This window comes from Nomascus leucogenys, chromosome 4, assembly GCF_006542625.1.
Source record: "Nomascus leucogenys isolate Asia chromosome 4, Asia_NLE_v1, whole genome shotgun sequence".
In the NCBI taxonomy this organism is placed as follows: domain Eukaryota; kingdom Metazoa; phylum Chordata; class Mammalia; order Primates; family Hylobatidae; genus Nomascus; species Nomascus leucogenys.
The window spans coordinates 90,935,060-91,005,728 of NC_044384.1; the positions used below are offsets into that span (position 1 = coordinate 90,935,060).

A 70,669-nucleotide genomic window follows, 5' to 3' on the forward strand; every position below is an offset into this window, starting at 1 on the left:
ACAAAAGAGAGAAAGTGCCAGGAAATTCAAGTTCTGGTCTTTGCTTATTTTGTATAATATTTAAAATATCTTGCATCTCAATACTTTATACTTACAGTACAAAAATATACTTTAAAAACACCTTATATTTGCATATTTTTACATTTCCTAAGTACTTCAGTGCACATTATCTTATTTGACCCTAACAACCACCTTATGATCTAAAGAAAGGGGAGTTTTCTTCTTCCCATGTTTGGGGTGAAGAAACTTAGACTCAGGGAGGTAAATGGGTGTTTAAGAATCAACCAAAAAGCAGAGGCAAATCGATCCTTAGAAGGGTCAGTGTGCCCAGGGCTAGGAAGTCCGTGACCGAAAGAGCCAGAATTCTTATCTAGCTCTTTCGGACTCTGCTTCTCTCCTGAGCAACACTCTCCTTATTATCAGCCAGAATACAGGGCCTCACATTGTGAGACTGGTACAGTGCCCGCTGCGTGAAAAATCAAAGCTGCTGTGGCCACTTCACCAACCAGAGGTTACCACCCTGTGATCAGCCTGCTTCTGGGCACCAAATACCGGTTCCAAAAATGGTGAGAAATAATAAACGCTTGTTGTGTGCGCAGGCTGGTAGTGTGGCTTTAGCTCGGTTTGCACAAAGGACATACGTTATGGGAGACCTGGTCACATGGCAGATCTGTCACTGTGTCCTTCGGGATTTCATTGCACTGGAGAATCACAGGGTTTGAGCTGGAGCCCTCCTGACATCCAAGCATGGAGGCGTTTCACTGCAGTCAGCAGAAAGCCCTGACACCTGCTTTTCTCTTTCAGCGAACACCTGCTCCGATCCAGGCAGCCCCGCACCTGTGCATGGAGCCTTGGCAAGACATACGGAGCTCCCAGGGAAAGAATGGATTTCCCTTGGTGACTCCCGTAGAGGAGGCATCTGATGGGCGTGGGCTGTCCTCAGGATGTGCCTGGCCTCAGGGAGGCTGGCAGGAGCACAGCAGGGAATGGCAATCCCTGTTCTGAGCACCCTGGCCTTCCTGAGGACCAGCCGGCTGCCCCCACAGGCTGGCCTGTGAGCGGACGACATTTCATACGCTCTCCTCACTGGTGGAAAAAGAAGCCCTCAGAGCCTGGAGTGCACCCCACTGGCTGGGGTGTCTCCAAGTACACAGGCCTTCTTTCCAGAGCCACTGTAAGCTGGGCATTGCTGTTTTACATAGAAGAAGAAAGGTTACCGTTTTCAGAAAGAAATATCATGAACAGCAGAAATATTTAAAAAGTATGCTTTTTCATCTACTTTAAGATGAACTGTGGTTGCTTTTTACTCCCACTAAGGAGTGATCAACTGCTTATCTATCGAATGCTTCAAAGGTGCTTCTCATCTTGACCTGATTTCCACACAGGTGTGCTTTTGTTGCTTGTGTAAATCCACACCTGCACCTGCACCAGCACCAGCGATTCTGAGACTCCTGCACGGAATCAGGAAAGGTCCATGGTTCTTGGCCTAGGGGCAGGTGAACGTTCAGGGAGATGGCAGACCCCACAGAGCGTGGTCCACTGAGCAGCTCTTGGGGAGGATGAAGATAGGGAACAAACAAAAGCAGTCTGGCGTCGCGCACCTGCACCTGCCCATGAGAGCTCTGAGCAAGGGAGGTCCCCATCGCACCCCCAATTTAGTCACTGGCCCAGCCCCTCTCAGGACCAGGTGGATTATTGCAGATGACAGCGGGCTGCTGTAAACGCCACCAAATGATAGTTCCAATCGCACCTGTCTAGTATGGCAGCTTTACTGGAAGAGTTTCTGGCATTTGTACACAAGACAAAAAAAAAATGTACGGTTGTCACCTTCAGCCCAAAGACAGCGTCGAGAGAAGCATCCTGCGCATTGGCTACGCTTCCTGCAAAACAGCCGGTCATCAGCTCTGTGGCTGGAGGCAAGGACGCACTTGGACTCCTGGGCCACAGTGAAGACTCAGCCGTCTGGTCCGGGTCCAGGAGGGAGAAGTGTTGCATCTTCCCAGGTTGAGGCCTGTCCAAGAGGGTGTTCATTCTGTGGCTGAAATCAGGCAGCCATCCTTACCTGAGGGCTCACGGTGTGTCTGACTTACCCACGTGGCCTAGGACAACTTTATGGAGATGGAGATGCAACAGGGGGCCCACATCAGTCATCTGCCAGCCCCACTCTTTGGGTGGCGCAGAAGCGGTCAGCTGGATGCACGTCAGAACTTCAGGAGGAGAGGAGGAAGGTGGGTGAATGCTATTTATTATGTGATGCCTCAGACCGACAGCTGCAGAAGCGATCTTACCTCATCCTTCTCACTCTCCTGCTGTCTCCTGTTGGGTGGGTGATTATGAGAGGCCACCTCCTTGAAAGGTCAGTAATGCAGCAGAGCAGACCAACATGGGTGTGCATTGACTTGAGCAGCTCTGCACGCTCCACAGGCTGTGGCTGCAGACGGCGCCTCCTCCCTGCGGGTGGAGACCCCTCCCCTCACCCGCCCCATTGCAGATCTCCTGTGGAATGTGACTGCATCTATTTTTTTTTATTTATAAAATATTCTAAAACTTTTTTAAAAAATAAATGCACAGAAGGACCAGTTGAAGGCAGAGTGGTAGCCCCTGGTGGCCGGCCAGTGCATGGACCAAGCCTACCATGACCTCACATGTCCTGTGCTCACTGGCAAAGGGGAGTAGGAGGCGGTGTCCCGAACAGTCCTAGAGCACACAACAGCCCACGTGGGAAGGGGTGCCTCATTTTCCACTTCGGCCCCCTCAAAACTCCCCAGGACAGGACCCACACACAGACACTGCAGCGGCTACTGTAGCAGGGGGCACTGGGAACAGGAGCGACACTGCCACTCAGCCTCAGGCACCTGAGGGACACCCTGGAGCCTCCAGAGGCACCGTGTAGGTCCAGGCAAAGCCCACCCTGGTGCGACTGGGGAAGGGCAATGAGATGGCCCCCACTGCAGGGGAGACAGGGCACCCACAAGGCAACAACCATAGGAGACGAGCAAGGGGTGCCTGCTGTGAGCAAAAGAGGACCACCCAACCCCCCCGAGGTCACAAGGCAGAGGGCAGGGCAGCCAGGTTAGATTCCGCACCCCGGCCTCCCACCACCGCCCACAGGCAGGAAGGAGAGGGAGGGGCCCACAGGCAGAACAAGAAGAATGTCCATCCCTCATGTGTCCCCACTCAGGCCACCAAGGAAAACGTGATGTCACCACGTCAATGACTGCATCTAAAGGGTAATTAAGGGTAGAGGAGGCCATCAGGGTGGGCCCTAATCCAATCTGCCTGAAGTTCTCCTTAAGAGGAAATTAGGGGACCTGGGCAAGATGGCCGAATAGGAACATCTCCCGTCTGCAGCTCCAAGTGAGATCTATGCAGAAGGCGGGTCATTTCTGCATTTCCAATTTAGGTACCCAGCTCATCACACTGGGACTGGTTAGACAGTGGGTGCAGCCCACAGAGGGTGTGCCAAAGCAGGGTGGAGCATTGCCTCACCCGGGAAGTGCAAGGGGATTGGGGAACTCCCTCCCCTAGCCAAGGGAAGCCATGAGGGACTGTGCCGTGAGGAACGCTGCATTCTGTCCCAGATACTACACTTTTTTCCACAGTCTTTGCAACCCACGGACCAGGAGATTCCCTCGCATGCCTACACCCCAGGGCCCTGGGTTTCAAGCACAAAACTGGGCGGCTGCTTGGGCAGACACCAAGCTAGCTGCAGGGTTTTTTTTTTTTCATACCCCACTGGTGCCTGGAACATCAGCAAGACAGAACCATTCACTCCCCTGGAAAGGGGGCTGAAGCCAGGGATCTGAGTGGTCTAGCTCAGTGGATCCCACCCCCATGGAGCCCAGCAAGCTAAGATCCACTGGGTTGAAATTCTCATGGCCAGCACAGCAGTCTGAAGTCTGAAGTTGACCTGGGATGCTCAAGCTTGGTGGGGGGAGGGGCGTCCGCCATTACTGAGGCTTGAGTAGGTGTTTTTCCCCTCACAGTGTAAACAAAGCCCAGGGGAAGTTCAAACTGGGTGGAGCCCACTGCAGCTCAGCAAAGCCTCTGTAGCCAGACTGCCTCTCTAGATTCCTCCTCTCTGGGCAGGGTATCTCTGAAAAAAAGGCAGCAGCCCTAGTCAGGGGCTTATAGATAAAACTCCCATCTCCTTGGGACAGAGCACCTGGGGGAAGGGTCAGCTGTGGGTTCAGCTTCAGCAGACTTAAATGTTCCTGTCTGCCAGCTCTGAAGAGAGCAGCAGATCTCCCAGCACAGTGCTTGAGCTCTGCTAAGGGACAGACTGCCTCCTCAAGTGGCTCCCTGACCCCCATGCCTCCTGACTGGGAGACATCTCCCAGCAGGGATCGACAGACACCTCATAAAGGAGAGCTCAGGCTGGCATCTGGTGGGTTCCCCTCTGGGATGAAGCTTCCAGAGGAAGGAGCAGGCAGCAATCTTTGCTGTTCTGCAGCCTCCACTGGTGATGCCCAGGCAAACAGAGTTTGGGGTGGACCCCCAGCAAACTCCAGCAGACTTGCAGCAGAGGGGCCTGACAGAAGGAAAACTAACAAACAGAAAGGAATAGCGTCAACATCTGCAAAAAGGACGTGCACACAAAAACCCCATCCAAATGTCACCAACATTAAAGACCAAAGGTGGATAAATCCATGAAGATGAGGAAAAACCAGTGTGAAAAGGCTGAAAAGTCCAAAAACCAGAATGCCTCTTCTTCTCCAAAGGTTCACAACTCCTCGCCAGCAAGGGAACAAAACTGGACAGAGAATGAGTTGGACGAATTGACAGAAGTAGGCTTCAGAAGGTGGGTAATCACAAATTCCTCTGAGCTAAAGGAGCATGTTCTAATCCAATGCAAGGAAGCTAAGAACCTTGAAAAAAGGTTAGAAGAATTGCTAACTAGAATAACCAGCGTGGAATAACATAAATGACCTGATGGAGCTGAAAAACACAGCACGAGAACTTTGTGAAGCGTACACAAGTATCAATAGCCAAATAGATCAAGTGGACGAAAGGATATCAGAGATTGAAGATCAACTTAATGAAATAAAGCATGAAGACAGGATTAGAGAAAAAAGAATGAAAAGGAATGAACAAAGCTCCAAGAAATATGGGATTATGTGAAAAGACCAAACCTATGTTTGATTGGTGTACCTGAAACTGATGGGAGGAATGGAACCAAGTTGGAAAACACTCTTCAGGATATTACCCAGGAGAACTTCCCCACCCTAGCAAGATAGGCCAACATTCAAATTCAGGAAATACAGAGAACACCACAAAGATACTCCTTGAGAAGAGCAACCCCAAGACACATAATCGTCAGATTCACCAAGGTTGAAATAAAGGAAAAATGTTAAGGGCAGCCAGAGAGAAAGGTCGGGTTACCCACAAAGGGAAGCCCATCAGACTAACAGCAGATCTCTCTGCAGAAACCCTACAAGCCAGAAGAGAGTGGGGGCCAATATTCAACATTCTTAAAGAAAACAATTTTCAACCCAGAATTTCATATCCAGCCAAACTAAGCTTCATAAGCGAAGGAGAAATAAAATCCTTTACAGACAAGCAAATGCTGAGAGATTTTGTCACCACCAGGCTGCCTTACAAGAGCTCCTGAAGGAAGCACTAAACATGGAAAGGAAAAACCGGTACCAGCCACTGCAAAAACATATCAAATTGTAAAGACCATCGACACTATGAAGAAACTACATCAACTAACGGGCAAAATAACCAGCTAGCATCATCATGATAGGATCAAATTCACACAAAATAATATTAATATTAATTCCCTTATTGCCTTATACATTTTTACATATCTGGGCTGTGAGTGTGGCCTGCAGCCATGTACCTGTGCCTAGCCCATGTTTCTCATCGTCCAAGCTTAGGGGGAGCTGGTGAGCTGAGGCTTTCAGTCCCCCAGAGGTGAAAAGGGTCTTTATTCTGCAGCTCACTCTCCCCGCCTCTCCATCACCCTCTCCTTTTTCTGGCTCTGGTTATTCTGGCTGTGGAAGGGACAGGAAGGGCTGAGAGGTTAACCACATAAATGAGGTTTGATTGGAACTGTTATTGTTGGGTTTCCTGGAAAAAGACTCTGAGGCAGAGGCTATGGGGCAGGCTCCGAGGAACCCCTCCTGGGGAGGAAGACAGTACCTGCAAGTGGTCCTGACAGCTCCCATGGGGGCTCAGGACTGAGCAGGCACTTCAGAGCAACCCCACTGAAGCAAAGGTGTGGGGCTTGTGCCCCCAGACCCAGTGGTACCTGGGCGGGGCTCCCCTGCAGGGCCACCCCAGGCACTGCACAGAGGCTTACTGTGGGCCTCAGCCACTCACACTCCCTCGAGCTGGACACAGGGTATCTGTTTCCTAATGGGCACCACCTTGCCTGGCACAGGAGGGGACAACATCTCAAGGCATTGATGGGCATCACACCGATGCTGCCGTGAAAGCCACGGCTCCTCGGAGCCCCACACACAAGACAAGGGCCACAGCTCCTCAGCACTGTCATCTAGGACTGCACAGTGTGGGTTGGGACTCACAGAGGTTTCTCTTCAATGGGCACTGCCAGTCGTTAGGCACCGTTGAGATCTTGCTCTTGATTTAGCTCTTATAAGATGCAAGCCAGGCAGAGGTGTCTGTAGGGAGTTGGCATGACTGGTGTGATTGGCAAGGTCCATGTGACTGGTGAGGTCAGTGTGCATCCTAGGAGAGAACCAGAGGGGAGCATCCCTTATGCTCTACCCAGAGCCATGCACTGCTATGCCAGGATGGCGTCCTACAGCCCAGCACAGGACCACAGGTAGGATGCAAGTAGGACTCAGGTAGGATGCAGGTGGGAGGCAGGTGGGACTCAGGTATGATGCAGGTGGGAGGCAGGTGGGACTCAGGTAGGACTCAGGTAGGATGCAGGTGGGACTCCGATGGGATGCAGGTGGGACTCAGGTGGGACCAGGTGGGACCAGGTGGGACTCAGGTGGGACTCAGGTGGGATGCAGGTGGGACTCAGGTGGATGCAGGTGGGACTCAGGTGGGATGCAGGTGGGACTCAGGTGGGATGCAGGTGGGACTCAGGTGGGATGCAGGTGGGACTCAGGTGGGACTCAGGTGGGATGCAGGTGGGACTCAGGTGGGACTCAGGTAGGACTCAGGTGGGACTCAGGTGGGATGCAGGTAGGACTCAGGTGGGACTCAGGTGGGATGCAGGATCAGGTAGGACTCAGGTAGGACTCAGGTGGGACTCAGGTGGGATGCAGGTAGGATGCAGGTGGGACTCAGGCAGGATGCAGGTAGGATGCAGGTGGGATTCAGGTGGGAGTCAGGTAGGACTCAGGGGGATGCAGGTGGGATGCAGGTAGGATACAGGTGGGATTCAGGTGGGAGTCAGGTAGGACTCAGGCGGGATGCAGGTAGGATGCAGGTGGGATGCAGGTAGGATGCAGGTGGGATGCATGTAGGACTCAGGTGGGATGCAGGTAGGATGCAGGTGGGATGCAGATGGGACTCAGGCAGGATGCTGGTAGGATGTAGGTGGGATGCAGGTAGGATGCAGGTGGGATGCAGGTGAGACTCAGGTAGGACTCAGGTGGGATGCAGGTAGGATGCAGGTGGGACTCAGGTGGGATGCAGGTAGGATGCAGGTGGGATTCAGGTGGGAGTCAGGTGGGACTCAGGCGGGACTCAGGTAGGATTCAGGCAGGATGTAGGTAGGATGCAGGTGGGACTCAGGCAGGATGCAGGTAGGATGTAAGTGGGATGCAGGTAGGATGTAGGCGGGATGCAGGTAGGATGCAGGTAGGATGCAGGTAGGATGCAGGTGGGATGCAGGTGGGATGATGCGGGTGGGACTCAGGTGGGATGCAGGTAGACAGAGTGCAGGTGTGTGCACTCAGCTATGTCGATAGCACACCCTGGACCTTAGCACCATGCCTGGAGTGCCAGAATACAATGGGTCCCAGAGGGAGGGTAGCATTCAAATGAAGACTGCGAATGTCCACACGTGCTTAGCCTGTGTGCCTGGAAAATCCCCTAGTGTCCTGCACCAGCTGGCCCGGGAGGGAAGAACAGGCAGCTCTGCAGGCTGCACTTGGGGACCGAGGTACCTGTGAATGAATCCACGTGGATGTCGGAGAGACTGAGCCTTGAGCCCGAAGCCCAGCTCCTTCACTGGCCTGTTGGGCAGCTTTGTGCCCTTTCCTCAATCTCTCTGGGCCTTAGTTCTGTCCTTACAAGCAATGTGTCGGTGCAATAATAATTCCTGCCTTGATGGTCCTGGAACGATTGAATAAGATCTAGTTCCTAGAGTCACCCGATTAGGTTTCCTTGCCTTCCTTTTCCTTCCTAATCTCAGAAAGAAAGGGATGGGAAAAGCAAGAGGAAGGAAAATGCTGGCAAAGCAAACATAAGTGTGTGGCACCTGGCACCCTCGCAGCGAGCATGGCTATGGCTTGCAGCAGCAAGGAGCCGCACAGCCATGCCCAGCTCCGGGAGAGGGGCCAGACTGGGACCTGGGCTCTGAGCCCCAATGGCTAGCACAGCACCTGCACTCCTTGATATGCTCAGGACACCTCAGCATGGGGCGGGGAGCCGCACTGTGCCCCCCACCATCGCCATCCTGTCAGCCCAGCAGACTCTAGGGACTGAGCCTGACCTTGCCCAGCAGCGCGGGAAACCCAGAGGCAGCCCCCTCCTCCCCAACACGATGCCTGTGCAAGAGGGCCTGGGTCCAGGATGCAGACGTGGCCACTGCTGTACCCTGCAGCGGTGCGGACGGACGGGGAGCAGCTGCCTAGTGGCTCCTGCAGGGGGTCGGTCTTAAGCCAACTCGTCCCTCTTCCTCTTGTTCAACTTCCTGCCAGGAAGCTTGGAGGGCAGCTGTTATTCACAACTAAACGTCTTAAAAAGGAATGACTTGGTTCTTAGTCCTACCCCAAATGGGTCAGGGTTTTCTTTCCTCCTTTGAAATGGAAAGGAAACGAATGGCTTTGGCGTTATAAGCGCCTTTCTTATCTGATTGTTGCATTAATATGATCCTTGAAAATTGTCCGAAGGAGAATGAGGATAAATGTTTTGTACCAAAAAAGCACTAATTTCAGTTGAGATAGGATTTTAAGTTTTAGAGGAGAGAGGAAGGGAAAATAGATAATATAAAAAACGAAAATGTGAATAAAGATTTAATCCCAGTGAGGCTGGAATGTGCAGGGCTTGGCCTTGAAAGAGGCTCAGCTGCGTGCTGACTCACCAGAGGGGCGGGCGGATCCTGCCAGGCCGCTGTTGAGGAGTGTTGTGGGTGGAGGCTCCACTCTGGGGGGACTGGCTTCCCGAGTTTGCCTTTCTTGCTGTCAGCATGGCCTCAGGGCCCTGAAGAAGCAGGGCTCCCAGGGCCCCCAGCCAACGTAAATGTTAACACAATTGTAGGGATTATAGCCGCTGGTTTTCAATCGTGCTTTTTTTTTTTTTTGGAGACAGAGTCTCCCTCTGTCGCCCAGGCTGGAGTGCAGTGGGGCGATCTCGGCTCACTGCAAGCTCCGACTCCCGGGTTCACGCCATTCTCCTGCCTCAGCCTCCCGAGTAACTGGGACTACAGGCGCCCGGCTAATTTTTTGTGTTTGTGGTAGAAACGGGGTTTCACTGTGTTAGCCAAGATGGTCTCGATCTCCTGACCTCCTGATCCGCCCGCCTCAGCCTCCCAAAGTGCTGGGATTACAGGCGTGAGCCACCGCGCCCGGCTCAATCGTGCTTTTACAAACACTCTGGATGCTTTCGAAGTTCATTTGAATTCTATCCCTCAGATAAATGGACTCTCCTGAGAAAGACAGTTTCCTAGGCTCACTAGCAACAGCACAGTCCTCGGGTTGTTGTTGTTATTGTTGTTGTTTGTTTTAATATTTACCTAAGGTCACAGTCACATCTTATAACTTATTGTATCTGAATTATTTAGAGTGATTATAAACTGATCTCAGGGCTTAATGTTAATGAATGCTTCGGGGAAATGAACAGAATGATAAACTCAGGCCAATGCAGACACCTCCCCACTTTTATGGGAAGAAAGGCCCCACACTTGTGCTCTACGCCTGGGAGGAGGCCTGACCCATCGAATCGCTTCCCATCCTCGTGTCATTACAGATTTCTGCCTGGCTCCTCACACAATAACAGAAGAGATGGCTGAAACGCTGCCTTCTGGGTGTTTATAAACCATGGTCGCTGCCTGTTTTCAGGCGGAAACGCTCCAGGAGCTAAGAGGGCTGTGCTGCTCTGTGAGGCTCCCATCCTCTTAGTCACCATCCGGCCGTCTCCGCTGGGGACCACATGCTGTGCAAATCCGCCATCCATCCATTACCGTCTACACGCTGTGCAAATCCACCATCCATCCATTATGGCCCATTATCAGATGGAAGGCTTCCAGTCCCCTGGTGAGAAGCCGGAGAGCACTAATGTCCACATGGGGACAAAATTATTGACCATGAACTGAGGAAATGTATTTTTTTTTTGCCTCTTCCCACTTTGACCGGAATTGCTAACTTGATCCACATGAAATTAAAATGAAACACTTGGGGAAGAATCTCTTGAAGTCCATTTTTTTATCGCTGGGCTGAGACTATATTTTGCACTCAAAATGCCAGGTTATTTCAACTTAGCCAAATTAATGAATCTAACTCAGTCTTTGGCTATATTATTCATCTGTTTTAGGATATTATGAGAGAAAGTATGTGTGACTTTTTCACCAAGTTACACATTAGAAAATCAAGACGAGATGTCCAAGTTCACAGTCATCTCATCATGATGGAACAGAGGGATAATCACAGGAAAATGTACTTGCTTCCCCAGAACACTGAATTTCTATGTCATCAGGTAAAATTAGGCCATCTCGGTTGTCACCTTCCTGCACAGGATGTGGAAATAGCTGTCATTTATAAAGAAGGGGCCATGCGGAGGGGCAGAAGCCACTGGAGAGCAGCTGTGGCTGGTGCTCACTTCTGGACTCCTGGCAGGGTCTGAGCTGGGTGCTAAGTGCAGCAGTGGAAAATGGCCTGGACTCCTCGCCCGGGGCTCCGACCTCTTCCCAGCTTGGCTATCATCCTGAGTCAACACCACTGGGCCTCAGTTGCAGGTCCTGTTGGAATTTGGGATTGGGGACTGGAAAGGACTCAGGTGTTTATACTGTTGCACTGGTTTATAAGAAGTGTTGACAGCTAGAAGGAGGATCTAAGTTCAGGGACACCACACAGCTGTGTGGAGTCTCACCTCCTGGTGCCCTGAGCAGGGTTTCCCACTCCAGAGACTGTGGTAGTGCCGTGCCTGCCAGGGATATGGCTGCTCTATCGTCTGGGTGCTCAGTCCCACCCTTGGAGCCTCTCCGTGTGATGTTTCAAACCAGCCCAGCAGTGGTCCTGGGTCCTGAAGAGTCTTTGTCGATAATAGGCAACCTGTTTGGGATATTGGGCTGCCCAGACCAGGCAGTTTCTTTCCAGAGGCAATGTGGCTTCGTCCTCACTGAGCGTGGGAAGTCCAGCCCTGCCATTCTTTAACTCGGCGACCTTGGGGATGTTGCTGGCTGCTCTGAGCCTTGAGTCTCCATTGGTTTCTTCAGTGAGAATCAACACAGATAGCTGTATTCAAGGCATTTGGTAACCAGGAAAGGTGTAAATAAATATCTGTTATTATTATGACTCCAGAGGCAATTATTTCTGCTGCAAAGATGGAGATGTTTATTAACTTGGATCACAACTGGCTTTCTGAGATTTTATAATCATTGTAACTATATCACTTTTAAAAATATAGCATTCCTCACTCAGCTTATTGCTTGATGGGTCCCATTTAATGTCATTTTATATTTACAAAATTCTATTACCTACGTGCTCTCATGTAATCCCCATGGCAACACTGTGAAGACATGCCACCACTTCTATTTGCAGAGGAACATGATGCCCATGAGGTTTAAGGTTGTATCCAAGGTCTCACAGCAGCAGAGCTAGGGACAAATGCAGGATTCCCAAATTCCAGGCCAGTGACCTCTATGGCAAACCCCCAGACCTTAACTTCCTCAGACCAGAAGATTCCTGTGGGCATTTGCTGCTTTACCTTGAGTGATCTTTGGCAAGTCACTGCAAGCTGAGGACTAGGCAAGCTGGGGTTCAAGGGATGCAAAAGTTCTCTCCAGATCTAAAATTCTGAACTTCTCTGGTGTCGTGTTTGTAGATTTTGCTTTTGCCAGTGCTTTATAGGGCCGTGCCTTCCTGCTGTGCCAGAAATAAAAAGGAGGACAAGAGCTGAGTCTTGGACACATTCTGTTGCACGCCTTTTCACCCAGGGTAGGCTACACACAATATGCCTCTTTTTTATTATTAATTTTAAAGGCAAGAGGCTTATTACTTATTAGCCATTCTGAGACAGTTTATTTTGAGCCATTATTGCCTATTTTACAAACACTCATTAGCGATATGTACATATATTGAAGTGTGTGACCCTGCAAATAACAGTTTATTATCTTCAAATGCTCACACTGCCTGTAGAAAAAAGTGACATTAATAGCTTACATTTTCCTTCCCTGTGGCTACTGCTAAACCAGCAATCTGTGTTAACCATTTGCTGACATTCTCACAGGGAGGAAGAAAAAGGACCTCTTACGCTTCTTGTGAGTATGAAAAATGGCAGAAAGTTGAAGGAAAGGTAAACAGTTAAGGTTTTAGGGTTTTTTTCATTTTCAGATGTGCATGTTAGAAATAAATTTTTGGTGCCAAAAAAGAAATAGCACTCAAACATAAATTTAATTTTCTCAGCAAGGCAATTTTACTTCTATGGAAAGGTGTGACTCGCAGATGGAGCAATGGCAAGAGCACATCTGAACAAGGGAGGGGAAGGTGTTCTTATCCCTGATGCAGGCAGCCCCTACTGCTGTGTCATTCCCCTATTGGCTAGGGTTGGACCACACTGTCTAAGCTAATTCCGATTGGCTATTTTAAAGAGAGCGGGGATACGAGTCAGAGTAGTGGGGTGAGTAATTTGGAGGGAAGGACAGTTACAGAACAGGTGACTCAGGATGACTCAGGTCAGAGCAGGAAACCAGGGGTGACTCAGGATGAAGCAGGTGACCAGGGGTGACTAAGGTCAGAGCAGATGATAGAGGCTAGGAGGGGGTTGTTTACTGAAACTAGGGGCAAGGAGACAAAAAGAATGAGAAAGTTAAATTTTAAAATGAAGAACAAAGAACAGGGAAGCTGAACACACTAATGCATTGGTTCTTTGGAGAGGATCTCAGAACTCATTGTACTTCACAATTTACAGGCTAAAACCTTTGAAGAGGAATTTATTATATCCTACATGCAGAACCCTCGTGAAAATTCTTGCTGGGCACAAGAGTGGGAGTAACCACACTTCGGAGTGCTGGGTCTGATTTTACACAAACTTATCTTATTGCCCAAACTCGGCTTTGACATGGGATGTCCAGACATGTGTTAGAAATGCAAAATGCCTGTTCCTCGATGGCACTAAAACATAAATTTAATTTTCTCAGCAAGGCAATTTTTACTTTCTGCAGAAAGGGTGCTCCTCACAGATGGAACAATGACGAGAGCACACCTGGACAGGGGAGGGGAAGGAGTTCTTATTCCTGACACAGGTAGCCCCTGCTACTGTGTTGTTTCCCTATTGGCTAGGGTTGGACTGCACAGTCTGAGCTAATTCCAATTGGCTGTTTTAAAAAGAGCAGGAGTACAAGCCAGAGTAGCGGGGTGAGTAGTCTGTCAGGAAGGATGGTTAGGAGCAGGTAACTAAAGGTGATTTAGGTCAGAGCAGGTGACCAGGTGTGACTCAGGTCAAAGCAGGTGACCAGGATGAGTCAGAATGGGGCAGGTGACCAGGAGAACAGATGTGAACTACTGATTAAAACTGGTGGAAAATGTTGTTTACTGAAACTAGAAGCAAGAGGGTGAGGAGAACCAGGAAGATAAACTTTAAAGTGGAGAATCAAAGAATAAGAGAGCTGAACATACTGGCATACTGATTTTTTGAAAAGAAACTTAGGGTTCACTATATTTAACACATGGACATGAAAAACCATCTGCTGAGAAGTGCAAACCCAGAGTCTACTAAACACCAGCAATTGCCCTGCCCAGGTCGTTCTGAGCTCTCTGGGGCTGAGTAATGCCAGTCAAGGAAATGAGAGGCTATCCAGCCACCAGACCTTCTAGAAAGATTATGGAGTGACTTACCAATCTTGAAGTGGGTCAGGGGTTTTGGGGGAAGGTCACATGTAAAGCTTGTAGCGTTGAAGAGGCTGGGCTTAGAATCTCACAGCTCAGGCAACTGGACTTGGAATCTCAGAGAGATGTTGTAGAAAGTAGAAAAGTTCCTCTTCAAAGTTCATCTCGGTTTAAAAATAAAATAACAGACACTAGGAATAATAGCTCCTTATTCTAAAGCCTCCTATCAACTGTTAGTTCTTACACTTTAGCCCAGTTAGTCACTTTGGCTTACTTAGGCATGTCTGGACAGGCCCAGGCAAGTCTTAGCTCATAGCTTATGCCCATTCCTTATTTGGAAATGTTATTGCTTCCTTAAACCTTTCATAAGCACTTCCTCTCCTTCTTTGTTCTCCTTTGCACTTACCTATTTAGGAAAGTTTTAGGTTATTAGCAAATCAGGTATCAGTTTAAGACTGTGAGGTCCAGCTCCAGCCAATGGATGCAGGACATAGCATTAAGGACGACCCAAATGCATAAGGGATAAATATGTCTGTTTTACTTTGTTCAGGTGTGCTCTCACCATTGTTCCACCTGTGATGGGCACCCTTTCTGCAGAAAGTAAAAATGGCCTTGCTGAGATGATTAAATTTATGTTAAAGTGCTATTTCTTTGTGGCACTGAGGAACAAGCATTTTGCATTTCTAACAGATGTAGGTACAGTAGATAAAGTAATAGGCAAAAAGAGATTTTCCTGGGCTCCTGTCCTGGTTCAACTCAGCCAGTGAGTGGACTTGGTCACTTAATCTCTTTGAGCCATGGTTAGTGCATTCAGTAAGTGGGGTTGGCACAGCCAGCTTGTCCAGCCCCTCCATCCTACAGATCAGGAGACTGTAGCTGACTTGCTCAAATTTACCTAGTGGAATAGTCAGAACAAGGGCTACAACCCACGTTTTCTCACACGCAGGCCAGGACACCTCCTAGGACCTGATATTGTTTAATTTCAGTGATTCTCCATTAGATTTTTTATACCCCCTTGGAGGCTTTTCTGTTGCTTCAGAGAGTCTACTTTTAATGCATTTTGTATTTAACTAAAGAGGTGTTACTGGGGACAACCACAATAAGAGTTAATACAAGAGGAGTGGTTTGGGAGCTGTGAAAGAAAAATATCTTGGGTCCCCAAAATCACTAAGGAAAACTCAAGCTGGAAACTGCTGAGGGCAAACCTGCCTCCCATTCTAGTCAAAGTCACTCCTCTGCTCACTGAATTGCATATCTGATTTGCCTCCTTTGGAGAAGCTAATCAGAAACTCAAAAGAATGTAACCATTTGTGTATCACTTATCTGTGACCTGGAAGCTCTCTCCCTTTGAGTCTTCCTGCCTTTGCTTCAAGTTGTCCCACTTTTCCAGACCAAACCAATGTACTTCTTACATATATTGATTGATGTCTCATGTCTCCCTAAATGTATAAAACCAAGCTGTGCCTTGACCACCTTGAGGACGTGTTGTCAGGACGTCCTGAGTCTGTGTCACAGGTGCACGTCCTCAACCCTGGAAAAATAAACTTTCTAAATTAACGGAGACCTGTCTCAGATTTTCTGGGTTCACAGAGGCCTTGACATGAATCATGACCATTACTCTTTGTTGGGGGCTGAATTGTGCCCTCCAAATTCATATCTCAAAGTCCTGACCCCTAGTACTTCAGAAGGTAATCTTGTTTGGAAACAGGGTCATTGCCAATGGAATTAGTTAAGATGAGGTCATAGTTGAGTAGGGTAGGGGTCTAATTGGATATGACTGGTGTCCTTATAAAAAGGGAAATTTGGACACACAACACACACACAGGAAGAAGACCATGTGAAGATGAAGGCAGAGATTCAGAGGTTGGGATAATGCTTCCACAAGCCACAGGACATCAGAGATTGCCAGCAAACCACCAGATGCTGGGAGAAAAGCAGAACAGATTCTCCCTCACAGCCCTCAGAAGGAAATGTTGACTTAAATAAGCAGGAGGCTGTTGGCCTGAGGCTTTCTCCATACTTAGGGTTCCTAGCAGACAGACATAGCCTAACTTGAGTATACTATTTTTGTTAAAAAAAAAAAAAAAAGAGCCACATTTCAGCCAGTCAAAAGCAGCCAATGGATCCCACCATGCCCAAATAAGGCAAATGCCTAGCTGCAGCCAATCAGGTGATTTCTCTACTTTACTTCCTTTGGCCTATAAAAGCTCTCTGTTCACACTACTGGGTGGGACTGTCTGACCTTATTCTGATGGCTGCCCTATTCATGAGTCATTCCTTTTTTTTTTTTTTTTTTTTTTTTTTTTCCCAGACAGAGTCTCCCTCTGTTGCCCAGGCTGGAGTGCAGTGGCGTGATCTTGGCTCACTGCAAGCTCCACCTCCTGGGTTCACACCATTCGCCTGCCTCAGCCTCCCGAGTAGCTGGGATTACAGGTGCCTGCCACCACACCCAGCTAATTTTTTGTAATTTTTAGTAGAGATGGGGTTTCACTGTTTTAGCCAGGATGGTCTCAATCTCCTGACCTCGTGATCCGCCCACCTTGGCCTCCCAAAGTGCTGGGATTACAGGCGTGAGCCACCATGCCCGGCCTCATGAGTCATTCTTTGCACAAGTAAACTGCTAAATTTAATGCAATTGAAGTTTATCTTTTAACAGAAGAAACCCTACCAAACTTATATTTTGACTTCCAGCCTCCAAAACTGTGAGTCCGTAAATGTCTGTTGTTTAAGCCTTCGCACTCTGGTACTTTGTAACAGTGGCCCTGGCAAACTAATGCACTCCCCTTATTCCATGCTTTTCTCAGGGGAGCCCCTCACTGGTTGTTTACTGTATTGTTTTCTTCAGCTATTTTCTCACCCAAATATTTAATGCTCTCTAACTTTTTTTATACTGAAAAGAGCTTGCTAACATGCCAACAAAGAGAAAAAAAGAAAAAAGAAAGAAAAAGTCAACAGCCCATTTAATTTTCAGACTTTTAGTTTTATTTTAGCGGGGTTTTTTTTTAGATGCTGAAAACATAAAAACTCTTTCTGAAGCAATGCGTTGGACAATTTTTCTCAGGGGCTTTATTGGCATTCTACTATTGAGGTGAATAACCTAGGGTTATTTACTCCCCGATCCAGTCCTGAAGTTGTTATTGCCTCGAGATTTGTGTCAAACTCTGCCTCACAGGGAACATGCTCTTTTTCTTCTGCCTAAATATTCCCTACTTCCTAAGCACATCAGAAGGGCTGCTGTAGCACCAGGCTGGCTGGTTCTGTGTAGCAGCTACTGAGGGGTCCTGCTTAATGTCGTGAGTCTTTCTGAGGTCCACTCTCCTCACTGTGCCTTTAGTTGGTGCTGACCACTCAGGAACCATGTCACGGAGAGCCTGGCTGCCCCTCAGGCCCCCACAGAGGCAGTGCAAGCATGTGACATCACATACTTAAGGGTTATCTGTGGCTTTGTAGGGCCTGAAGCATAATGTTGTCTACTCACCCAGAACTCTTCCAGTTGTGTCTTGCGAACAAACATCTTCAGAGAAGGATAGTAAGGCTGGATGTCAAGAGACGTGTATCTTTCCAGGGAACGGGGTCCCCATGTTCCCAGCACAGTGCTGCTCATGCTTAGTAAAGGTGGAATTAGAACCGAGGGAGCTCGTACCCCTGAGAACGTCATGATCACATCTGTCTCTCAAAGCCAGTAAGTCCTCAGAACACTTGCTGAATTACAGTTGTTGAACTCCATGCAGACCACTTCAATCAATTGCCAAAGCTCTTTCAGACAGGTCAAATACAATTCAGTTACAGCCTTCCTCTAGATTAACTTTATACTTAACTACACAAAGTTGCCATGTTTGTGGGTCCAAAACAGCCCAATATTGACAATTTTATATAGTTCAACCTAATCGCTTTTTTTTGAGTTTCTATTTTAAATTAATTAAGCCAGCAAAAAGTGGTAAAAACAGTACAGAGAGTCCATGTACCCATCACCCATCTTCCCCCAGTGGTGGCATCTGATATAATATAGTATAGTAATAAAAAAACAGGCCTTGCTTGATGTTACTAACCTAACAGCTTTTGGGAGCTACCACCTAGTTACTAGACACCTCCTAGTTACTAGCTACCTCCTAGTTACTAGATACATTTAACAATCTTTTAAGGTGTGTTTATTTAACAGATGAGAGATCATTCATTTTATTTTTAAGTTTTTGCAAACATTATATTCTCTAGATAAAAAATTCAATTGATATAATTGTGTATAAATAAAAGAAGAAAGTTTCCTTACTCTTCTCTCTCATGCTGTGGAAGTAGCTGTTGTTGAAAATTTGATGTAAGTATCTCTTTACCTTCTCCTGTGGATACATATAGAGAGAGTTACACGTCATTTCTTTTACAAAACAATTATGTTTTATAACCTTTTTCTCACTAGTATGTTTTGAACATTTTAATTGTTGCTGTTTTCATTATTTACCACAGTTTTCATTAATTAATATTTGATTTTTATTTGTTTTACTGAGTGAAAGATTCAGGGTTTTTTTGTTTGTTTGTTTTTGTCAGAGCCTTGCTCTGTTGCCCAGGCTGGAGTGCAATGGTGCTTGGCTCACTGCAATCTCTGCCCCCCAGGTTCAAGTGATTCTCCTGCCTCAGCCTCCCAAGTAGCTGGGAATACAGGCGCCTGCCACCTTGCCCGGCTAATTTTTGTATTTTTGTAGAGATGGGGTTTCACCATGTTGGCCAGGCTGCTCTCAAACTCCTGACCTCAAGTGATCCTCCCACCATGGCCTCCTGAAATGTTGGGAATACAGGCGTGAGCCACCATGCCCGGCCCAAATATTAAGTTCTGAGAGTGATTTTCTCTGCCCTAGGAGGTGACACTTCCAGCTTGAACTCTCTCCTTGAATCCAGCCTCCATGCTGCAGATGGGAGTGTCTTCCCAGTGAGATACTCTGACTCTTTGTCATTCCATTTTCCCAAAATGATTCCAGTATTCTCTACCAGGATCTGAATTTCTCATGTGACCTCTGTAGCTTCTGGGTGGGCCCACCCACCCCACTCACCCTCTCCATCCCCCACCCCACTCACCCTCTCCATCCTGGTCAGCCAGGTTTGCTGACTGATCTGTGATCTCCTTCAAAACCCACCATGTTTACTACCTAGGAGTTCTTCTTTGTCAGATCCTTGTCTCTTCCAATATTGTTTAATTTGGGGCATGGTTATTACATCTCTATTGGCTTCTCTTTTCTCACATGTAAAAGGGTCACCTCTAGCGCTACAGGGTCTAGCATAGGAGGGGGTAAACTTTTTCTGTGAAGGTCCAGAGAAGTTGTCAGGCTTGGTGGCTCACGCCTGTAATTCCAGCTATTTCGGAGGCTCAGGTGGAAGGTAGATGGCTTGAAGCCAGGAGTCCAAGACCAGCCTGGGCAACATAGTGAGACCCCTATCTCTATCTAAAAAAAAAAATTCTAGAGAAGTAAATACTTTAGACTTTGCCGGCCATATAGTTTTTGATGCGGTCACTTAGCTCTACCATTGTTGCACAAGAGTAGCCATAGATAATATGTAAATAAATAGACAGGGCTGTGTTCCAATAAAGCTTTATTTATGGACACTGAAATTTGAATTTCATATTGTTTTCACAAGCTACAAATTATTATTTTTTTCTCAACTTTTAAAAAATGCAAAAAACATTCTTGACTCACAGGTGGTCCCAAAATAAAGGTGGTGGGCAGCACTTAGCCACCAGGCTGTGCTTTACCAACCCCTGGTCTGGTAAAAAGAGCCTGGATTTTGGGGTCAGATAAAAGAAGATGTGAATTGCTTTTGTCACTTGCTACCTTGTGTGACCTTGGGCGGGTTATATACCACTCTTAAACTTCCGATCTTGAAGAGCTGCTACTAGAAGTAACTTGGGTAAAGTGTCTGACATGCAGAGGGCAGTCAATAAACATGAGTTCCTTTTCTTTTTGCCTGAGGATATTTCCAGAAGCAGAATTCAGTAACCCAGAGCACAGAGTCCCTTTATGTAGTGAAGTCTTTGAGGGTGAAAAAAAGACTGAGAGGTGTATTATATAAATATACTGGTTTCAGTAAACTTAACATATACTTTGCCCTGATTGCAAATGTCCACTTCACAGCACTTTATGATTTTTTTTTTTTTTGAGACAAAATGTCACTCTGTTGCCCAGGCTGAAGTGCAGTGGTGTGATCTCTGCTCACTGCAACTTCCACCTTCCAAGTTCAAGTGATTCTCCTGCCTCAGCTTCCTGAGTAGCTGGGACTATAGGCACATGCCACCATGCCAGCTAATTTTTGTATTTTTAGTAGAGATGGAGTTTCACCATGTTAGTCAGGCTGGTCTTGAACTCCTGACCTCAGGTGATCCACCTGCCTTGGCCTCCCAAAGTGCTGGGATTACAGGCATGAGCTATGGTATATTTTTTGAATCAGGAAGTTTCCATCAAATTTTTAAAAATTATATGTATTATATATCCTGTAAAAGAAACACTTCAGTAACTCAAAACTCCTATTTTCTCCAAGTGTCCTGCCACAAAAGTCTGGGGGTTACAGCCCCTAGATGAAGCATCTTTTCAGTCCCCTTCTGCACTTACCCACTTTCCTGTCCAGACAGGCCCCATTCTGGTACATTTCAACCCATTGTAGAATTTAAAGTGATTTTCATGTTGTCATAGGGCATTCTGCATTGCTGTAACAAAACATCTGAGACTGGGTACTCCATAAAGAACAGAAATTTGCTGGGTGCAGTGGTTCACATCTGTAGTCTCAGCCACTTGGAAGGCTGAGGCAGGAGGATCACTTGAGTCCAGGAGGGAGGATTGATGTAATGTGCTATACCGATTGGGTGTCACACTAAGTTCAGCATCAAATGGGGACCTCCCGGGAGTGGGGGTCCATCAGGTGCCTAAGGTGGGGTGAACTGGCCCAGGTCAGAAGTGAAGCAGGTCAAACCTTCCATACTGATCAGTAGTGGGACTGTGCCTGTGAATAGCCACTGCACTCCAATCTAGGCAACATAGCAAGATCCTTTCTCTATTTAAAAACATAAATAAATGTATTTCTCACCGTTCTGGAGGCTAGGAAGATCAAGATGCAGCCTCTGGTGGGGGCTGCTCTCTTCTTCCAAGATGGCACTTGCACTGTGTCCTCCAAAGCATAGAAATGCTGTGTCCTCACATGGCAGAAGAGCCAAAGAGAATGAACCCACTGCCAAAAGCCCATTTTATAAGTGCATTAATTCACTCATGAGGGTAGAGACCTTGGGACCTGAGCACCTCCCAAAGTCCCCACCTCCCAACATGGTTGCATTGGAGATTACGTTTTCAATGCACAAATTTTGCAGAGACATTCACAACATGGCACATGTATTATTTTATTTGACATTCAGGACTGGTTTTATTAGCATATTTGTATATGATGAAACAGACTCAGAGAGGTGAAAACACTTACCAACATCGCACTGGAAGAGAGACTCAAAGGCAGGTTCTGGACTCCTGGTCTAGTGCCCTGTTCAGCGTGCAGCCTGCTTCCAACCCAAGTTCTAAGCCTTACATTTGGTCCATTTTGTTTCTTCATTATCTGGTTTTTAAAGATGTGGTCTGTGTCTCTTTTGTGTTATGTGAGAGATCCTAAACAGCTTTACATAATGCAGTTTTTAATTAGTATTCAATAAATACAGATGCGTCTCTACTCAAAATGAGTTTATGTCTGGATAAGCCCACCATCAGCTGAAAATATCTAAGTCAAAAGTCATGATATTTTCAACTTCTGATGGATTTAGCTGAAGTATCTTCATAAGCCAAGTATTGTACTGCATGCATATTGCTTTCACACCATTATAAAGTCAAAAAGTAATAAGTGGAACCATTGTAAGTCAGGAACCCGCTGTATTCCTTTATCTATTCACACATCAGCCACAGCCCTTCAGCCACTGCCCTTCAGTTAGGTGGTCGTAAGCATTTGCTGAGCGCTTCTGTGAACTCAGGGAAGATACATAAATGCTTTGGGGGATACCCAGGAGTCAGGCTGTGTCTGCCAGGGGTTTTCTAAAGTGGTCATGGTTTTAAGAGCAACATCCTCAGTCCTTAAACTGACTTAGATCCAGGTCTCATAGCTGGGTCTCATCAGATGACAAGTTACATAACCCAGAGGTATTCAACAGCCAGGCTGTGGACTCCTGACTTTTGTTTGTTAGTGTGGATTGAATCATGAATTATTTCTTGGCTATAATAATCCTCTAAAGATGGGCCAGGTTATCATTTTCTTCATGATGCTTTCAGTCGGTGCCCTAATGGAATAGATTCTTTTTTCTCTTCTGACACACACACATTCTCTTTTGATTGTCAAATTATTAATGTTGTTTATCTCTCCTTGTTTTACTTCCGAGGAAACCAGAATATGGTATTCTGAAAAACAGAGATGCAACTCTCCCTCACTGGCATCTCATTGGGCCCGAGCTGTTTTTCACTGCAAATACCTGCTGCTAAAATTATAACAGCACTCTTCCTCTAGGCCCAGGGACTGTCACAGATGAGGCAGGCATGTGAGATTGTAAGGGCCAATTTGGGGAGATAAAATTCGTTCAGATCCTCCAAATCAAGGATGGGCACAGAGATGCCTGAATCAGTGGCAAAAAAAGGGACTTTGCCTCCTGGGTTATTATGTGGCCTGTTTTCATCCATCTCAACCATAAAGAATTTACTGTTTTCCATAGAATTCAAAGAAAATTACTGAGAAGATATAAAGATACCTCATGACAAAGCCTCTTGGGTATAATACTCCCAGTTATGAGATTTATGCAGTTAGATATATCTGCATAAATTTATATATATACATATATATGTATTTGTGTGTGTGTGTGTGTGTGTGTGTATGTACATATTTATACATATAAAAAAAGTTTGGTGGAATTTTAAGGGTTGATGTGTGCCTATCCACCTCCATTCCCTTCTGGCCTAGAATGTTTAAATTGGCTGTGAGTCTTTTGGCTCTAAGCCCCTTGGCCATAGGAGTCCGACTGAGGGTCACAATGGACCCAGGACAGGCAGCCAAAACACCCCAGCAACGCTATGGGACAAAATAAAAGTTTGGTGGCCATCGATGTTGCCTCTGGCAAGTCTTGGCCAGAGGGGGAGAATATAAACCAAAAATAAAATTCCAAGTTCCCCAACCAACTAAATGGAAGGGCATTCATTCTAAAGTAAACTTGAAACATTAGTTCAGGCCATGATGAGAACGGGTGGTCAGACATGCCTCACACCTTCCTCCCTTTGGAATTCAGGCACAGCTGACCAGCATTCACATTAAAATGAGAACTTAAGGCTGATAAAACAGACCCTTCGTAGCCATAAGATACCAATGTAATGTCAGATAGCAGGCCCTGATAGAAATCAAAGTATTGTACCCCTTATCTTAACCCAGGCATCCCTTGCTATTGATTCCAGGTCTTTTAGATAATAACTCTTTTAACCAGTTGCCAATCAGAAAATCTTTGAATCCACCTATGATCTGGAAGCACCCTGTTGGAGTTGTCTCGCCTTTCCAGATTAAACCAATGTACATCTTACATGTATTGATTGATGTCTTATGTCTCTCTAAAATGCATAAAATCAAGCTGCACCCCAAACACCTGAGCACATGTTCTCAGGATCCCCCGGGACTGTCACAGGCCATTGGTTATTCATAATTGATTCAGAATAAATCTCTTCAAATATTTTAGAGTTTGACTCTTTTTCTCAATAATTGGTAGATCAGCGCAATGGCTAAATAATGAGGGGGAACTCTAGGAAGCTTTTGAAAAGGCTCAAGAGGAAGAAAGAAGTCTTCTTTGGAAACAATACAGTAGAGGAAAAGGGGGGGCTAGTATTTTGCAAGACAAAATCAAAAGTTTGCAGGACAAAAAAGTCTCTTCTCTCACTGTGCACCCCCCACCCTGCTCTAAAAAAAATCATGTTTTCCAAGACTGACCAAAAAAGAAGCTCATAAACTGGCATCTTTTAAACCACTCTATCTTGCCATCCTTACGCACAAAAATGCAGAGACATAGTCTTCATCTATACAAAAGTTCTGGAAGAAAAAGCAGGAAAAAGCCCAAACAATTCAACTGATATAAATTCCCTCCCATTTAAAAAAAGCAAAACCCCAGCTGCACCTTATAAATCCTTTATCATTCTAAGATAAATTCAAATGGCTTACAATTCTTCCTTATATTATATGAAGTGTTTTGAGCCTATGTTCATGACAATATTGGTCTGTAGTTTTTTGTTCTTAGAATGTCTTTGTCCAGTTTGCATATTAGATTATTAGATTAATGCTGGCCTCCTAAAATGAATTGGTGTGTTCCTTACTCCTATTTTCTAAAAGAGTTTTGCAGGGTTGGGATGATTTATTTTTTGTCTATCTTATAGATTTGCCAGTGAAGCAATTTGGAACTAGAGACTTATTTGAGAGAAAGTGTTAAATTATGAGCTCATTGTTTTCATATTGAGAACTATTGATGTTTTCATTGTGTCTTTCAAAGAATTTGACCATTTCATCCAAATTGTCAAGCTTATTGGCATACAGTTTATTTTTATATTCCACCTTTACCATTTAAGTATCTAGGACCAGTAGTGGTGTCCCCTCTTTTGTTACCAATATATAGGTGATTTGCAGTTTCTCTTTTTTCTTTTCTTTTCTTTTTTTTTTTTTTCTTTTCTTGAGACAGGGTCTTGCTCTTTTTTTTTTCTTTTTGAGGCAGAGTCTCTCTCTGTCGCCCAGTCTAGAGTGCAGTGGCACGATCTCGGCTCACTGCCAGCTCCGCCTCACAGCTTCACACCATTCTCCTGCCTCAGCCTCCCGAGTACCTGGGACTACAAGCGCCCACCACCACACCCGGCTAATTTTTTATATTTTTAGTAGAGACGGGGTTTCATCATGTTAGCCAGGATGGTCTCGATCTCCTGACCTCGTGATCCACCCGCCTCGGCCTCCCAAAGTGCTGGGATTACAGGCGTGAGCCACCGTGCCTGGCCAAGACAGGGTTTTGCTCTGTCACCCAGGCTGGAGTGCAGTGGCCTGATCTTAGCTCACTGTGGCCTCGACCTCCCAGGCTCAAGCCATTCTCCCACCTCAGCCTCCCTCTCTTGAGTAGCTGGCACCACAGGCATGCACCACCATACCTAGACTTTTTTTTTTTTTTTTTTTGTAGATTTGGGATTGTGCAATGTCACCCAGGCTAGTCTCAAACTCCTGAGCTCAAGAACTTTTTGTTTTCTTAATGAGTCCAGCCAAGGTTATTCCATTTTATTAATCATCTTAAATAAAACAACTTTGATGCCATTGCTTTTCTCTACACCTTGTCCATTTGCTGTTGTCTTGATTGCCAGTCTTACCTGTATTGTTTTCAACCTTCTCCTGATCTGGCATTTAACCTGCTGAGCCCCTTTGCCTCTTCTGGCCTGTGTTGCAGTCTGGAAGCCACCTCCAGAGAGAAAGTCAGGGTGAGCATAGGGCTTGCCCATCAGCTTCCATTTTCTTGGGACCACAGTCCTGCTTGGCCTGTTGTCTAAATTCACAAACCGTGTTTGGTTTTTCAGATTTTTATAATGGAAGGGTGATTCCAGCCCCTATTGCCCCTTTAGAACCAGAAGTAGAAGTTGTCGTCCTCTTTCTGGAAGCTCCAATCCTGTCACATGCCACAGTGCTCCTGGTCCCCATGAATGTTATGATGGTCAAGTCCAACAGGCAAATGGTCCCCCAAGGCACCAACTTCAACATAACCCATCACAAGTGCTTGTTTGATTGATGATGAGCCACAGCGTTGCATGGATCACCAGTGTCACTGACCAGAAACTCATCACGACAGTCAAGGCCAAGGACATGACCAAACCAAGCCCAAATTACCATGTTTCCCCTAGGACCTTTCTGGGACCAATTTCAGTACCAGCAGGGACACAGTCAGTAGGCAGAAGCTACCTATAATTTCGAAGGGATGAACTTAAAGAATTGTTCACTAGAGATTGAAAAACCAAACACGTACAAAGGGAACACTAAGGTATTAGAGAAGAAACAACTGCAAAAAGACCCGCCACCCAGGGCATGGGGAACAAAGGAAGGAAGTTAAAACTATTGAAATTTAGGACCAGTGGGGATGACTAGAGTGTAATTCAGGCCCCTGAGGGGGCTCCCAGCCAGTTAGTGGTGGGTGTCTCCAACAGGAAACAATGGGTCTGGTTTTTCAAGTGCTGGGAAAACTGCAAAAGTCCACTGCTGCTACCAGGTGGAGAAAGTTGCTGCAGGCCAGGCACAGTGGCTCGCAGCTATAATCCCAGTACCTTTGGAGGCCAAGGCAGGAGGATTACTTGAGATCAGGTACTGGAGACAAGCCTAGGCAGTGTATCGAGCCGCTATCTCTACAATGTTAAAAATTTAAAAATTAGCCAGACAAGCCGCTGGTAGCCTGGCACTTGGTGCATGCCTGAAGTCCCAGCTACTCAGGAAGCTGAGGAAAAAATGCTTCAGCTTATGAGTTGGAGGCTACAGTGAGCTGTGATCATGCCACTGCACCTCAGCCTGGCCAACAGAGTGGCATTCTGTCTCAAAAAGGGAGAGAGAGAGAGTTGCTGAGGCAACTCTGACAGGGAGTGAAAGTGAAGCTCGAAAACATAAAGGAAGATGGACTAATTGGAAGGAGTCAGACAATTGGAGGGGTAGGGGAACTGGAAGGAGTGGGACAATAGGAGGGGTGGGACAATTGGAAGAGTGGGACAATTGGAAGGGTGGGACGACTAGAATGATAGGACAATTAAAAAGGTAGGACAATTGGAAGGAGTGGGACAATTGGGAGGGTTGGACAATTGGAACAGTGTGACAATTGGGAGGGTGGGACAATTGAAAGAGTGGGACAATTAAAACCGTGGGGAAATTGGAAGGGTGAGACTATTGGAAGAATGAGGCAATTGGAAGGCAGTACAATTGATAGGAGTGGGACAATTGGAAGGAGTGGGAGAACTGGAAGGAGTGGGACAATTGGAAGGTAAGACCATTGGAAAGGTGGGTCAATTGAAAGAGGGGGACAATTATAAGGGCAGGGAAATTAAAAAGTGGGACCATTGGAAAGAGTGGGGCAATTGGAAGGAGGGGGACAATTGAAAGGTGGGACAATTGGAAAGGTGGTCAACTAAAAGAGTGGGATAATTAAAAGGATGAGGCAATTGGAAGGCTGGGACAATTGGAAAGAGTGGGAAAATTGGAAGGGTGAGACGATTAAAAGGGAGGGTCAATTGGAAAGAGTGGGAAAATTGGAAGGGTGGGACAATTGGAAGGCTAATGCAATTGGAAGGTGGGATACTTGGAGGGTGGGACAACTGGAAGGGTAGAACATTTGGAAGGAGTGAAACAATTGAAAGGGTGGGACAATTGGAAGGAGTGGGAAAATTGGAAAGAATGGAACAATTGCAAAGAGTGGGAGACTTGAAAGGGTGGGACAATTGGAAGAATGAAACAATTGGAAGGGTGGGAAAATTGGAAGGGCAGGACAATTGAAAGAGATGGACAATTAAAAGGGTGGGACAACTGGAAGTGTGGGACAATTGGAAGAGCAGAGCAATTGGAAGGACAATTGAAAGGGTGGGACAATTGGAAGGGTGAGGCAATTAGAAGGTGGAACTATAGGAATGAATGGAACAATTAGAAGGGTGGGGAAATTGGAAGAGTGAGACCATTGAAAGGGTGAGCCAAGTGGAAGAGTAAGACAATTTGGAAGCTGGGACAATTGGAAGAGTGAGACAATTGGAAGGGTGAGACAATTAAAAGGGTGGGACAATTGGAAGGGTGGGACAATTAAAAGGGTGAGACAATTGGAAGGACTGGGAGAATTGGAAGGGTGGGACAATAGGATGGAATGGAAAAACTGGAAGGGTGGGGCAATTGGAAGGAACAGGACAAGTAAAAGGGTGGGACAATTGGAAATGTGGGTCAATTGGAAGAGTGGGACAATTGGAAAGAGTGGAACAATTAAAAGGGTGGAACACTTGGAAGGAGTGGGAGAATTAGAAGGGTGGGACAATAGGAAGGAATGGAAAAACTGGAAGGGTGAGGCAATTGGAAGGAACAGGACAAGTAAAAGGGTGGGACAATTGGAAATGTGGGTCAATTGGAAGAGTGGGACAATTGGAAAGAGTGGAACAATTAAAAGGGTGGAACACTTGGAAGGAGTGGGAGAATTAGAAGGGTGGGACAATAGGAACGAATGGAAAAATTGGAAGGGTGGGGCAATTGGAAAGAACAGGACAAGTAAAAGGGTGGGACAATTGGAAGGAGTGGGAGAACTGGAAGAGTGGGACAATTGGAAAGAGTGGGACAATTAAAGGGTGGAACACTTGAAAGGAGTGGCACAATCTGAAGGACTGGCACAATTGGAAGGGTAGAAAAATTGGAAGGGTGGGACAACTGGAACAGTGAGAATATTGGAAGGTTGAGACAATTGGAAGAATGAGACAATTGGAAGAATGAAACAACTGGAAGGAAAAAAACAGTTGAAACAGTGGGGCATTTGGGTGCAGTGGGAGAACTGGAAGGGTGGGACAATTGGAAAGAGTGGAACTATTGGAAGGGTGGGGCAGTTGGAAGGAACAGGACAATAAAAAGGGTGGGACAATTGGAAACGTGGGTCAATTGGAAGAGTGAAACAATTGGAAGAGTGGGACAATCAAAAGGAGTGTGACAATTGGAATGGTGGGACAACTGGAAGGAGTGGGACAATTAGAAGGCGAGGGACAATTGGAAGGTTGTGGCATTTGGAAGGAGTGGGATAAATGGAAGAGTGGGACAGTTGGAAGGAGTGAGACAATTGGAAGTAGTGGGACAATTGGAAGGGTGAGACAACTGGAAGTGTGGGACTATTAGAAGGAGTGGGAAAATTGGAAGGGTGGGACAATTGGAAGGAATGGAACAGTTGGAAGGAGTGGAACCATTGGAAGTGTGAGGCAATTGGAAGGAATGTGACAAATGGAAGAGTGGGACAATTGGCAGAATAAGACAATTGGAAGGAGTAGGACAATTGGAAGGGTGAGGCATTTGGATGGAGTGGGACAGTTGGAAGGAGTGGGACAAATGGAAGAGTGGGACAATTGGAAGGTTTTGACAACTGGAATAGTTGGACATTTGGAAGGATGAGATATCGGAAGCAGTGGGACAATTAAAAGGGTGGGACAATTGGAAGGAGTGAGACAATTGAAAGGTTGAGGCATTTGGAAGGAGTGGGACACATGGAAGAGTGGGACAATTGGAAGGTTGTGACAATTGGAATAGTTGGACATTTGGAAGGGTGAGACACTGGAAGGGGTGGCACAATTAAAAATGGTGGGACAATTGGAAGGAGTGGGACAACTGGAAGAGTGGGTCAATTGGAAGATTGGGACAATTAAAGGCTGGGGCAATTGGAAGGAGTGGGACAATTGGAAGGTTCGGGCATTTGGAAGAGTGAGACAATTTTAAGGTGTAAGACAAGTGGAAGGCATGGAACTTATGAAAGGGTGGTATGGACAATTGAAAGGAGTGGCACTATTGGAACTGTGGTACAACTGGAGGGAGTGTGGCACTTAGAAGGGTGAGATATTTGGAAGGTGTGGGGCGATTGGGAGCACTTCCCCCACATCCCTGGGCCATCCTTGAGTGACCACCCACTGGCAGGGCCTCCCAGAGCGGTGGCAGAGCCCAGGCATGGTTTGCAGAGCCCCAGGCACCTGGCAGCTCGGATCCTGGTTTAGGAAAGGAGGATTTGAAGCTGAGACACAACTCAGCAAGCGGCACCGCTACCTGTCAGACACCAGCCCGGGAAGGACGTCAGACACCAGCGCGGCGCATACATCAGACACCAGCGTTGCACAGACGCCACACGACCTGCGTGCGGCCCCTCCGTTTTGGGATGGAGGATGCCAGTGCCCTGGGGGATGCCTGCTGATGTAGTGACAGGTCAAAGGCCACGTGTGGGAAACTTGGTCTGCAAGAAGAGAGGTCAGGCAGACTGCACAGAGTGGGAAACGCTTCGGAGCAAATCCGTGCTGTTCCTGCACTTTTAGGTACCTCAGAGATTTTTCTAAAGACAAAGATGAGAAAAGAGTTGCTAGGACCTGGACTCTGGGAGGAACAGAGGCCAAAAGATGACCTTGTTTTCCTTCTCCTGGCACGTCAATTGTGATCTCCCTTAAGGCAGGGCACTGGAAGGAAAGTCACGGTCTGAAACTGGACTTTTTTCCCCTCCGAGACGAGCAGAAATCATTGAATTCACAAGGTCTCCTGGAGCCTGACGCTGCTGTGTTTGATTCTCCTTGGCCGGGGACCGCGCAACAGCTTCTTGACACCAGCCATCTACTGTGTGCCTGTGAACGAGGCAGGAGGGACGGCCTCACGCACATCCCCGCTCCTCCCCGCGGTCCCATGCTGCCTGGAGAGCTGGGGCCGGCAGCCTGTGCTCTGCGGAGAGAAAAACACATTTTTGCTGCAAGGACAAGTTCCGCCGGTAGCCCGGCTCTCAGCCGGCGCCTCCGAGGCACAGATGGAGAGAAATGGTCCCTAAAGGGCCCTACAGGGCTTGGTGTCTCTGAGCCAGGAGTGCCGGTGAAGTCACAGCTTGGCTAGGCTCCACCCAGAGATCTGGTTGTTTCCTCTGCCTGCCAGGCCTGCCTGGAAGGCTGCAGGGAGCTTCAGGGTGTCTCTTGCTGTCCACACCTGGGCAAGAGCTGAGCGGAAGAGAAGGGGTCCTCAGAGAGACGCCTTCCTGACCAGCCCCATTCCAGCTGGATGCCATGTGACTCGGAGGAGCTGGTGGACACTGAACAGGAGCCGCCCAGAGGCTCTGGGGACTGAAGCCCTCAGCCGCGGCCAGGACAGATCCAAGGCCCAGGGTCACAGCAGGCGGGGTTCGGCCAGTCCTCTGCCCCAAACGGTGAGTAGCGCAGGTGGCTGGATCAGAGTGGGTCTCTGGGGCCAGCCCAGGCGCTCGGCATTTTCTAGGCTCTTTTGCTGGCCAGATGGTGGCAGGGGCGGGGCGTGGGCAACAGCAGATGCTATCAACAGGGAGATCTTCAGGCTGCAGCCTCCGCCGTCTGACGGGCCGCACCACCTGGTCCGCAGCCAGCCCTGGGCTGAGTCTGGAAGAGGACGATGGCTTGGGTGATGGCTCCCCCCGCCACTGGCTCTGTCTCCTGTCTGCTCTGCTTCTTCCATGATCTAGAGTGTTCCATGCAAGTGCAGACTCTCAAGGGGAGTCATGGGGGCAGTCAGGGATAGGCCCTCTCCTCCCTGCCACACCTGGGTGCTGATTCTGGACAGCCTCACGGCTTCTCAGTACTGACTGTCCAGGCAGGACACAGAGCCGCTCCTGGACCACCCAGGGACAGGGAATGCTGTGCCTCCCTCCTGTTCTCTTCCATCGTCCTTCCCACCCTCCTCCCTTCCTTCTCCTCCCCCTCCTCCTCCTCCTTCCTGTTCTCTTCCATCGTCCTCCCCCACCTCCTCCCCTCCTTCTCCTCCCTCTCCTCCTCTTCCTGCTCACCAAGGATGCAACAAACTCCTCTACTCCCCACAGTCCTGTAACCCAACTGTGGGGACCCTTCCTACAGAGCTCTGCCTCCCTCCCGAGCCCCCAGTGAGGCACATGGTCCCAAAGGGAGACCTGCTCCAGGGTCACAGCAGAGAGGGGGCAGCAGCAGGGTCTGGCTGAGCTCCATGGCTCTAACCCCACATCCCCCTGTTCTCCTCCCTGTTTCCTTCTCTGTCCCCCCATCTCTTCATGCCTCTCCCCTTCCCGCACTCTCCCCGCTCCCTCTACGTCCATCGCTTCCCTGCCATGCTCTCTCCCTGGGGCCCACCCGCAGGCCCGTGTCCTCCTCAGCCATGCAGGAGGTGAGACAGGAGAGGGACCATGGCCCTTGGGGGGCCACAGGCTGGAGAAACCCCATCTGTTGCTTTGGGGCTGGAGCTTGCTGGCGGATCCTGGAGACAGCTCCGTCCATGAGTGGACAGGACTCGTGCCTGGGAGGGGGTCTACCATCGACAGACTTAAGACCTCCCAAAACTCATCTCTGCCTCCCTCTAGGCCTGAGGGTTGGTGACCCCCCAAGCTATCTTGAGTGGGAGAGCATCTGTCATCCTCCCCACGTCTCCCCACCTGTCATGGCAGTGATGCCCCATCAGCCCCACTCAGGGTGTCCTCCTGATGATGCTGGCCCAGGTGGGGCTCCTTCCATCACCACCTCACCTCCCACCCATCGCCTGCCTTCCCAGGGCCTTGGGTGCTAGGATGGAGCACAGGGACAGGAGGAAGAGCCCTATATCTCCAACCAGGCTTGACTCCACCCACAGGAGATTCAGACTGGACCACAGGCAGGACTCAGCTTCCTGAGGTGCTGGGACTGGGGCCTCTTCTCCACTGAGCCCCCCACCCCATGCCCACCCCTGAGGCGGGGACAACCTCAGGCTGTCATTTCACCCCAGTCAAACAAAAGACCACAGAGCTTAGGGTGTAACCAGAGGGAGATGACCAGCACCTCACAGGGCGGCTAGCACCTCTGTGCTCAGAGATAGCCCCGCCCCGGGCCACCTCTCCCCAGCATCCCAGCACCACAGCGTCCCCCTGCACGGCCTCGGGTGCGCCTATGGCTGGAGGGAGACAGCAGGGGTTCTGAGCACAACCTTGAGGTGGGAAGAAGCCACTAAGACCAGCTATGGGGGTTTCTGCTTGTACCCCCACCCTCCTCACCCTAGGTCCCAGCCCTCCCAGGACACAGGAGCACCAGCCACCACCAAGGTGGGAGGGGCACCTGGTGTCAGCCCCTGACCCCAGCCAGTCTCTGGGGAGAGGCAAGGCCCCATCCCATCTCCCCCAACCCCAAGAGGAGAAGCTGGGGTCACCAAGCACTCGGGGACACATGACAGGCCAGGTAACCACAGGGGCAGCAGGGGGCCAGGGATCTGTCGGTGTGTCTCTGGCTCTGAGCACCCGGCAGTCTCCTAGTGTCTGTTACTTGCTGTATTTCTGGCAAAGCTGTGATGAAGACTCCGATTCCAGCCTAGGACCCCTGGGATTTGTGCTGCCTCCCAGGACTCAGCACCCCTCCCACAGGACCTGCCCCCATGAGCCGACTGCCTTGGGAGGGGATGGAGGGAGGCTGGAGACGCCATGGAAGCTCAGGGCCCCTCCCAGTCCCATCATCAGACAGCTACCTCTTCTCCCCATAGGGAAAGGGCGGGCGACGTTGAGCAGGATGCAGCCTTCCCATGTGCCCCCTACCCCGCAGAGGGCTGCAGTCCTGCCGTAGGCTGCCTACCCCACAGAGGGCTGGAGTCCTGCTGTAGGACAGCAGGGACATAGCCAGGGGAGAGGGAGGTTTCCTGGGGCCCTGATGTGGCTGCAGGGTGTGACCAAGCTGGAGGGCTGGGGACCGGGAGTCCACTGGCAAACAACCCCTCGTGGATGTCAAGGAAAGGCCTGAAAGAGTTGAGGGCTGCTTTAAGATGATGACAAAAAGCCCCCCAGCCACTGTAAGCTGTCCCTCTGTGGTCACACCACTCATTAGACATGGGCGGTGCCTCCTGCTCTGCCTATGACTTTAAAATAAGGCCGTTCTTTGGGAGGCCAAGGCAGGCGGATCACGAGGTCAGGAGTTCGAGACCAGCCTGGCCAATATGGTGAAACCCTGTCTTTACTAAAAATGCAATAAATTAGCTGGGCATGGTGATGCACACCTGTAATCCCAGCTCTTCAGGAGGCTGAGACAGGAGAATCACTTGAACCTGGGAGGCAGAGGTTGCAGTGAGCCAAGATGGTGCCATTGCACTCTAGCCTGGGCAACAGAGCCAGACTCCATCTCAAAAAAAAAAAAAAAAAAAAAAACGGTCATTCTGAGGATCAAGGCACCACTAGCAACAGGGAGCCCCATGGGTCTCAGACCCTCTTCCCACATCTCCTGGTCCCTGCCCCCACCTGGCCTGCAGGGACCAGCCCCACGGAAGGCCCTTGAGGCCAGGTAACCATAAGGAGGGGAGGAACGGGGAGGCCTTCCTCCTGAGTGTCTTAGGGAAGAGAAGCTTAGGTCACGTGGCTGAGGGTGGAAATGGGAGAGGGGTCTCCTCCTGGAGGGTCTCACCATTCCCTTGGTCACCCACACAACCCTTAGCTATCTCATCTCCCCTGATGTGGGGAAGAGCAGGGGGCATGGATTCCTGAGCCCCAGACTCAACTGTTGTGGTTGCAGGGGCATCAGGAGAGAGAGCGAGCAGAACACACTCCCACAGCACCCCCTGGCCCCCCGCCCCACGATGGAGCCCAGAGAAGCTGGACAGCATGCGGGGGCCGCCGACGGCACCCAGGAGGATGTGGCCTTCAACCTCATCATCCTGTCCCTCACTGAGGGGCTCGGCCTCGGTGGGCTGCTGGGGAACGGGGCGGTCCTCTGGCTGCTCAGCTCCAACGTCTACAGAAACCCCTTCGCCATCTACCTCCTGGACGTGGCCTGCGCAGACCTCATCTTCCTTGGCTGCCACATGGTGGCCATCGTCCCCGACTTGCTGCAAGGCCGGCTGGACTTCCCGGGCTTCGTGCAGACCAGCCTGGCAACGCTGCGCTTCTTCTGCTACATCGTGGGCCTGAGTCTCCTGGTGGCCGTCAGCGTGGAGCAGTGCCTGGCCGCCCTCTTCCCGGCCTGGTACTCGTGCCGCCGTCCACGCCACCTGACCACCTGCGTGTGTGCCCTCACCTGGGCCCTCTGCCTGCTGCTGCACCTGCTGCTCAGTGGCGCCTGCACCCAGTTCTTCGGGGAGCCCAGCCGCCACTTGTGCCGGACGCTGTGGCTGGTGGCAGCGGTGCTGCTGGCTGTGCTGTGTTGCACCATGTGTGGAGCCAGCCTTATGCTGCTGCTGCGGGTGGAGCGAGGCCCCCAGCGGCCCCCACCCCGGGGCTTCCCCGGGCTCATCCTCCTCGCCGTCCTCCTCTTCCTCTTCTGCGGCCTGCCCTTCGGGATCTACTGGCTGTCCCGGAACCTGCTCTGGCACATCCCCCACTACTTCTACCACTTCAGCTTCCTCATGGCCGCCGTGCACTGTGCGGCCAAGCCCGTTGTCTATTTCTGCCTGGGCAGTGCCCAGGGCCGCAGGCTGCCCCTCCGGCTGGTCCTCCATCGAGCGCTGGGAGACGAGGCTGAGCTGGGGGCCGTCAGGGAGACCTCCCGCCGGGGCCTGGTGGACGTAGCAGCCTGAGCCCTGGGGGCCCTGACCCCAGCTGCAGCCCCCGTGAGGCAAGAGGGTGACTTGGGGAAGGTGGTGGGGTCAGAGGCTGGGGCCAGTCGGACCTGGAGGAGGCCTTGGTGGGTGACCCGGTCATGTGCTGCCAAAGCTGTGACCCTCGGTCCGGAGCATGGGGCTCCCCTGGGAGGCAGCTGGAAAGGCAAGGTCTCTACATGCCCAGGCAGGCGGGCCGGGTCTCTGGGGAGAAGGCCGAGGAATGTGCATTTTTGGGAAACCTCCCCAACAGTTCATGCACTGGCACTCGAGAGCTGCTGGTGCTACCCATTCCCTGCTCAGCTGCAGTGAGGAGACCTCGGAAACGAAGGAAGCAAGGCCAGACGCCAGGTGAGGGGCAGGTCCAGGCCCTCCCGCAGCCCACCCTCCCACTCTAGCTTCCTCAATGCTGCAGGTGCACCCACAGAGAACACAGCCATCCCCTCAGCTCGCCATGTGCCCTCTGTGGAAGCTAAATTGACCCTAAAATGGAAGACTGCCCAAAACTTGACCCCCTCCCCCAATGAACTGTATCCAAAGCAGCCAGCAGCCTTTTTGTCCTGGGTCCGTTATGTTGTCATGGGTTTTAAGCAGGAAAATGTGGTGATACTGCAGAGCCACTCATTCTATCAGCATAAGGGTGTGCATTGATCAAAAGCTGTACCCCCAACCCCAGCACAGATGTTGTGAGGAAAAGCAGGGACTGAGGCTTCCAGAAGGCTGTGGGGCTGTGTGTGATCATCAGCCCATTGCTCAAGGCCGTGCAACTCAGACCTGGACAATGCAACCCTTGCTCCGAGCTTCAGAAAAGCCGGCCCCATGGGTGTCCCTGGGTATTAGGAGGATGCACCCTGGGTGGGTGGAGAGGCTCCTTACAGCCCTGCCCAGCAGCCTGCAGCCCTGTCTCCCCACGGTACCCAGGTCTTCAGCAACCGGAAAGCTTCACACCGGCCCCATCCAAGGCAGTTCACTCACCTCTGGCCTGAGCAGGTCCTGCTCCAGAGGGTCCCTCTGAGGAGGGAACCCAGGCTTCACCCCTCAACAGGTTTCCGAGCTTCCGCTGAGTGCCAGGCCTGGCTACCATCCAGGAGCATGTGCCGGGGTGCTAGAGCAGGGGCTTTGGAGCCCACAGCCTGGGCTGAGCCCCGCTAGCCACCCCACTGTGCCGCCAAGGCCATCTCTGAACATCCCTATGCCTCTGCTTGCTGGTCTGTAAAATATAAGAACCCAGTGCTTTGAGGCCTGTCCAGCCTCTCGTGAGCCCAAGAGAAATGTTTGTCGAGTCTACTGCCACCAACGCCGCACATCCAAGTCCACAGTGCAATTCTTAGCCACAGACCAAGGCATCTGAGAGTGTTTTCTTTGATTTCTGACTCCGGCCTCCATGCCTGGTGATGGAGGGACATTCCCTCCGGGCCATGACTGAACCTGTCCCTCTTGACTCTGGGTGTGAGTCGCAGACCCCTGGTCAGCACCCTGGAATCTGGCTCTACCATGGGGGCTGCACTGGGCCCCTCCCAGCCCACACAGTGCATTCACCCCAGGCTCCCGCACGAGATCAGCAAGCCTGGGTCCAGGTATCCCTTGAGACTGGGAGCCCCAGGGGCTGGACCCACCTCTCCTAGAGCACCTCCAGCCCCCACCTGGGGACTTAGGTCCTCCCAAATTATCTCCCACCCAGGATCTGGACAGGGCCCTCTCTCCCCACCTCCAGGACATGATTAGCAACTTCAGTTCCTCAGCTGGGGAAACGAACAGAAAGGGAAGTGGCCTGTCCACAAATTCCACTTTCAGCCCCGGGACTTAAACTTCCCCCAGAACGAGGAAGAACTAGGAGGAAAAGCACAGATTCATCTCACGGACATGACCTCACCATGGACGTGATCCCGGGGAATCCTTGTAATAATGTAGGAAGGTGCTCCCACTCTACAGATGAGACCACCAAGGCTCAGAGGGGCTATGTGGCCGTTCAGGACCACAAGAAAGTGGCAGAGCCAGAAGGTGACTCCCAGCACCACCGTCCCACCCCACACGCTCCGCCTCATTGGACCAGGGCTGGCTCAGGTGTCCTCAGCCCCACACTGGCTCCCCCAACCCCGGCCCCATCCGCACCCAGACCCCTTTGCTGCATAAGGTCCAGAGAGGTCAGGGACCCTTAGAATGCTCACTTCTTCCCAGAGAGCCTGCCCTCAGTGTCCAGGGGACTGGGGTGGCTCTAGATTCCTCCTTATTAGCCCACTCCTTCCCGAGGAGTCTGGGAAATGTGGCCTCATCTGAGGTCTCCATGGAAACTGGGCCCAGCCCGTCCCCACTCTAGTAGCTGGTGTGGCAGCAGGTACATGGCCTGATGGCCCAGGATGCTGGTGGAGTGTCCCCTTGGCCCCAGATCTGCCAGCTTAGCCTCCAGTTCTGTGGTCCCTGAGCCCTCAGGACATTAGGACCGTGTGGGCTGGCCTCCAAACTGGAGGCTGAGCTTCCATCCAGGCTCCCACCTGCCCCTGCCCAGCCTGTGCCTCCTCTAACCTCCCCCACTGCACCTCCTTTTCTGCTCCCAGAGCCACAAGCCCCACCAGGGACCCTTGGCTGCCCTGGATCCCTAGACCCCATCCTGCAGGACCCTGGGGCCTCACTGCTCAAAGGCCACCTCCACCTGGGTCGCAGGCAAAGCTCCTCGGCCAGTGCCCAGCCCACCCCATCCACCCGCACCCCTGGGCCCCTGCGGGGCTGCCACGGCCAGCACAGAGTTCCCAAGAACAGGCAGTTACTGCTGGGGGCAGCCAACATTCCAGGGAGCCTGTGTATGTGAGGACTGTCCTCAGGGTCCAGGGAGGCTGTGAGTGAGGACTGTGTGTGTGAGAACAGGAGCAGAGACAGGCCTGCAGCCAGCTTCCCCGTCCCCTCCCCAGCGCTGGGGTGCGAGTCTGTAAATCAGCCTGTGCTGCGTGGCGTCTTCATGGGGCGAGGCAGGCTCACTCCTCAGCTAGTTCATTAGCTCACACGCTGGAAAAATAAAACCAAACATCACACCTAAAACATGACCGTGGCTTTAGTTTTGTTGTTCTCATGAAATTGCACAATTCTTCCACAGCCCTGATGCTTTTCCTCTGAAACACACCCCACCCACCCACCCACCCTGATGGTGCCCCCACGATGCCCAGCTGGAGAGAGGCTGCTCCTGGCAGCTCCCAAGGCCATGGGGTTTCCTGTCCATTCCGCTTCCTGCTTCCCCACCACCCCCATGTGTGGCCACTGAAGTGTGTCAGACCTGGTTATTCTAATGAAGGGGTAATTTTCTTTTAAGCTATTGGATCTCACTAGCGGCAAAGCCAGCGCATTCCAGGTCATTACTCTGCCTTGGGTGCTGGGTCACACATGTAACATGCATGATGTCACATGAACTTCCCAAGTAACCCACAGAAAACTGAGGCTTCGAGAGACAGAGAGGGCCTGGCAGGAGCTACCGCCAGACACAGCAGAGCCCAGTGCTGGCCGCCACCGAGGGGCTCTGGTTTCTAAGCTGGGTGCTCCCAGCCTGGAGCCCTCTGTCCCCTGGTGGAAGGAGGGAGCAGCAGCCCTGTGGGAGCCCCTAGCTCTGGGCCACGCAAGACTCCGACCTGGGAAGAAGGAGGGAGGGAGGCAGAAGGAGGGCGGCCTCAGGTCCGGTCCACCAGCCTCCACAGCTCCTGGTACTCCCTGTTCCACCCAGGTCTTCTTTTCTGTGTGCTGAAGCTTTGGCATCTGGGGCCTTGCAGACCCCAAGGGACGGCCCTTCCCAGCGTCAGTCGATTGCTAGAGAGTGACAACGCCTTCATGAGCTCACCTTTCAAATGCAGACCCACGCCCAGCCCCTCCTCTACCCAGCTCCCACACTCCCAGCCACTATCCCTGCCCTCATCACCCCAGGGCCAGGTTCCAGACCACCAGGGACAGGCTCTAGGACCCAGAGCTCTGAAATTGTTCCAGCTGCCAACCCTAAACCCACTTACATTGGCTGCCTCACCCACCACTCCTTCTTCCAGAAACCATGGGGAAGCTCCCATCCACATTTCCCCTCCCCTCTCCCTCTGCCTCCTGACCAACCCAGTACTGCCCCATGTGGCCCCTGTGGGGTCGCCCTCCCCTCCTCCTGGGAGCTATGAGTTAGCAACCATCTCTTCAACCGCAGCGTCTCCTGAGCTGGTGACCTCGCCTATCTGAATAATAATAATAATAATAATAATAATGCCTATATTAAAACACTCCCACTATCAAGCTCCTCTGCAGACAGGCAGGGGTGAGGGTGCGCAGGACCCCGCTGGACACCCAGTCCCCACTCTCCATCTGCCCTGGGGGACCTGGGAAATCCTGTGTTCTCCCCTGGGCTGAGTCAGGCCGATGTTGTCCTGAAGGTCAGATAGGATGGTGGCATGGAAACCACATGAACGGAAATGGGTTCCTGGCGAACCGGCTGAAACCTGCGCTGTTCCTGCCTCCTCAGTGGCCCCCAGCCAGCCCCCACATAGATCACCACTGAGTCCCCACAACACACCCGAGGTGATAAAATCATTGCCCACACTTTCAGACTAGGACACTGCCCAGGGCCACGGAGCTGCTGTAGGGTGAGCTGCGCAGGTCACCATGCAGCCCCAGCCCGCAGCTCAAACCATCAGACAAGCTCAGGATGGCTGTGTTCAGACAAACCACACCTGAGCGTCTGCACCACCTGGACAAGCAATTTGAGTTTGCGGTGCCTTGGTTTCCCCATCTGCAGGCAAGGATGACAAGGTCGCCATCTCAGACGGCGCTGGGGGGGCGCATGGGAGGCGTAGTGGAGTGGCTGGCGCTCACTCAGAGCGCTCTCCTAGAACGGCACCGGCGTGCCACCTGAGGCCCGGTGGAGCGGCATGCACTCACGCAGAGAGCTCACCTAAACGGTACCAGCGTGCCACCTGCCTTGCAGTCATTTCTTGCAGCAGCTGGAACAAATAACCGGAACAAATAACCACAACCAGGTGGCTTCACACAGCAGGACTTGATTCTCTTGGTTACGGAGGACAGAAGTCTGAGGTCAAGATGGCAGCCGGGCCGCGCTCCCCGAGGGCTCCAGGGGAAGGTGCTGTCTCGTCTCTTTCAGCTCCTGGTGGCTCTGGCCCTCCTTGGCCTGTGGCTGTGTAACCCCTGCTGGCCTCCAACCTCACGTGGCCTCCCCCTGCTCTCCAGCGTTCCTCCTCTCCTTTCCTGTATAAGGACACTTGTCATTGCATTTAGGGCCCACACAGATACTCCAGGCCAAGCTCATCTCAAAATCCATGTATCTGCCAAGGCCCTTTTCTCCAGGAAGAGCTCGTGCACAGCTTCCAGCGACTGGGACGTGGACACATCTTCTGAGGCCACCGTCGGCCATGACATGGATGGGGTGGGCATTGGCTCTGTCCTCCTTGCAACACCGGGAGCAATTGCTCCCCCAACGGAGGCTCCCCCCATGCATTCCACCCGCACCAGACCCCTCCCAGAGAGAACAAGATGGACTGAAGCCCAGCCTTGGCGGGGCCGACACCCATGCCCCACGGGGGACACCCAGCCAGGCGAGAAAGCGGAAGCTGGCCTAGACGGTGGGCAAACACGAGAAGGGGCTGTGGGAGGGGTTGGGGTGATGGAGAAACCATGGTTGGTGGCTGTCTGGGCCTGGCCGGGGCTGGCCGAGCTGCACAGGACGTCCTCCCTAAGAGCTTCACCCCAAGCTGCCTCAAACAACTGTCCTTGCCCAGCACTCCTTGAAGTGCCCAATAGAAAGCGACACCAGAAATTAGGCCATCCCACTCCCAGTGGCCCTTAGACAGGGGAAGCCCTCCACAGGCACAGGGTTGCGGTCGCCATTGGAGACCTGGGATAGGAGACTGCTACCTGGGATAGAAGCCAGGCGCCCTGCCTGGCTTGAGGATGTGCGAAGGATCAAAACTCTTCACCTTGCGCACTGTGGCTGACGCTGAGCTCCCCATCCCACCCCTGATGGCAAGGCGGCCAGGAGGGACCCAGGCAGGTGGTCTCCCTCTGTGCGTCCCTCTGGGCCCCTGGTGACTGCAGGTGACCAGAGCTACCAACTAAGTTAACAGAGATACTCAAAGTTTCACCCAAACAGGAGGCAGATAAGGAAGCCTTGGAGGGGCTGGTTGAAACAGGCCTGGACAGTGACCTCGAGGAGGAGGTAGAGCCACGCCAGGAGAGGTCCTGGAGACCAGCGAGGACCAGCATCTGGGGTGCAGCCAGCAAGCAGGGTGGTAGGAGGTGCCCCTGGGCCACACGAGCTGCGCTGTGCGTTTCAAAGCCATGTGCAACAATGCTGGGAGCTGGGTAGCCAGCAGGCCCCGCCTAGAGCCCCACAGGCTGCTGGTTTGTGTTACAGAAGTGATTTCCGAAGCCAAGTCCATTTGAGAAATGTGAAGAGAAACAGCATCTTTATGACCGAATTTCCGGCTTGAGCTAACACACTCTGCACCCCACTCAGGAGCTGCGGAACGCAGTCCGTGGAAGGAAAAAGTCTCTTTTCAAGAACATCTCACTGTCCAGTGTTCTGCAGAGCAAAATGCGGAAAATAATCCGTCAGCGGCTGGGAGCCCAGGCTCTGGGGCAAACAGACGGACAGTGACAGGGCCTCCTTAGGAAGGGGTGGGGGCTGCCTCTGCAGACCACCCACAGACGTACTGGTCAGCTGACACATTAGGAGAGCCAGGCCCTAGCCTGGGAACCCAGGCTTCGAGCTGTCCATAAACAGTCAGTCCAGTGAGAGGGGGAAGCCAAGGCACAGAGAGGTTAGGTTATTCTCTCAAGGCCACACAGCCAGGCCCCTGTCCACAGTTCTAGGCTCCCTGTGCCCACAGCCGACCAAAGACTGGCAGGAGCAGCCCAACATCAGTGGGGCAGCCGGAAGGTGGCCCAGCCTCACTGGGCACAGAGGGTCTCCATTCTCCTTCTCCCTCCCCTCCACGCACCAGGTGAGGTGGGAGCAGGTGGAAGGCACTGACCTGGTGCCTTCAGTTCCCCTGCCAGAGGCGCTGAGGAGGAAGGAAAGGCCTGCCCACACTGACAACTTTTTGTTTTAGCTCATTCCTGCAATTCCTGTGAACAGTGCCACACCCTGTCAGTTCTAGGGAACTGGCCGGGTGCCCTCTGTCCAGCCAGCTGGGTCCCAGAGGACATGAAAGGATTTAGGGACCAGGAGGAGCCTCCAGGCACTGAACGCTGGTCTGAGCACAGAAGGGCCTGAGAGAGCTGAGGGCAGCCTCGTCACAGGTGAGAAGGCTCCGCCGGCCCCCACTGCACCCCCCAGGTGAGGCACTGGCACCCTCCCCTGCCCGCCGCAGTGGCCCCTGCTCTCAGCCTGGCTCCCCGGTGGATGGGGCTGGCTGGGATGTTTGGATTTCCTTTGGGAAGGGAAGGCAGGGCGGGATGGGGGTGGGAATGCTGGCTGAGTTGAAATGTGTGGACACCAGAGCTCGAGGGCTTCGCTGGAGCGGGCTGGGCAGGTGAACCTGTTCCGATAACAATGAAGATGCCCCCTCCTGCCGCCATGCCACTCCTCTCTGTAACTCTCTCTCCAGGAATAGAGCCCACCCTCACCCCAGCACGGGGACCCAAGCGCCGGCCTCACCCCCAGCCCTCAGACTCTGAGCCAGAGCCAGAGCACAGCCAGGAGGGTCTGGTTACCTCCTTGGGGAAACTGAGGCTCAGAGAGGGGAGGTGTGTTTCCACCCCACCACCCCACCCCCAGTCACCACGGTCACCACCACAAGCCAGGGTCCGGCCGAGGTCTCCCACTCCCCCTGGCTGAGCTCGGAGGACAGGCCACCATCACCGTGTGCCTGGCCACGGCAAGGCACAGGAGCCAAGGCCTGAGCCGCACTCCGCACCCCCCGACTAGGGGCAAAGACAAGCACAAAGAAGGTGCCGGGGGATGCTCTGGCATGAGGCAGGGGCTCACAGGGATCGGAGGAAGCTGCAGGGGGTTGCAGGCCCCTGAGAAGGAGCAAAACCTTGAAGTAGGGTGGGACCTGGGTCAGGGAAGAGGTATTGAGGGCTGTCTGGGCCGGGGACACAGCCCAGGCAAAGGTGTGACAGGGAGGGCTCCAGATGTGTGTTGGCAGCTTGATCGCTCTCTCTCTGTCTGTCTGTCTCTCTCTCACACCCTGCCTGTCTCATCTCTGTTTCTCTGTGTGTATCTCTGTCTCTGTCTCCCTATCTCTCTCCCTGTCTCTGTCTCTGTCTCTCAATGTCTGTCTACATCTCTCTGTCTCTCCCTGTCTCTCTGTCTCTCTCTATCTCTCTTCTCTCTCCCGTGTCTCTCACCCCTGACGCCGCCACCGCTGAGCCTGGGTCCTGATGCATCTCCCAGGACTAAGAACAGGACCTATGTGGATCCTGGGGGAGGAGGGATGGCTGGAAAGGGAAGGGCTGCTCTGAGGCCCTCTGCCTTTCAGTGCAGCTTCCAGTGGCCAATCTCTCTCGCGCTCTGAGAACATCCTCGGTGACTCTCAGCGTCGCTCCTTGCAAGTGGCCACTTGTATCTGCCCCTCCCCTCGTGTTAGCGGCTCCTGGAGAGGCCACCTGGCCCTGCCACCATCACCAAAGCCCCTCCCTTGGTTTGAGGCTTCAGAGCAGCCTCCTGAGTGCACTGCCGGCAGCATGAGCCCCGGGATCCAGCTTCTGCTTAGGCTGGGAGTGCACAGGGAAGGCTGGGGGCTCCCTCCAGCTCCTCACACCACATCTTCCCTCCTACCTCCTCCTCAGGCCACCTGCAGCCTCTGCCTTTGGGCACCTCCCTGGACACCTCCAGAGACCCTCCGGGGAGGGGACTTCGCCAGCAGGCTGGTCTAGGCTCACCAGGTAGGAGCCCCATGAGGGTCCACTGTGGAGAAGCTCCCACCTCTGGGGGAAGAGGAAGGCCCCACACATGGGTTCCCCATGCACGTCCCCTCTGTCTGCAGAGCCTTGTCTGGCACACGGTGGAGGGTGCAGCGTCACCCTCACCACATCCGTGAGCGACATGGACATCTTTTGAGCACGTTAGTGCACCTGCCAGGAACCCAGGGCCTGCCCGCAGGCATGGGGAGGCATTAGGCACGCCTGACCTGAGGTGCAGAGGGCTGAGCCCTGGCTGAGGTCCCGCCGCTGGGAAGTGTGGTCCAGGGGCCGCACCCAGAGGGCACCTGCAGGGCCATGGATGCCACTCCCTGTGCCCCCAGCGGGGGCACAAAAGACGCCCGAGGACCATGTCTGTCTCCCTCTTGCAGGTCCCTCACCAGCACCCTCTGAGCCGGCCAGGATGTTTGGGCTGTTCGGCCTCTGGAGAACCTTCGACAGTGTGGTCTTCTACCTGACGCTGATCGTGGGCCTCGGGGGACTGGTAGGTAACGGGCTGGTGCTCTGGAACCTCGGCTTCCACATCAAGAAGGGCCCCTTCTCCGTCTACCTGCTGCACCTGGCCGCCGCGGACTTCCTGTTCCTCTCCTGCCACGTGGGCTTCTCCGTGGCTCAGGCTGCCCTGGGCGCCCAGGACACACTCTACTTCGTGCTCACTTTCCTGTGGTTCGCAGTGGGGCTCTGGCTGGTGGTGGCCTTCAGCGTGGAGCGCTGCCTCTCCGACCTCTTCCCCGCCTGCTACCAGGGCTGCCGGCCCAGACACACCTCGGTCATCCTCTGTGCCCTGGTGTGGGCCCTAACCCTGCCGGCCGTGCTGCTGCCCGCCAACGCCTGCGGCCTGCTGCACAACAGCGCGCGCCCCCTGGTCTGCCTGCGCTACCACGTGGCCAGCGTCACCTGGTTCCTGGTGCTGGCCTGCGTGGCCTGGACGGCTGGCGTGGTCCTCTTTGTCTGGGTGACCTGCTGCTCCACGTGCCCGCGGCCCAGGCTCTATGGCATCGTCCTGGGTGCGTTGCTCCTGCTCTTCTTCTGTGGCCTGCCCTTGGTCCTCTACTGGAGCCTGCAGCCCCTGCTGAACTTCCTGCTGCCCATGTTTTCTCCACTGGCCACGCTGCTGGCCTGCGTCAACAGCAGCTCCAAGCCCCTCATCTACTTGGGGCTGGGCCGGCAGCCTGGGAAGCGGGAGCCACTGCGGGTGGTACTGTGGAGGGCCCTGGGGGAGGGCGCCGAGCTGAGTGCCAGGGGACAGTCCCTGCCCATGGGCCTCCTATAAGTGGGCTTGCCGCACCCACAGGGCCTGCCAGGAGGTGCCCACCCCCACCGACCCTCACCCACCCCACACCCAGATGCTTCCAGGACCGGGAGGAGCCCCGCCCACCACCTAGCTCTTACCCTGAGCACCCAAGGACTGGACACAGCTGGAGAGACTTGGCCCTGACCACCCCCCAGCCAGGCCTGCTGAGCATGAGGGAGGCAGGAAAATGGAGCTGGAGAGAGGTCAGGCAAGGAGGGAGAAAGGAGAAGCTCCTGAATAGGGGTGAGGACGGGCACCACGCCCCCAGGCCCAGCCCAGATCCCCTCACCCGGCCCCTCCCCACCCTGCTGCACCTGAGTCCCAGGAGAGAAAACTGCGAAGTAAAACAGAGCCAGCCACCAGCCCATGATGGCTGGATTGGAACCCAGGCTTCCACAGTCCTGGGCTAGGTAGGCACCGTCCATGCCACCTGCTGGCTGAGGCTCTGATTCTCCCACTACAGAGTTGTGGTGGAACTACTCCTTACTCCCCGCCCCGCTCAGCCATCACTGTCCTGCCCACCCCACGGGGACCACACCCAGGGCTCTGTCCCCCTCTCTGAGGCCCAGGACTGGCAAGTGCCCAATATCACCAGCAGAGGCCACCAGGTGGTGCTGCCTCTGCACAGAACAGACCCAGCCCCGTGGGCCGGTAGGTCCAGGAGCCTCCATCCCCTCAGTCCCCTCCCATCCCCTCCCACACTGGTCCCCACTGGGCCTCTCCTGCGTCCCCAGGGCCATCCTCTTTCTAAGCGTTGCTCTGGTCTCCCAACTGTGTTTTCACCCTCCCTCCTCAGCCCTGGATCATCTGGAGCTTTTGCCCTAAGGGTTTGCTTTGGGCGGGGGGCGGAGAGAGAGAGAGAGAAAGAAGAGAAGAGAAGAGAAGAGAAGAGAAGAGAAGAGAAGAGAAGAGAAGAGAAGAGAAGAAAAGAAAAAGAAAGAAGGGAAGGGAGGGAAGGGAAGGGAAGGGAAGGGAAGAGAAGGGAAGGAGAGGAGGGAGGGAGGGAGGAAAGAAGGAAGGAAGGAAGGAGGGAAGGAAGGAAGGAAGGAAGGAAGGAAGGAAGGAAGGAAGGCAGGCAGGCAGGCAGGCAGGCAGGCAGGCAGGCAGGCAGGCAGGCAGGCAGGCAGGCAGGCAAGCCAAGTTTCCAAAGCGCAAACCATTTGATGCGTTTTCTGACCATGAAATAAAATACTTTCTGGTCATTGTTAAAACATTCAAGCCTTACGGAAAATACTGAAAAGATAAATTGCCGGAATTTTTTTCCACCCAGATGGGGACATTTTTGATGAAAAGCACTCCAGTCATGTATGCTTTTAAATAAAGACCTGCAGAAATTTTCTTTTTTGCCCAAATGAAGGCATTCAATGGGTGCTCTTGGTGCCGGATGGGACATTCTGCAGCTGCCTTTGAATAAAGTTGTTCTTTTTCCACTAGAAAAGTAATATGTTGCTCATTTATGGAAACTTTGAAGAACGTTAAAAACTGGAAAGAAGAAAAGCTTACATGTAGTCCGCCAACCCAGAGGCACGCTCCTTTGCTGATTTTTCTTCCTTCCCTGGGATGAATGTGTTCTGGCCATGCCAAGTCCTGCGCCCCCTTGCCTGCTGCCAGTTCTCCCTAAACCGTGCTCTCAGGACTGGAAGCTCAGCAGGGAGTGTGGGTGCTGTTTGTTGGTCTAAAGGCCATCTGGGGGTTCAGGGGGAGGGGAGTATGGGCTCTGTTGGTCTAAAGGCCATCTGGGGGGGCTCAGGGGGATGGGAAAGCCTGAGCCCTGGTGGCAGGGGGAGGCTTAGGCTTTGAGGGCAGGGTGGGAAGGGCGGTTCATTCTTGTGAGACTTCACACAAGACCGCAGAAGCCATGTGGCCTCCTTCCTGAAAGACCTGGAAATAGGATAATGGTGGGGACAGTTTCAGAGGTGAAACCTACAGGATCAGTCCCATCCTCCCAGCCCAGGAAATAGCTGCAGGGCCCCCTATGGGGCCATCCATCTGTGTGCAGCAAGACAGGAAAGTGGCTGGCTGCTGATGGTGTCTGGGGCACATGACAAATAGCCCAGTCTAGACAGGTGGAGAGCGAGGGGCCTCTGCCCCGGCACTCACTGCCGAGCCCAAAGACAACCAGGTCACGTTCTGGACCTGGAGAAGCTACAACCACATGGAAGGACAAGGCTGCCCTGGGCTGGTCTGGATCCAGGCAGCCGCAAAAGCTGGACTACAGCCCAGGCGGAGCTTCGCTCCTGTCCTGCCTGCTCTTCTTGGGCTGGGTGACCTCCAGCGTGTCACCTGACTGCTCTGAGCCCAGGTCTGTGAGAGACGTCAGGGCAAGGTCTCCTTGCCCGGATGTCAGGGATCCAGGCCTCCACAGAGGGCGGCCCGCCCAAACCTTCAAGGCCAAATGAATCGCCTGGCCCGCCTCTGCAGACCTCCAGGTGTGTCCCGCCCGCCCTGACCTTGGCACACCCACCTCGCTGCCTTCTGGTGTCCCTGCCCATGGCACCGTCTTGCCCAGGCTTCAGGGGCCTGTCCTTCTGTCTGTCCTGCTCTGTGATGCCCAGGGCTTCCTGGCAGCAGACGCTGAATTTTCAGCTCCTCTAGTGTTCACCTGCCCTGTCAGCATCCACGGTGACCACTGTGCCCAAGCAGCCCCCACCCCTAGCGGGCACAGTCCAATGTGTCATGTGCTTCCCATCCCTGCTTGTTCACTCCTGTGTTTGCCTCTTTAGTGTCTGTGTCTCCCTAGAAGATGAGCTCCATGAGGGCACAGAGCCAGCAGCCGACTTGCTGCTGTCTCCCTGGAACTGGCAGGTAAAGCGGCTTGATGAGTTCTTGTCAAATGGATGGACAAGTGGATGGATGGACAAGTGGATGGATGGATGGATGGATGGATGGATGGATGGATGGATGAATGGATGGATGGATGGATGGATGGATGGATGGATGGATCCTGGGAGGGGGCTGTTGGCAGCTGACCCTGGGATGGGAACAGGGGCATATCACACATGGAAAAAGGACACCCAAGGGCCAATGGGTAAACTCCCAGGTTTGCATTTCCTGTGTTCATCTCAAATTAAATGTAGATGGTGAGAGATGATGATCAAAGTTCATTTTGTCTGTTTCTTTCCCATGCATATCCAGTTGTTCTGGTAAAACCCCTTTGCCCATTGGATTGCATTGGCATCTGTATTGTAAATCAACTGATTGTATACGGTGGGTCGACTTCTGGACTCTATTCTTGACTGCTCTATTACACTGTCCTTCTATCAATACCACACTGTCTTCATTACTGCAGCTTTACATTAAGTTACGAAATCAAGTGGTGTTACTCCTACACTTTTATATTTCTTCTTCAAGATTTACATTTCTATATAAATTTCAGAATCAGCTTGACGGTTTATGCAAATGTCTACTGATTTTGACTGGGATCGCATTGACTCTATTCAGTTACTCTGGATCAACTTATGGAGAACGGACGTCTTGGCAACATTGAATTTACCAATTTATGAACATGGTTTTTCTCTGTTTATTGTGGTCTTCTTTCATTTGTGTCTCTTGTAGTTTTCTCTGTAGGTGTGTTATACATTTCTGGTAAAATGTATTGCTAGTTATTTAAGGTTTCTCAATGCTATGTAAAAATAATCTTTTATTTGCTTTTTCCAATTGTTCATTGATAGTTTGTATATTGTTTGTATATTGATAGTTTGTATTATTTTTGTATATTGACTTTGATTTTTTTATATTTATCTAACAGCTATCTTGTGAACTTGCTAAATTCACTTATTCTAATAGTCTTTTTGAAAACTCCTTAGGATTTTCTATGTATACAGTCAAATCATTTGCACGACATGAAATAATTATTATAAATAATGAATAATGAATAAGTATTGTAAATAATAAAATGATACATGATTAATAGTGATAAATATAAGACTCAGGAAATTTTTAATAATTATAATTAACACATGATGAATAGTTATTATAAATAATAATAATTAGAAATAATTTTACTAATTCCTTTCTGGTCTTTGCACTTTTTGTTCTTTGCTTTATATCACTCATTAAGACCTCCCATACAATGTTAATAGAAATAGTAAAAGTGGACATCCTCACCTCATTCCCAACCTTTCAGGAAAGTGCTCAATGTTTTGCCATTAAACATGTTAGCTGCAGGCTTTTTGCATATGTGCCTCATCAGGGTGATATGATTCCCATCTATTCCCAATTTTCTGACTTCTTTTAATCACACAGACGTATTGAATTCCATCAACTTTTTCTTCCTTCATTTATTAAGGCAACCATACAGTTTGTCTTTGTTAGTCTGTTAATGGGAGGAATTGCATTGATTTATTTTCAAATGTTAACTTTGTATTCCTTGGATAGTCGCTGTCACGCATGTCCATGTGAAGAGACCACCAAACAGGCTTTGTGTGAGCAATAAAGCTTTTCAATCACCTGGGTGCAGGTGGACTGAGTCTGAAAAAGGAGTCAGCAAAGGGAGATAGGAGTGGGGCAGTTTTATAGGATTTGGGTAGGTAGTGGAAAATTACAGTTAAAGGGGATTTTCTCTTGCAGGCAGTACAGGGGTCACAAGGTCCTCAGTGGGGAGATCATGAGACTCATTGTCCAGGGGAGGAATGTCACAAGGTCGATTGATTAGTTGGGGTGGGGCAGGAACAAATCACCATGGTGGAATGTCATCAGTTGAGGCAAGAACTGGCTATTTTCACTTCTTTTGTGGATCTTCAGTTGTTTCAGGCCATTTGGATTTATACGTGCAGGTCACAGGGATATGATAGCTTAGCTTGGGCTCAGAGGCCTGACAATCCCCACTTGGCCGTGACATATTATCCTTTTTATATATTGGTGGATTTGATTTATGAATATTTTGAAATGAGTATTTGCATTTGTGTTCATGAGAGAGGTTGGTGTCTCATTTATTTTCTAGTGATGTCCTTTTCAGGTTTGGGCATCAATTATTCCCTCTTGCTCAACTCCGTGTAAGAGTTTGGATAAAACCAATATTATTTCACCAGTGAAGCCAATTGTGTTTTTGTGAACAGGTTCTAAAACACAATTTCAATTTCTTTAACAAATATAGGGCTATTCAGATTCTCATTTTCTTCTTCTGTCAGTTTTGTTTTTCAAGGAATTTGTCCACTTCATTTTATCTGAGTTTGAATTTGTTAGCATAAACTTGTATACAATATCCCCTTATTAATCTTCTATTGTCTATCAAAATCACATATCTCTTTTTTATTTTTACTATGGGTACTTTGCATTTTCTCCTGAAAATTCTCATTAGGGCTTTATCAATTTTAGTAATCTTTTCATAGAACTAACTTGTATTGATTTTTCCTATAGTGTTCATCTGTTTTCTATTTAATTAATTTCTGTTTATCTGTATTATATCTTTCCTTCTAAATCATGAAAGTTAAATTTGTTCTTCTTTTTCTAGCTTTTTGAGTTGAGCAACTTAGATAACTTTTTTAAATCTTTTCTTGTAGGCTGCATAATGCTCCCTACCAAGATGTTCACCCACTTGTAATATAGAAACACTCCATATGAAAACATAGATTACCAGAATAGGCATTTTTTTCATGATGCAACAATATGCTGCCTACAAGAGACACATTTTAGATTGAAAGGCACAAATAAGTTAAATGTAAAAAGATATAAAATGAGGCTGGTCACAATGGTTTATGCCTGTAATCCCAGCACTTTGGGAAGCCAACACAAGAGGATCACTTGAGCTCAGGAGTTTGAGACCAGCCTGGGCAACACAGTGAGACCTTGTCTCTATAAAAAATAAAAAATTCACCAGATGCAGTGGTGCACACCTATAGTCCCAGCTGCTTGGGAGACTGAGGCCAGAGGATCCTTTAAGCCCAGGAGATCAAGACTGCAGTGAGCTGTGATCACACCACTGCACTCCAGCCTGTCTCAATAAATTTTTATTTCTATTTATTTATTATTATTATTTTTTTTGAGATGGAGTCTCACTCTGTCGCCCAGGCTGGAGTGCAGTGGTGCAATCTCAGCTCACTGCAACCTCCACCTCCTGGGTTCAGGTGATTCTCCTGCCTCAGCCTCCCAAGTAGCTGGGACTACAGGCACATGCCACCATGCCCAGCTAATTTTTGTATTTTTAGTAGAGACGGTTTTCACCATGTTGTCCAGGATGGTCTCGATCTCTTGACCTTGTGATCCACCCATCTTGGCATCCCAAAGTGCTGGGATTACAGGCAGATATAAAATGATATTCCATGTAAACAACAACCAAAAGAGAGCTAAAATGGCTACAATAATATCAGACTAAATAAACTTTAATTTTAAAAAAATTGTTACTAGAGACAAATAAGGACATTCTACCATCATAAAAGGGTCAGTCCATCAAGAGATACCACAACTATAAACATATATGCTCGTGGTAGGCTAAAAACATAGCCCCCTTAAAACATATCCATGTCCTAACCCATGCAACCCGTGAATGTGAACTTCTATGATAAAAGGGACTTTGTAGATATGATTAAATTAAGGCTCTTGAGATGGATAGATGATTTTAGATTATCTGGGTGGGCCCAGGGTAACCTCAAGTGTCCTTGTAAGAGGGAGGCAGGCAGAAGATCAGGGTGAGTAGGAGGAGATGTGATGATGGAAGAAAGAGGCTGGAGTGATGTGAGGACAGGGTTATGAGCCAAGGAAGGCAGGCAGCCTCTGGAAGCTGGAAAAAGCAAAGAAGAGACTCTCCCCTAGAGCTTCCAGAGGGAGTGCAGCCCCATGGACACCCTGGTTTTAACCCGGTGAGACTAGTTTCAGACTGCTGACCTCCAGGACTGTTAGATGATAGAGGCATGTTGTTTTAAGCCATTGAGTTTGTGGTCATTTGTGACATCAGCAACAGGAAATTCATACAGACCATGTCCCTTCCAGCTTCTGCCTTCTTTTATTTGCTCTCCTGTATCTTCAAACGGTTGCTTTTGATTCTTCCCAGAGTTGACAGTTATTTAATAACAGCAGGGCTGCTCTGATGTCAGCTACCCTACCATTACCAGAAACAGAACTCATGTTACCCTTTCTAAAATGAAAAGGATATTCTTGACTTCCAAAGCACATGGATCCCCAAGGGTTTGCAGATCTGTACCTATCTCATAGGATGTGTGAGGGTTAAATGAGAGAATTCACTGCACAGGTGGGTTACATGAACTGAGCCTTCAGGCATGTTGGTTATGGTCAGAAGAATAAAAGGGGGTCATCCAGTCCTACAATTTGTAGGTGGATTCACAGGACTTAATGACAGGCTGGGTTTAGGGGTGCCTTGTACAGGCTGTTCCTGGAACATCCTCCCGTTCCCTTCTCCTTGTCTGTCAGTGCCTCCTCCTCCAAGCAGCCACACTGCCAAGTTAGTTTCTTCCCTCTGTGAACACCTGTATGTAAGCACAGTCCCAGGCAGGAGCTGAGGGTTTGCAGAATAAATAGATGCTGGATCTGGAGGGAAACTGTTCTGAGGTCCAGGGAGGCCCTGTGTCATTCCACCTGCCTGCCCTGCCTTGCACTGCGTCCTGGCATCCCGCCTATTGGCTGACCTTAGCCAGCCAGAGCTTCCCAGTGACCCATCTGTCTGCACCGGATTCCCCTCCAACAGCTACAGGCCCCACAGCAGGGGCCTTGAGTAAAGACCCAACTCCTCCAAATTGTGTGGAGCTGCTGCCAGAAGACATTTCATACCTTGAGACTACCTGGCATCCCTAGTGAGCATCATAGACACCCTGCTTGGCCAGAGAGCTCACCAGATGCATCACAGCAAAGGGCAGGCCCTCACGGGCCATCCCCTTGGGCCAGAGGTCAGCAACTGTTGACCTACAGACCACACCAGTGAAGCCTGCAGATGCGCTTGGCTGGCATTCAGTGATTAAAGTCTTTTGGTGTTAGTTGCCAGCACTGAACAATAAGAAGATTTTACATTAAAATCCAGCTTTCTAGCCCTCCTGAACATCAGAGGCTGGCAAACCTGGCCCTCAATGCCACCTGGCCACAAAGGAGGAGTTGGAGAGAGTCTGGGGCTGTAGGCAGGCATGCCCTCCACCCCCGTGAGCCCTTCTCTACTGTCACCCTGAGTCCCAGGTCACCCATCATGGCACTGCACTGTTCATTTCTAGATTGAAGATACAACTGAATGGGTTTTTTGCCACCATTTTTTGTGAGGATGGGGAAAAACAGATCAAGAAGCTTCTTGTTTCAGGAAAAAATTGCAGCTGGCCTATTTCTTTGTGGATATAATGAGTAGGTAAAAAGATGTGTCTGGCACTGAATTCCCCTGCCAGGGTAAGAATTCATCCCCCTTGGTCTGGACCCCATCCTTCTGCAATGGAGAAACTGAGGCCCAGGCAGGGTGAGACCGGCCCAAGGTCACACAGCCAAACAGCAGCTCAGCAGCGGTGCCTGGGGACCTAGGTGTCACCCACAGCCTCCTCTGACAGGTATGTGAGCACATCTGTGATGCTCAGAGCCACACACCCCAGGACTCTGACGAGGACTTTGTTTCAGTCTCCCAGGGCCTAAGGAGTCTAGTGGGCTCAGGCCTCCTACAGATGTGCTGTCCCAGCCCTGTCCGCCAGACAAACTTGTGGGGCTTCAGCAAGGGTGGCAGATGGCCTGTGGCTGGGCTAATGGCCTGGAAAAGTCTGCCTGCAGGAGGAAGGAGGCGGCTGCAGAGACACAGAATAAGAATACTTGATAGTGTCCTGTAGGGAGCCAGGCCCAGTCTCGCCAAAGAGGCCAGGAACCCGGGGCAGACAGATGGAGCTGTCCTCTCTGAAGCCAGCCAGCCTGGCCGTGCAAGGCTTCCTCCTTTCCAGCATGTCATCACGAGGCTGCTCAGCATATGCACAGGGAGAGGGGCCAAACCCCTGCACAGCGTGGCCTTTTGGAGCTGATTTGCAGATAGGGCTATCCCCATCCCCAAAATATCACCTCCACTGTCCTTCATGAGATCTGAAATTCCACCATTAACATCACACTTTGGGGGTAAGGTGAGATAAACGGAGCTACCAAATTAGAGAGCTAAATGGCAGGTCTCACACATGGGCTGGGACCAGGGCTGGCCAGAAATCATGAAGTGGGAAGAGCAGGTTTTCAAAATGTCACCCCAGCTGCTGTGCTGAGAGGTAGTGGGGGACCAACTAGGCCTCCAGGAAAGCCCAATGCCAGTGATGCCACCTCACACCAGGTGCTTGACATAGCACCCATTTCTCTTATCATCTTATCTTCAACATCACCATCCTCACCATCACCATCCTCAACATCACCATCATCACCATCACCATCATCATCACCACCACCATCATCATCATTTCCGTCACCATCATCATTACTACCATTATCACCATCGCTGTCATCACCATCACCATCATCATCACCACCATCATCATCATCCATCACCATCACCATCATCATCACCATCCATCACCACCATCATCATTATCACCATCACCACCACCACTGTCATCACCATCACCATCATCACCATCACCATTACCATCATCACCATTATCACCATCACCACCGTCATCACCATCACCATCATCACCATTATCATCATCACCATTATCACCATCACCACCATCATTATCATTGCCATCATCATCACCATCATCATCATCTTCACCATCATCATCATCACCACCATCACCATCATCACCACCATCACCATCATCACCATCACCACCATCATCACTGTCATCACCATCACCATCACCAACATCACCATCATCACCATCACCACCATCACCACCATCATCATCACCATCATCACCATCACCACCATCATCACCATCACCATCATCACCATCACCATCATCATCGTCATCATTATCACCATCACCACCATCATCACCATCACCATCATCATCGTCATCATTATCACCATCACCACCATCATCACCATTATCATCATCAACATTATCACCATCACCACCATTATCATCATCACCATCACCACCATCATCACCATCATCACCATCACCACCATCATCACCATCATCACCATCATCACCATCACCATCATCACTGTCATCACCATCACCACCATCATCACCATCATCACCATCACCATCACCACCATCACTGTCATCACCATCATCACCATCACCACCATCATCACCATCATCACCATCATCACCATCACCATCATCACTGTCATCACCATCACCACCATCACCACCATCATCATCATCACCATCATCACCATCACCATCATCATTGTCATCATTATCACCATCACCACCAACACCAACACCATCATCACCATTATCATCAGCATTATCACCATCACCACGATTATCATCATCACCATCACTGCCACCATCATCATCATCATCATCACCATCACCATCATCATCACCATCACCGTTATCACCACCATCACCATAACCATCATCATCATTGTCACTTCTCCTTCCCCACATCCTCCTCAAAGTATTCCCAACTCTCTGCCAAGGAAGAAGGGATGAGGGAGAAGACAAGCCACCCATACCTCCTCCACACTCCACGCCTCAGCCCACAGCCAGCCCTACCCCACCCTCCATGCACCTCAGCATATGCCCCTTACACCAGAGCAACCTCCTCTACTGGGCAGGTCTCCAAATTCCCCTGCTTTGACACCATCAGTCTCTACATCCTGCCCTGAGAGCAGCCTCGCTGGCAGGTGTATTCACTTGTTTCCAAGCTCAGGTACACCTGGAGTCAGGGGCCATGTTTCTACCTTGAGGCTCTCAGGACTGGGTACAGGCCTGCCCGGGGTTCAGCCACTGAGCAACAGAAGTGGGGGAGGGAGAAGGGAGGGGATGAGACGGAGGTGAGAGGAAGCAGGGTATGGAGCCAGGGAAATGAAAAGGGAAGCGGGGGAGGGGGGATGGGGAGGGAAGGGGGAGGGAGAGGAGAAGAGAATCACGGAGAAAGGGAGGGGGCAAAAAGGAAGGAAGGGAGGAGTGTGGAAGCCAAGGAGAAAGGAGGGGAGGGGAGAACAGGAAGGGACAAGGTGCCTGAAGAATAGCCAAATATTCGCTCTTGGCTCAGACTCATGAATTCCCTGGAAAGTGAAAACTTCCCAAGCCACACGCAGCCTGACTAAGGGCCACTCACAAACCCTCCGGCTCTCTAAGGCTGGTTTCATTCTCTCCCACAGAGAGAATAAAATGTCTGCTCAGCTGGATAAAAGGAAACCAAAATCACAGTGAATCTCCCTGTTATCCCCTGTTCTTGAGACTGGCAGGTTTTCTCTCTTCCTCCATAAACTAAATGCATCCTCTGTGTCCATCAAATCACAGAGGACACTGTGGCCAAAGTCCATTGCAAGAACTTCCAACTCTGGAGCTCAGGGCCAGCAAGCCCTAGAGAAAGCCACACTGCAAGCAGCTCCCGGCCCTAGGACCTGCCACGGAGTTCGCGTGGTTGCCATGGGTATGAAAAGGCACAGGATGGGGCAGCTGTGCTGTGTGCGGTGGTATAAGCCCCTGTCCCTCAGACCTACCCAGACTGCATTCCCCGCCCCTCGTTACCACTGGAAGGTGCCCCCGACCACCTTGTTTCCTTATCAGTGGGCAGGACGCTGGCGATGACCCACACTCCGCTTGGTAAAGTTGGTGGCATCTGGAAGGTTCCAGCTGGCCCCTCTGGCTCCTATTAGTGCACAGGACGTCTGTCCTGTCAGGTTTCTCTGCTGGGGCCAGACGGGGGAGAGGCTGTGCAGGGACGTAGGCACTCTCAGTGGCTGATGTGTGGAGCCCCTGGCCCTGGCCAGTGAGTGCAGAATGTCCTAGAATGCCAGGATTCCCCAAGATGGACAAGATGAAAATGGAAAGGACAGATGATGACATGTACAAGCCCCTCACCTGCACTCCATCCTCCTCCCCACAGCCAGCCCCACAGAACAGCCTCCTCCCCACATCCAGCCCCACAGAGCAGCCTCCTCCCCACAGCCAGCCCCACAGAGCAGCCTCCTCCCCACATCCAGCCCCACAGAGCAGCCTCCTCCCCACAGCCAGCCGCACAGAGCAGCCTCCTCCCCACAGCCAGCCCCACAGAGCAGCCTCCTCCCCACATCCAGCCCCACAGAGCAGCCTCCTCCCCACAGCCAGCCCCACAGAGCAGCCTCCTCCCCACAGCCAGCCGCACAGAGCAGCCACCTCCCCACAGCCAGCCCCACCGAGCAGCCTCCTTCTGCCTTAGCTGCCCCAGCTCAGGTGCACATGGGGTGTGAAGCTTGCCATCCCCCGAGCCACCCTCCCTCAGGGACCTGGGACCAGTCAATGAGCCACACGGAGACTTGGTGTCCACATCTGTCAAATGGGGAACCGGGTGGATGGCAGACAGTGTTCTGGTGAGACCAAATGAGAGAAAGCATGTCACCGTGTCACCGTGCGCTTGCTGAGCCTGACTACACGCCATGAACTGGGCTACACTTCCTTACAGAAATCACCTCCCCTGATCCTCACGAGGTCAGCACAGGGCAGCTGAGTGACCCTGCCAGCCAGTAGCAAAACCCAGGCCATGGCTTCCAAGGCCTTTTGCTCCCTCCCTGATGGGCACAGGAGTGGTCTGAACACCGTGTTCACACAATGTTCGTAGGATGGTGCCTGGCAGAGGGGGTGCGGGCCGGGCTAGGCACCCCTCTCGGAACCCCCTGCAGCCCTGGCTCCTGCGGCTGTGGCCACTTCCCACAGCACGCTGAGGTGGTCACCCAGCATCTGGGCCAGCAGGGGATCTAGCTGTGCTAAGGAGAGGCTGGCCCTGCCCCACACTGGCACACAGGAGGCAGAGATCCCCACAGCAGAGGCCAGGGATGGCTCAGCTGACACATTCCAGGTGCAAGGGAGAGGGCTCTGAGATGGCCTGTCCACCTGCCCTCCTGCACCCCTTCCCATGGGCAGCCTCCAGGATCACCTGTGTGTTGGGTGCCTGGGTGCCTGCAGCCTCCGGGATCACCTGTGTGTTGGGTGCCTGGGTGCCTGCAGCCCCCAGGATCACCTGTGTGTTGGGTTCCTGGGTGCCTGCAGCTCCCTGGGCCCGGGCTCAGTGCTCTTGCCTCCCAAAAGACACTTCCTAGAAGCTACAGGCATTCCCTGGGGAAAGGTGAACATGGGGACTGTGTGGGGGGCAGAAGGGGGGCTGGGCAGGGAGGGAGCCGAGTGCCCAAGCGATGGGGAATAATTCCAGAATACAGAAAGCCTGAATTGGGGAGGCAGGTAACTCGCTGTGTGACCCCAGGCTGTCGCCCACCGTCTCTGTGCTCTGCCGCACCTCTTCTTGAGGTGAGAGGCCATGGGTGGTCCTGCAGTGCCGTGCCCTGTCAGGGGGGTCTTCCTGGTGTTTCTCCATGCAGCATTTGCTTCCTACTGCAATCCCTAAGCAAGCCCGCCACGGAGACAGAGCCGTCCCGAGGTGTTAGGTAACAGCAGCGTGCACAGCTCCTGGACTGCAGCGGCTGCAGCCAGGTCCGCCTAGCGCCCAGAAGGCGGCTGCAGCAGCAGGTCCTGCGGGAAGGACAGCTGGCAGCCCCAGGCGAGCGCACGCACGGGCAGTTGTAGGTGCAGCTGGGATGCGCGTCTCCTGGGCACGCCCTGAGAGCCACTGTCGCCTGCAGTGACCCCCACTCCCACCCCCAGCCTGGCCGTGCCAGGGGAGTCTTGGATACTCCGTTTGGAGCAGCCCGTCGACCTGGGAGGGGAGTGGTCGTGCCTCTGGCACCCAGACAGGCAGCAGAGCAGAGCAGGCACAGGACCGGCCGAAGGAGGGACCCCAGCCTCGCCCCCATGCCCTGCTGCACGGTGAGTGCCGCCTCCGGGCAGCCCCCAGCCCACCGCCTGGGAGCCTCGCGCCATCTGTGGAAGGGGCTTCCTTTCTCCACGGGCCACACTGCCCGTGGTGTTGGAGGGGACACTGTGGAGGAAGCATTCAAGGGTCTGGAATCGTGTGGTGGGGAGGGGGCTGGGAGCAGCTTCTGCCGGGGAGTGCAGGGCCCCCCAACCCTGCCCCAGCCAGTTTTCTGCTGACTTCTTCAAAGTTCCCTGGGGCTGGCACCTTGGCCAGGGGGGCATTAGCTCTGTCTGGACACCTCGCTCACCCACTGACCCCCAACAGTGTTCAGCCTGGTCAGAGCACCTCGGGTAGGCAGGGCAGGCAGCAGGCTCCAGGGCAGCATCGCGAGGTGCCCCCAGGTCTGGGATGCTGCATTGCACCCACATCCTGGTGCCCTGCTCCCTCCTCCAGGGCAGCGCTGCCCGCTGTGATGGCGAGGGGACTGCCCAACCTCCCTCCAGGGGCAGGACGCCCACCAGGCAAGATGTGGGACATGAGAGATTAGGACTTGCAAGGTCACTTCTGAAGCATCTGTTCACCGCCTGTGCCTTTGACTTTTGACTTCTTTTGCTCACAATTTTTTTTTTTTAAGAAACAGACTTGAAAGGGGATATTTCTCAATTTGACTTAATATTGCATTGGCAGAATGAAGTTTATGCTGAGACACCAGGATGGTGAGGGAGGGGTCTCCTACACACCCGGAGCTGGCAGGGGACTTGGCCGGACCCTTGGGAACAGATAGGGGGTCCTGAGAGCAGAGTGTGGGGTCAGCAGAGCCCAGCTTCCCAGGGCCTTTGGAGATAGCTGAGCTGTCTGGGACACACTGCCAGGCCAACACCCCTCAAGGGAAGCCAGCCTCAGGCCTGAGATCATGGGGATGCAGACCCTCGGCCTGAGGTCCAGGGTCCCTGGCGTCGTGGGGGTAGAGCAGTGTCACCTTTTTGTCCTTTGGCCTAAAGGCTCCTAAGAAAGGATGGTCAGCTCCCCACGGCTCTAGACATTTTCCTGAGGGGCGCATGAGGAGCGGCGATGCTGGACCAAGCCCCCCACCTGTCCCTGTAGGTCCCACCAGCAAATCCCCAGGGAAGGGGCAGGTGCAGGTGGGAATCCCAGCTCCCTCCTGCCAGCTCAGCCTCGATTTCCAGAGATGCCACGTCTTCCTGTGTCAAATGGGAATTTGAGCAATCCAGGTAGTCATGACAAACAGTACCCTGGGTGTGATGGTGCCTTCTCGGGGCCTCACGCTCAGGGTGCTGGAAGAGGTCAGAGCCTTGGCCTCATGATGGCCAAAGGCCGAGAGGGAGGCCGATGGCAACTGCTGCACGCTGTCTGCCCACATTTGCACAGCATGCCCTACAGGTTGAATCCACTGGGTTTCCTGCCGCCACTCAGAAGCCACTCTGCTCTCACGTGCCATGTTGCATCTGCTCAGCTGCAAGTCCCAAGAGCCAGTGGGGGGTCCCAATGCCTGATGGAGACCACCGTGGTCCAGCACTTACAGGAGCGTGGTCAGCAGGTGGCCTCCCTAGAGGAGCCCTCACAGGGTCCCAGCAGAGCAGCTGGTGCCTGTGCCAGGCAGTCCACTGCCAGGGATGTGCTTCTCTAACCAACTTGCTTCAAGGCAGAGGACACACTATGGGGGCCCAGGACCTGGGTGTGAGTCCTAGCGGTGCAGGCTCAGGTGGGGCATCGAGCCTGTCTGGCCTCGGTCTCTTCTGTAGAGAGGGAGAACAGGCCCCGTCGTAGAACCCTCAGGAGGCTGTGAGGAGAGGAAGAGGTGGTACCTAAGGCTCTGAGTATGGCGCTTTTCAAGTTAGTGACATAAAGTTAACCAGGACCACTAGGCAGCTGTGCGTCGTGGCTGGGACTACTGGTCGGTTCACATGATGTGGTCCAGGGCTGGGACACGAGACCCAGGACCCAGCTGCCGCCATGAGAAAATGGTTGAACTGAGCGGGTTGGATGAGGTTGTCACCAGGACCCCCAGTTTCTCAGGCTCTGGGAGTCTATGGTGGAGAGCACAGAGCGGCAGCAACCCCCTGCCATCCTCTGCTCCACCAGGAGGCTCCTCCACGCCTTCGCTCTGCAGCTCTCCTCCAACCAGCGTTCCTCTCTCCCACACCAGCGAGCCCCTGCTGCAGCCCCGAGCCTGCCCCGGACTCTCCTTCAGAACTTTCTGGAAGCCCGCATGGCAGCAGAGGTGTCCTGAGGTTGGAAGGTGGCAGTGGGGGAAGGGAAAAGGAAGAGGAGCCAGGGGCTGTGGGGGTCTTCATCTCCCCAGCATGGGAGCTGATGGGGTTTTGTTCTGGGTGGAGGTTGATCCTAGAGGCAGGTCCTGCCCCAGAACTAAGATTCCCAGCCCCGCAAGGCCAGAGGGGCCTCAGAAGAGCCAAGGACCTCACAGCCTCCATGTGTCCGCCCCTGGTGCCCCAAGGGCCTTCCAAACAGGCCACTGGCTCATTCCTCCCTTCCCAGCAGGGCTGAGCCCCGTCTATGAGGGCCAGGTAGCAAGGGGCTCAGTCAAATCTCACTCCTCTGACCACCTCAGCTTAGGAGACCCCAGAGCCCCTCCCTGCAGGGGGCCCGGGCTGTGCTGAGCCTCGGTTCTGCCTCTGCCACGTTCCTTGCCTGACGTTGCTCCTCTGTGACTTGGTGGCTCCAACCCATTAGAAAAGCTCAGCCCTGCCCTACCCTCAAGGAGGCACAAATCTGCCTGGAGAGTCAGGGGGGGCTTCCTGGAGGAGGTGGTAGAGAGCCAGGGGGGCTTCCTGGAGGAGGTGGTAGAGAGTCAGGGGGGCTTCCTGGAGGAGGTGGTGAAGAGTCAGGGGGGCTTCCTGAATGAAGTGGTGGAGAGTCGGGGGTGGGGGCTTCCTGGAGGAGGTGGCGGAGAGTTGGGGCTTCCTGAAGGAGGTAGTGGAGAGTCAGGGGGGCTTCCTGGAGGAGGTGGTGGAGAGTCAAGGAGGCTTCCTGCAGGAGATAAGGCTCACCCAGACTCTCCAGGGAGTTGGAACTGCCCCAGGGACTCAGAGTATCAGGAAGCTATTCCAGGCCAAGGGGCTCCACATTCAAAGCGTGGTGGTGTGGACGCTCCTTCCCCTCTTCATTCTGTTCTGAGGGAGCTTTGCTGGGCACCAAGGAGGGTGTGTGCCTGGGATGATGGGGACTAGGCCAGAGGGGCCAGCATTGCCCAGATCATGGAGAGCATCGGACTCAAGGCTCGTGAGCTTAGAGATGGTCCTAAGAACAGCAGAGGCAGGAGGGTTTCAAGCCAGGGGACGATGTGGACAATGTAGGTTCTAGAAGGTCCTCAGACTGCATCCTGGGGGCTCCCAAGGTGTGGAGAAGGCAGGAGGTGAGGAGCAGAAGGGGCCGAGCAGGACTCCCATGACCCTGCTCAGGGACCTTGGTCATGCCAGGCAGCCCTGTTCCACTCAGCACCCCTGCTGCTTTCTTTCCCATTGTTCTCTGACCCATCACCCTCTCTAGCCCCCAGGGCAGAGAAATCTGTTCCTGGGCTTTCAGCTCTGGGCTAATCTTGCTGTATTCCCCACCTGGATAGCAAACAGCCCTGAAATCCAGTGCCCATCACTGCCAGCTCCATTCTGGAGACAACTGAGGAATTGGGGATGGAGCAGCTGAGCCCAGCTGAGCCGCCTCCTTGCACAGGGCCCAGCCTCTCTGCCTCTCCACGGAGCTGCAGTCTGTGGTTCTGTGATTCTGCAGCCGGTGCCCTCTGCTATCCACTCGAAGGCTCTCCAGAGCCTTCACCCTGTACCCTGTACCCTGCAGCTAGTGTCCTCTGAGCAGCAGGTTTTCTGGGGTCCCAGGTACCAGTGCTTCTCAAGACCTGTCAAACCATTGCAGACTCCCAGTGACCTGAGTGGGCCAGATGCCCCCGAACTGCAGCTTAGGACCCTTGGCAAACCCTCAGGGCTGGAACTCTGTTCCCAGGGCAGACCCACGCTGGCTTTCAGAGAACTGAGGTGTGGGGACTGCTCAGGGGGAGATGGAGGCTAGGGCGATCAGGAGTCTGAGCTGGAGCCCTGGGGCGCTGTGCTGAGCCCTGCCACCTGTCATCAGCCCTGGACGCAGCCCTCAAATGACAAATACATCTATAGGGGACATAAGAGCCAAGCTAGACTCTGCTAATTGACTGAACAGAGCCTCACAGTGAGGCACAGCAGGGTGAAGTTTGTGCTCACAGAATCTGAGTTCAAATCCCAGCCCCAGTACTTGCCAGCCGTGTGTCCCTGGGCAAGCGCCTGTGGTCTTTCTCTGCCTCAGTTTTCCCATCTGTGAAGTGGGAAATGATACTAACAATCTCACCTCACTGTCTCCCTGAGAATTAAATGAGCTGCCTTGTGTGTGGTGCCTGGCACATAATCTGACGCTTTGTGTGGGTGGCTGCTGTTGCTAGAGAATTAATTTTGATGTTGCATTTGCTACTCATCACTGGGAGCCACAGCTTTACGTCTCTGATATTTTGATAGTTACCGAAATTCGTGTAGGCCCAAGGTACTGGAGGCCAGGTAGTGAAAGTTTCCTGGGCTCCAGGGCCGTGGCCCACAGCAACATGCTCCATAAATGTAGGGATCAGGGGCATCTGTTGAGGGCGTGTCTGCTCCAGACTCTGCCCCCAGGAGCAGCTGCCCCCAGGGGATGGGATCCACTGGGCTCTGCAGTGGTCAGTCCCGGGCCTGAGCTCAAACCCCAGGAGCCAGGAGTCAGGGGACCCAGCCACAATGGCAGGACACCCCAGAGGCTGGCAGAGGCAGCACCTGGACCTCCCCCAAGAAGCTTCCCAGCCCATACAGAAAGGGGACACTAGTTCTGCTCACCTCCCCATCTCCCCAGAGAACCCCTGGGCTGGGCCCACATCCTCCCAGGGGATGCTGTCTGCTGGTTCCAGGAGGCTGAACCACTGGGCACAGTTCTTCAGCATCTCCTTTGCCTGGGGTTCCGACCTGGCAGGAGAGGAGAAGGTGAGGAAAGGCATAACAGTGGGGCTGAGCGGATGCCGGGCCCTCTAGCACTTCTCCTGTGGCCAAGGAAGGGAAGGGCAAGCTGCAGGGGATGCAAGACAGCCTGGTGCCCCTGAGGGAGAAGGCGGAGGGCAGGCAGGCCTCCCTGGGTACCCCCTGCCAGCTTCCCCAAGGCATCCCCAGATGCTGCCCTGCCTCAGTGGGTCTCTCCTGCAAGGGACCTGCAGAGCTGGAATTGCCTTTAGTTGAAGCCACTGGCTGCTGAGGTCAAGTCCAGAATCTTCTCCTGATTGGAACCCCATGCTGATGGGCAGAGGTGGGTCTGGGAGCTGGCAGGAGCCAGAGGAAGGTGGTGACTATGGGGGGACTTTGAGGGGTGCAACTGGGCTGGTGCCGACCAGGGAGGAGCAGGGCTTATGGGGGGAGGATTTAGAAGAGAGCTGAGCAGCCCCAAACCACACATCCAGCCTGGGCTCCTGCCCAAGGGGCCCCCACAGGCCCCACAGGGATCCCTGAGCTGGGACAACCCAGTGGAATACTCAAACTCATGCCCCTTCCATCAGCCCTGGGGGCTCCTCCCCCAAGACACTGCAGCACCTCCGGCCAGAACCTGGCTGCCTCGTGGCCCCCTGACACACACTCCGTAGGTCAGACAAGACTGCACCCACCTTGCCCACGTGCCTCCTGCTCACACCCCCCAGGGTGAGGCTGGGGCTGGGATAAGGACACCCAGACCCTGCCAGCCATTCGTGCCTGCGGCACCAGCCCAGGGTGACCCTGGGACTTGGGACACAACCGGGGCCCTCCTGGGCCTTCATTTCCAGCTGGCAAACATTTCATCTTGGCTGGCGGCTGCGTCAGGAGCCTGCATTTCAGGACGACTGTCCTTGGCTGGCCTGTAGTTCATCCTTGTCACATGAGTGCCCATCTCCCCAGACCCCTGCTCACTCCAGGAGCCCATAGCCCCCAGCTCATGTCCTGACACCTCCCCTACCCCTCCTTGGGCCTCCCAAGCTCCAGCATCTTCTCAGCTCCATCTCCAGGCCTGTGGGGCCCCTGCCCTGCCATCCAGGGACTGGCTGGGTTGGAGCCTCCCTGTGCCACTCGAGGCGGTGAACAAAGCTGCTGCTGCTGTCGGGAACCAGCAGGGAGGGGCAGCTGAGCGCGGTCTCCAGGCCGGCTTAGCCTTGCCCCTGAGCTGCCTGTGGCAGCCCCAGCAGGTGGGACAGTCTCTGCTTTGCTCACCACTGGGCAGGGTTCCCAGGGCACACGGTGCCTGGTCCCAGGCAGCCTCATAGTCACACCTGGGCACTGAGCGACCACGAGGCTGCTGCCCACTAGCCCACCTGGAGAGCAGATGGGGCTTCCAGGACCCCACCCAGGCAGAGGAAAGCCATCCTACAGGACCAGGACCACACTGGTCAGCCTGTCCTGGGCCTGAGCTCTGACAGTCCCCCACACCCAGGGACAGTGGGAGCCACAGCTCTGCAGGGCTTGGCACCCTCCCCCCGCCCGGGCCCAGGGACCCGCCCTGTCACTGGCACCCTGCAGCCTACGGTCATCACAGGCCGCATCTGAGCTGTCCTTGTCAGGGCTGTGAAGGAGAAGGAAGGTCGTGCAGGCCTCCTGGCACAGACGGGCCTGTCCAGCTGCTCATATGCCAGCTCACCCACCTGGCTGCTGTGCCTTCACCGCAGAGGTGGTAGGAAGGGCTTGGGCCCCTCCAGAGAGGAGAAGAGTGGGTCCCCACACAGAGCCGCAGAGCCAGAGCCAGATCCCTTGGCCCGGCCCTTTTCTCTCCTGCATGCGAGATCCCCTCCCACTTTCTCTTGTGCGGACTTTCGTTTGGCTCAGTCACAGGCCCTGTGGGCAAAAGCCAGAGTTACGTCAGTGACCCACGCCCGCCTGCTCTCTCTCTGCCTGTCCCGGCTCACAAGTCCTGAGACCCTCATCACAGCCTTGGTGCCTTCACCTTCAATCAGTCCATATAACTGGGCTGTGCACTAGTGACCTGGGGTGGTCCTGACCAAGTCCATAGCCTGGATGATCCAGGCAACAGGAGTTTACTGTCTCACAGCCCCAGAAGTCTGAGGTCAAGGTGTGGGCAAGGCCAGTTCCTACTGAGACTGTGAGGCAGAATTGGTTCCTAGCCTCAGGGACAGCCCATGGGGCCCTATCCAGAGGCCACAGGCAGGGGAACTGCCATTGGAAGGAGGTCTTCAAGCACCAGGCTGCCTCTGACTGCCCAGGGTTGGCCCCAGGGCCACCTAGGTGGGGCCCCAAGCCCATCCCACTTGCTAGTGAGGAACCGAGGTCTGCAGCAAAGACCTGCAACCTGCCTCCTCTGCTCCCCGCTCAATCAGGGTCCCGGGGCAGGTCCAGGGCCCAAGGCAGAAGTGTCCTGGGCAGACTGCTTCTTGCAGATGAGCTGAGCCACAGGTGCTACACGAGGCGGCTCCTCTGCCACACCCAAACCTGCACGGTGACAGGGAGACTTTTGGCAGCTTACAACAGTCCCGGAAGGCTGGGGTGGTGGGAGAAGTCTCCCAGCCGGCCAGGCTTAGGCCTTGGTGGTGCCAGGGAGCCTGCCGGCCTTCCAGCCTGCTCTTGTCTCAGTCTAGGTGCCATGAGTTTTTCCCACTTCCCCGTTTTTCCCAGTGCAGCTTCATCTCTTCCCAGCAGGGGTCAGTGTGGAAGGATTTGGCCAAGGCCATTGCTGGGAAGAGGAGGCAGGAGAAGCTGGACGTGAGCTGCATAAGACTGGAGCCAGAAGCCCACCCTGTCCATAATGAGTGACCTCGTGGGCCTGGACCCTTCTCAGCGCTGGTACTCACTGGTCCCCACACTGGGATTAGTGGAGCATTAATGGAGTGCCAGCTGCATGCTGGGCACAGGGCCCTGACGTTTTTGGGCCCTCTCACATTCAGTCCTACAAAACCTTGCCGAGAAGGTGCTATGAAGATCTCCACTTTACAGATGGGAAGGCTGAGGCCCAGGAAGTTTAAACGGCCTGTTGCGCTGTCTGCTAGGCTGAGGTTTTGGAGAGACACCCAATGGGGGGTCTCTATCCTTCTCCTTCCCAGCCTTTAGCAGCTGTTCTTCAGGGGAGGAGACAATCACCACGCGCTCCTTTTGGGTCAAGGGGATGAAGGTTTTATTTCTCAGTAAGAATGTAAAAGCCTCTCAAAGACTCAAGATAAGCGAGTAGCAATCACTGACACCCCAGTGTGAATTAGGGAGTGCTGCCTGAGTAGTTCACAGCAGAGGACCAGGCAGAGCAGTGGGCATCTTCCTGGATTTCGAGGGGGTCTCTATGTAGGGGTGCACCCTGCAAGATAGCCTAAGAGGCAGCAGGAGCAGAGCTGGTCCCAGAGGAGAAGGAACACCCATTCTCCCCCACCTCCATCCTGGGACCAGGGGTGCGCAGCAGGCCTGCAGAGACAGTTTCCCAGTTCTTAAGACACCCTCTGTCCTCAGCATCCCCCACATCCCTGTCTCAGAAGGGGCCTGGTCCTGGGGCCAACGTGGAAGGAGGGAAGGGGGGAAGGGGAGGGCAGGGGAGGTGATGCAGGGAGGCCACATCCCTCCCCAGAGGCCCTGGACACAGGGCTGGGGTGGAGCTGCCCCAGTGGGAGGGTCCCCTTCCTGCTGCACCTCCCTCTGGTCAGGAAGGTGGAGGCAGGGGATGAGGGTTCCAGGAAGGATCTCATTCATCAAGGACCTCTACAGTTCTACTCTGGCCAGAAAACACCAGAAAATGCCAGAAAGAGCTGGAAAGAGCAAAGAGACCAAGTGGGCAAAGGTGGAGGCGGCCACAGGCCTGGAGGTGCCCTCCCTTCTGGTTGGCTCGGCCAAGCCCCTCTGCCCATGCAGTGTTGGGGGACATGTCCCTGGGGAAGGGAGAAGTGGGGACTGCGCTCCCAGACCACCATTGGCCCCTCAGACCAGGCCTCCCATCTCACCCCAAACACACCCTCCAGCCACTTCCTCCTCTCTGGGATGCGGGTCGCATCTAGGTTCCTGCGTAGAGCTCCAGGCTGAAAATCATTAAAGCAAGGGGAAGGGGGACTCCCTGAGATTCCAGGGCAGTCACTTCCTGGGGTGGCAGACACAGGCGGGTCCCCTTACGCTGCCTCTGCCCTCAAATGCCCCCTCATGCCTGGAGCTGAAGTCCCAGTGGGTACACACTCGCAGCATTTTGTGCCAAGTGACTTATTCACACTGTAGAGAGGTGTCTATGCATGCGTCGGGGGCTGGGGAGCCGGTGTGCCCACATCCCCTGGACTTTCTGCTTCTGAGAAAGGACGGTGGCCGATTCCAGCTGACTGTGGCCCTGGAGGGGCTGAGCCACCCCCCACTCCTGCTCCTTATATCGCACAGCCCTTCAGAAGTTGGAGGGATCTTCCCTTTGACCCCTGTCCCCTCTGAGTGTCGGTGGCTCAGTTCCCTGGGGCCTGCTGAGCCCCGACTCAGAAAATGAGCTGAGTCGTCCATGGCCTCCCTGTCCAGTTTGGGGGTTTCTGGCAACCCCAAGGGAACCCATTCCTTCCAGGTTTTCACCCTGACTACACTTCCACACCATTGGGGAGCTGGCAGAACCCCTGAGGCCTGGACCCCGCAAGTGCCACCACCAATAAAGTAGGAATCCCAGAGCTGGGAGGGAGACCCTCTGTGGGTGCCTCCTGTGAGCCTGCAGCTAGTGTTGTACATGGAAGGGGGCTGCTTGATTCGAGGGGCTCTATGGAAAGGAGGTGGTGCTCACAGAAGCACCAGAGCCTGAATGACCTGGCTTGGAGGGAGGAGGGGGCAGCAGTGGCCCCAGGAGAGGCTGTCTGGGGAGCAGTTGGGTCACTCCACCGAGGCTCACCCTGCCCTCTTCTCTGCCAGGGCAGATCTGCCCACACCCACTTGCTTCAGCTCTGGCTGCCGAGCCACAGGCCTGAGCCAGGTTCCTGGGGGAGAGAAGAGACCGGAGGAGGCAGAGGTTGGGTGGAGAAGGGACGTGCTCTCAGGAAAGGACGCTGCCACCTGAAACTCACAAGTCTCCACCCGCATGCTCCTTACGTGTATGGATGATTACCGGAGCCAGCCCCACCTGCAGTGAATGCGTTCCTGTTTACACATTGCACGTGGATGCTCCACCAAGCAAAAGCAATCCAGCTGGGAGAAAAGGAGGATAACAAGTCCCAAGAACAAGGACATCAGAGTCCCTTCTGACCACGTCACTCCCCCAAGTCCTCTGGCATCAGCTGGGCATGGAGTCCTGCTAAGCAACCCCACATTCTTCAGACCCTGGCAGACAAACCCAGACTGGGGTCTATCTCCCAGGGCTTATGGCCACAGTCACCCCCAGTTCCCACCCCGAGGTTTCAGGGAGGTGAGCTGAACTAGGAGGAGATCTGGGAGGGCTTCCAGGAGGAGGTGAGGCTAGAGCCCAGAGCTGAAGGAGGAGTAGGCTTACAAGCAGTAGAGAAGGGGCAGATGGGTTTCTGTGGAGGCCGCCAGAAGCACACCCGGCTGGTGGTGGTGCCTGTCCACTGTTTTATGCTTTCTCCCTGAATATTCTTGGCTTTCGAGCCATCACATCCTCGTGTGTAGCTCCCACATCCACATCCCTCAGCTTCATCATAGGAGCCACCAATTCCCAAGTAGCCGCCCCCATTTATGAGGCCTGTTCCCCTCCTCTGTCAGAGCCACTCCTGCTGAGGACCCTTCCAGAAACTCCTACTCTCGGCTGGGCTGCCCTCTGGAGCTACATGTATTATAGGCCCTTCTTGCATTGCTGTAAAGAAAGGCCTGAGACTGAGTAATTTATAAAGAGAAGAGGTTGAATTGGCTCAAGGTTCTGCAGGCTGTACAGGAAGCATGCTGCTGGCATCTGCTCAGCTTCTGGGGAGGCCTCAGGAAACTTACATTCATGGCAGAAGGCAAAGGGGCAGCCAGCGCTGCACATGGCTGGAGAAGAAGAAAGGTGGGGGGGCGAGCAGTGCTGCACACTTTTTAACAACGGGATCTGGGGAGAACTCACTATAACAGGAACAGCACCAAAGTGGGGAATCTGCCCCCATGATCCAATCACCTCCCACCAGGCCTCACCTCCAGCATTGGGGATTACAATTCTACATGGGATTTGGGTGGGGACACAGATCCAGACCATATCACTATGGTTTTTTGAATAAGCTAAGACTCAAGTGACTCTTTGT

At 52.6% G+C, this 70,669-nt stretch overlaps 3 protein-coding genes across 3 annotated transcripts; 2 read left to right on the forward strand and 1 right to left on the reverse strand.

Annotated features, from left to right (window-relative positions):
* Nucleotides 1-30,867: 30,867 nt before the first annotated feature.
* On the forward strand, nucleotides 30,868-38,471 carry MRGPRE (MAS related GPR family member E). Its single transcript, XM_003278042.2, has 2 exons — nucleotides 30,868-31,113; nucleotides 34,424-38,471. The coding sequence occupies exon 2, from the start codon at nucleotides 34,488-34,490 to the stop codon at nucleotides 35,421-35,423; it is 936 nt and encodes a 311-aa protein (XP_003278090.2). The 5' UTR covers nucleotides 30,868-31,113; nucleotides 34,424-34,487; the 3' UTR covers nucleotides 35,424-38,471.
* Nucleotides 38,472-40,443: 1,972 nt separating this feature from the next.
* LOC101177197 (putative uncharacterized protein MRGPRG-AS1) lies at nucleotides 40,444-45,168 on the reverse strand. Its single transcript, XM_030810161.1, is given in 3 exon segments — nucleotides 40,444-41,785; nucleotides 41,788-41,994; nucleotides 44,997-45,168. Coding segments are annotated over 2 exon segments (474 nt in total). The 5' UTR covers nucleotides 41,852-41,994; nucleotides 44,997-45,168; the 3' UTR covers nucleotides 40,444-41,375.
* On the forward strand, nucleotides 44,743-45,612 carry MRGPRG (MAS related GPR family member G). The gene has a single exon (XM_030810159.1). The coding sequence runs from the start codon at nucleotides 44,743-44,745 to the stop codon at nucleotides 45,610-45,612; it is 870 nt and encodes a 289-aa protein (XP_030666019.1).
* Nucleotides 45,613-70,669: the final 25,057 nt, after the last annotated feature.

What these genes read in the sequence shown, in the direction of transcription:
- MRGPRE (XM_003278042.2), top strand. Translation starts at nt 34,488, where the DNA reads ATGGAGCCCAGAGAAGCTGGACAGCATGCGGGGGCCGCCGACGGCACC.
- MRGPRG (XM_030810159.1), top strand. Translation starts at nt 44,743, where the DNA reads ATGTTTGGGCTGTTCGGCCTCTGGAGAACCTTCGACAGTGTGGTCTTC.